At 52.3% G+C, this 60,948-nt stretch overlaps 2 long non-coding RNA genes across 2 annotated transcripts in view; both read left to right on the top strand.

The window, feature by feature from the left end:
* The first annotated feature begins 1,595 nt into the window (after positions 1–1,595).
* LOC132537645 (uncharacterized) lies at positions 1,596–29,366 on the top strand. The gene is made up of 3 exons (XR_009549105.1): positions 1,596–1,720; positions 2,354–2,433; positions 29,262–29,366. It is a non-coding gene; the product is annotated as an uncharacterized LOC132537645 (long non-coding RNA).
* Positions 29,367–55,699: 26,333 nt separating this feature from the next.
* The window catches only part of LOC132537467 (uncharacterized), a 12,258-nt gene continuing 7,009 nt past the window's right edge, over positions 55,700–60,948 (top strand). Inside the window, exons 1-2 of the long non-coding RNA XR_009548908.1 lie at positions 55,700–55,839; positions 59,151–59,239. This is a non-coding gene — a long non-coding RNA (uncharacterized LOC132537467). The remainder of the gene's footprint in view (positions 55,840–59,150; positions 59,240–60,948) is intronic.

Genomic DNA, 60,948 nt, shown 5'->3' with positions numbered 1-60,948 from the left:
TGTGGAGTCCCACCTGCTGGCTTTTGAAGCTCATGAGGTGGCAGCCAAGACCTCAGTCACACCTCCCAGGTCCAGGGTCCCATCCAAGCCAGAGCCTCAGGCCTCACTCCCGGCTGGGCTGCAGGTGGCCCCCGGTAGACCCTCATGGCCAGGTCGCTAGCAGTCACCCTCTCCATTTGTGGAGGCTTTGAGCTGTCCTGATCTCAGGTTTTTGAGGCTGCACAGGCTGGCTGACCTGAAAGCCCTGCACAAATCAACGACAGGCCCTGGACACTGCCTCCCCTGGGATTGGGGGGACCAGCTCCCTCCTTGGATTAGAAAACCTATGGAGGTGGGGGGGCGCATGAATAGGGCTTATGGGGACCTAGCAGGAGGGGTGCCAGGGAGGAGTGCATACATGCAAAGGTGTGTTCATGTATCTGTGCATATGTGTCTTGGTGCATGTGTATGTCAGTGTTTTTATATCCATGTGCCCGTGCTTTTGTGTGTGCATGCCTGTGCCCGTGTGTTTGAGTGTTGCCTGTGTGTGCATGCCTGTGTTGGCATGTGGAGAAGCGCTATGTAGAGGTGCTTGTCCCTGCTGCTGTGCACACTGTTCTGGAAGCCCCAGGGCCTAGACCTAGAGTGGTGCTTCCCCGGCATGTCCCCCCAGACAGAATCAGAGGCTGCTGAGCCCATCCAGGGCCAGTTAATGCCTCAGGGCCCCTGTCCTTTGTCACTTGCCCCTTGGCCTGAGCAGAGCCCCACCTGCATCCCCTCTGACACATGGCAGACACATGCTCCCATGCCTGCAGTGGGGGTGGGGGACACCCAGGAGACACCATGCTCACCCTGAGTACTGTCTATAGCTGCTGGTTCGGCCCTGTTACCTGGCCCATTGAGCTGGTGGCTGAGCTGAGGCAGGGCAGCTCTTGGGTCTTGTGATGTGTGGGTAGTGCTGGAGGCCCAGCAGGGTGGGGGCTTCCATAAGGTTCCTTCACCTTGCTTCCCGATGTCCCCTCTGATGTTCCTGCATTGCCACATCTGGACCCAGGTTCTCACTGAATCTGGGGGTGCAGCTGGTAGAGGTGTAGGTCTGGAAGGGCTGGGGCTCCTTGTAGGAGCCCCCTGAGGGGTAATCTCTGGGAGACCAACCTCACCTTAGTGCTAGAGAGGGAGGGCTGAGGAGACTTGGGGGTAGGGTGCTGGGTGGCCTGCTCCCTGACTTTGCCTGGCTCCCTGCAGCTCTTTACAGAGGGGAGGGGCTGCAGCCAGGCCTTCTGGGGTCCCCTGTGGGTGGAGACTGGGGAGTATGTGGGGCCAGCTCTGTGGTTAGTCCCAGACCCCATACACCCCCTAGCCTGGGAGTTCTGCCCCCTACACGCACTCCCTACCCTCCTGCAGAAGAGCCTGGTCATACTAGGCTGCTTCCCTGCCCCCACCCCTGCAGTCTCTGCGGGTAGGAAGGACAGAGCCGGATCTTCCCCCCCCACACACACACCGCCTGCTCCAGCTCGTCCTCCCTTGGCCTCCTCCCTCACCGCCCACCCCGGCCAAGGAAAACACTGGCCGCGCTCACTTCCTGCCGGGAGGACAGCCCTCTCCACCACCCCTGCCCCGGTGTCAGATTTCTCTGGAGCTGCCGGCCCCTGCCGACCCCTCACCCCTCACCCCTCCCTCCTCCCTGAACCCAGACACAGGGAAAGGGGGGGAGTATTTCCTGGGGGGATGGACCCCTGAGGTAGCTTCCCCTGCTCTGCAGTTGGCGGGGGGGGGGGGGGGGGGGGGGGTCTTTTGCCAGCCATGTGGTCCTGCATGAGGGCCTGGCCACCATCACCTTCCCAACAGCTCCAACCCCTTGAGGGCTCTCTTGAGGACCCTGCACACCTCAACACTCAGGGGGTCTTCCACTGGGGTGCAGCGAGGGGCCTGGAGGCCCTGAGGACAGGGAGCTGGAGCCTGGCCCAGCTCTCTGCTGGGCAGCCCCCCTGACCTCTGGGCTCACCTGGCCTGGGGCCCTGGAGCCACTGTGTCCTGGATGGCTAGGATCTGGGGGGAGGGGACTTTGGGGGAAGGACAGGGCTGAGTGGACATGCAGGAACCCTAGCTGCCAGAGCAGCCAGCTGAAGGGACTTGGGGTTGGGGGAGCTACCAGCTCCAAAACAAGGGGGTTTGAGGGCTGATGGGAAGGAGGGAGAGGTGGGGTGGCCTGGTTAGGACCTAGGACTCGTGGGAGGGGAGCAGAGCTGGTGACCAGGGCCCTCCAGGCCAGCTGTGGCACAGGTGGGGCTTGGACAGGTGCCTGGAGGGGACCAAGCTCAGGGTGAGGTGTGAGTTTGGGGTAACCTGACCCTATCAGGCCTCTCACTCACAGAATGAGTAAGTACTGGGCGCCAGATAGCTCAGCAGGAGAGGACAGGCCTTGGAGATTTTTGACTGGTGTCTGGGGAGAAGGTGAGATTCTACCTGGCCTGGGGGGTGGGGTGGGGTGGAGTGGGGGGGTGGTTCCAAAGCAAGTCCCTGGAGATAAACTATCCAGGATGGGTCAGCCACCCACCAGGTGACAGACTGAGCCCAAGAGAGTCCCCTAGCCCCCCCACAGCTGGTCCTCCTGCCCTGTGAGAGCTGATAGTCATGGGCTAAAAAAGAGGGTGACAGGGGCCTCAGTTCAGTGATGTGCAGAGGAAAGGAGCAGGGCCAGAGAACTCGCTCACTGGGGAGGGCATCTGCCTTGCCAGGTTCCTGGCTCAGGTCAAGCCTCAGCACCGCAAGGGATGTGCTAAGGCACCAGGAGCAGCTCTGGGACTGTGGTGTCTCTCCCTCTGTATCTCTATCTGAGTGGAAACACAGAGCTCACACTTGTGTGAAACTCTAGCTCTGCAAAAATAAACAAACAAAGGAAGGAAGGAAGAAAAGCAATAATGAAAGAAAGAGGGAGAAATCCTACTGAGGTCAAGGAGCTGTGGTCATAGGTGGACTCTGGTTTCAGCTCAGGGCTCTGATGAGGCACCCCAAAAGTGGCAAGGGTGAGGGGTGGGAGAGAGGAGGGGGGTGGTGTGGACTCTGGACTGGAGGAGGAGGACAGAGCAAGCTTGGGCCATGAGGGAAGTTGGGTCTGGAGAGGGAAGGGCACTCAGCTTTGCAGCCTGGCCCAGGGAAGGAGACAGGGAGGGGGCAATGGGGGGGGGGGTGAGTGTTGACCTCAGTCCTATTTCTGGGCTCACTTTCTGGGGGAGCCTCTGACTCAATGAAGCACCTTCTCCTATCCTAGGGGACAGTGGGTAACAAGGGTCCTACTAAGCCCATTCATGCAGTGTCTTGTCACTCTTATTTTATTTTTTATTGCCACCACGGTTATCGCTTGGGCTTAGTGCCAGCACTGAGTCCCCCCCCCACCCCCCCACCCCACAGGTAGGGAGTGGGGGCTTGAACCTGGGTGCTTGCAGATAGTAACGTGCATTCAACTGGGTGCATTACTGCCCCTCACTCATCTACTCTTTACATAAGCCACAGAGGAGACTATAGTCCCTTGGTTATTGGCTGATTGATATTGGGGAGTGAACCCAGAGTCTTGTGCACGTGACACCACTGCTGAGTGATCACTCTGGGCTGATTTTTCATTCTTTTATGAGGGAGAGGGATTGGCATCCCTGTCCTGTGCACCACCATCCTTGGAGCTTCCCCAGTGCTGCCTGTGGTGCTCTCATGTGGTGCAGGGGCTTATGTCCAGCTGGTGCCTGTTGAAGTGTGTACTTCAACACTGGTGCCCCCCCAACCAGGGTGCTGAAAACATCTGGATCTCAGAGCTTCTGGAACCCAGAAGGGCTGCAAGCCAGGTGCCCCCTCCCCCCACAACCCCAGGCTCTGTGCACCCACTTTCTTGGTGGAGGGTGGTGGCTCAGTGCTCAGAACTCTGGAACTCCTGTGATCTCAAGGGCCCAGCCTTGCAACTGCAGAAGACCCCTCCCTGCTACCTCCCCCTCAAAAGACAGCAGTCAGAGTCCACAGGGGGCTACTCCCCACCTGCTGGCAGGACCTACCCTCCTCTAGGACAGCTGTGTAGGGGGTTGAGGGAGGGAGCCTCTCCTGAGGGACACCAAGGGGCTGGACCCAAAGGGACCAGCATTGTGGTGTTTGGGGGTGTCCCTTGCCTTGTACATTCAGTCTGCAAAGACAGGGCTGGTGGGCACCTCAGGCTCAGCTCCAGGGTGGACATGCTGGCAGTGGACCTCGAGGTGGTCAGCTGGGGGGTTCTCTGTCCATCAAGCAATAATCTATCGGCCACCCTTCTATCACCTATCTATCTACCATTTGATGTCTTTCTATCATCTGTCTACCATTTGTCTGTCTTTCTGGTGGTGTTGCATGAACTAGGGGGCCTTGCCCACACACAGTACCATTAGGTGACCTCCTGGGCCAGTTTTCTGTTATTTTTTTAGAGGGTGGGGGAGAGACATCACAGCTCTGTCCACCATCCATGGAGGTCCCCCTGTGTCATCCATGGTGTTTCCATGTTGTGCCAGGGTTCAAACCTAGAACCTCAGACACATCAGGGTGTGTACTCTACTGGGTAAGCTGCCTCTCGGTCTCTGAATAGTCTTCTTTCTTTATATTTATTTATTTATTTTCCCTTTTGTTGCCCTTGTTGTACTTTTTTTATTGTTGTTGTTATTGCTGTCCTTGTTGTTGGATAGGACAGAGAGAATGGAGAGAGGAGAGGAAGACAGAGAGGAGGAGAGAAAGATAGACACCTGCAGACCTGCTTCACTGCCTGTGAAACGACTCCTCTGCAGGTGGGGAGCTGGGGGCTTGGACAGGGATCCTTACTTCAGTCCTTGCGCTTTGCGCCACATGTACTTAACCCACTGTGCTACCGCCTGACTCCCGGCTCTGGGCATTTCTATGGCAAGCTCTCAGAAGACTGAGCTTATACTTTAAAAAGCACGTTGATTTACACAGTGAGAGCGAGGAAATGCTTTTTTTTTTTCTTCTTCTTCTTCTTTGCCCTCAAATCTGAAGACATTTACAATGCATTTGGAAATGTTATTTATTCTCTGTTAAATGTGTAGAAATAGGGTCTTGGTCATGGACGAGCGAGCCCCCCAACTGCAGGCCATGTAATCTGAGCCCCTAGTTGCCCTCCCTGTCTTTCTGCTCCTTTGGGTCCCTCACATGTGCTCTCCCATTTGCTGGGGCACATGCACACACTCCCTCCTCCAACCTCCTGCCCCCCCCCCCCACTGGCTCTGTGCTGCCTTCTTTGTCAACCTCCCCTTCCCTCTGCCAACCTTCCTCAGCTCCAAAGATTGAAGGAAAACACTTTTCAAATGCAGTGCACCTTTTTTCTTCATTGAACTCGCTGTGATTTGTAAGAAGAAAAATCTTTGCCATTCTTGTTAAAAAAAAAATATATATATATATATATATATACACATACCTGTCAGGAAGGAGACATTGAAGACCTATAAGTGAGGGTGGCAGTGGTTCACCCAAGAAAGCACACATGTTACCATCAGTGAGGACCTAGATTCAAGTCTCTGGCCCTACCTGCAGGGGGGAAGCTTCAGGAGTGATGAAGCAGTGCTGCAAGGTGTCTCCCTTTCTCTCTCCCTCTCCCCCCAGCCCCCCATTGCTCTATTTCTCTCTATCTCCATCAAGTTAGAAGGGAAAAGAGGGAAGCGGTAGATTTGTTGTGCAGGCATTGAGCCCCAGAAATAACCCTGGTGGAAAAAGATTAGAAAAAAGATCATCATCTCTGGCATTATGCTATTCCACTGCAGAATACTGTGCCCCAGTATGGTTCCGTAGCCCCCATGTCCACTTGGTCGATTCCAAATTATATTCCTCCATGAGGATAATTTCTGGAACCATCCGTTCCACCCCGGTTCCATGGCTGCCAGTTCTTAGCAACATCGCCCCGCCAGATATTCGTCGGGATGCGGCATCATCTAAGTTCATTTCCCACGTCTACGCTCGACCGGACCTGCCAATATACGCGGATATCTTCGCCCACCCTGTCCAACACTTGACGTCTCGTCACCCAGTCTGGTCCCCTACGCCTACATTGAACTTCTCTGTTCCAGTCTCTTGGAAACAGAGTTGGCAGTCAGCTGAGGTAAAGAACAAACACCTCATCACAGACCCCTGTAGGCGTCCACCCGGCTTTGACCTAGCATGTTATGATTGGGCCCTCCTCAATCGCTATCGAACAGGCCATGGCCGGTGCGCCGCTATGTTCCATCGCTGGGGAGCCAGAGACGACCCGAACTGCCCCTGCGGCTACAGACAGACTATGACCCACATAGTCAACGACTGCCACCTCTCCAGATTCAAAGGAGGTCTCGAAACTTTCCATCAGGCTCAACCTGACGCTGTTGACTGGTTACGGAAGAAGGGCAAACGCTAGAGGAAGAAGGAAAAAGAAAAGAGGGGAGGAGAGAAGAGAGCCTGTACAGGAGGAGGAAGGACTGTCATTCCCAGGTGGTGCTGCACAGCACAGCACAGCCGAAGACAAGACGAAGGAGCAGGGGTGTCGTGTGGGCAGGCATGCAAGTCCTTCTCGGGGCCACCATGCTGTACTGTCTGAACCTGAGCAGCATGCCTCAGAGCCGATCAGATGAGCTCTAGGGTGTGGGGTAGAGAAGGTGCTTGTACCAGGGGGCCAGTGTGGGGTTCTGGGCCTCCTGCTCCTTAGCGGGGCTCCTGAGAGCAGCCTGACCAGCTGCAATGCAGTGACTTCCACAGTTTCATTGTGTTAAATCACCCTCCACTGAAAAGAGAGGAAAACCTAGGAGTGGGTGGAGAAGGGGGTCTGGAAGGGTCTGGCAGGCACCCCACTTCCTTTCTCAGACTCCATGGAGGCTTCCCTCAATCCTGTCCCACCGACGAGGAGGAGAATGATTCTGGGGAGATAGTGCGATGATCTCTAATTACACTTTTCCTTTCAGAAAAGGCATTTTTCTCCTCAAAACCAGATTGTAATGACAGTGGGTAGAAAAATCTCCCTCAGCCTTCTGCTCTGGAATTTTCTCACAGACTGTGACAGATCCCCCCAAAACCCCTACTACCATCCCTCCCCATCCTCCCATGCCCCCCACCCCCAGCACCACTCTGCCCCATCCCCACCCCACCCATGTCCCATCCCCAACCCTCTGTCCCCCAGCACAACTGTGACTCACCACCACCCCATCTCCTTTCCCTATCCCCCATTTCCCCATCTTCCATTCCTCAATCTTTTATCTTCATCCCCCTTTCACCAACACCACTCTGTCCCCATCTCTCATACCCCCACCACCATCCCCTTACTCCCAGCACCATCTGCCCCACAGCCACCCCACCTCATCGCCACCCACCTCCATCCTTCTTCTCCCTCCCCCCCATTCCACCCTCCACCAGGCAGGAGGAGCTTCCAGAGAACTTGGAGGTCACATGGGTGACCTCAGATCCCAGGTCTTTTCCTCAGGTGCTCTGAGACCAAGGACTTGAACCTGTGACCCTGGGCTCTGAGCCCTTGGACTCCTTGGCCTTAAACACCATGACCTTAGGCTCTTGAACCATGTGATCTTGGGACTTGTGACCTTGGACTCCTTGGCCTTGAGCCCCGTGACCCTGGCAGGGATGGCCCTGTGAACTTCACTCTGCTTTCGGGTGAACCCTGTGGAAAGGCCTACCAGGGGTGTGCCCAGGACCCCTCAGGAATCAGCCCTTTCTTTCTTTTTAAAAGAAATTTTTTAAAAGATTTTATTTATTAATGAGGAAGATAGGAGGAGAGAGAAAGAACCAGACATCACTCTGGCACATGTGCTGCCAGAGATTGAACTCAGGACCTCATGCTTGAGAGTCCAGAGCTTTATGACTGAGCCACCTCCCAGACCATGAAATCAGCCCTTTCTGCTATACTTCTGTGTGTCTGTGTGGCGGGGGAGCAAGGAGCTGTGTGCCATGCCTGCAGGTAGTGTGGGGGACCCTTCCACTAACCCCACCTCCCAGCACTGGCTGGGACTGAGCCTGGTGCTGGCCACTGGGTGCTGCTGGGTGCTGCCTGGGTCCTGCCCGTACTCTCCAGTGCCTGTGTCCACTCCCCCACCACCCCCTCCCTCTCCTGACCGCCTCGCCCACCCTCTGACCTCCTCCTCCTGCCCCTGCTGCCTCAGCCTCCATGGATGCCTGCTGGGTGCAGGCAGATGTTTACAGCTCCTCCCGGGTCCCAGGTGTTTACTGCTACACAAACACTCGCAGCCTTAACGGCCGACAGTAAAACTGTCTGATAAAGTCTGATTTAGCGAAAGCAAGCGAAACAAACTGGAGCATGGAGGCTGCAGGGCTGAGCTGGCTGGCCCAGAGTGAGGGAGTGAGGCTGGGGCTGGAGGCTGGCTGCCCGGTCACACCCACAGTTCTGCTTGTCTCCCTGGCAGACCATGGCAGCTCTGCAGGGAAGACAGTTTTGGGTCCTGCCATTTCTTGGCTGTCAGGTGTGCTTGGGCTGTGTGCACAACTCTGCCTTCAGCATCTCTGGTATGTTACACCTCCTCCAGGCGGCCTACCTGGATTGCTCCTGCTCAGACAGGGCCAGCTGGGCTGGCAAGGAGCAACCAGAGGCTGGGATATGTAGGGGCAGACAGTGTCCCTGGGAAGTCCCAGGAGCTCAGACTTGGCTTATGCTACACCACCGTAGAGGCCCAGCAGCAGATGAAGGATGCCTGAGCTTGGCTCTGGGGACCTGGCAAGAGGGGCCTGGTGAAGGCTGACTGAGCACTCACATGTGACCCTGCCAGTACCAGAGGCCCTCCTTTCCTGAATGACTCCCCACCCTGGCTGGTCTGCCTGGGGTGGGGTGAGGAATAGGCAGGCACCCACAAAATACAGTTTGTACCAAGGGTTCAGCTACTGAGGCAAGGAAGGATTAATGTCTGAGTTGAAGAAAATTTCAGGCAGTCTTCCCCTCCTCTCAGCACAAACAGGGCTTTCTGCTGTCATCCAGTGGCCTTGTCAGGAGCCTTAGAATCTACTACCTCTTCCTCAAAGTCTGCTGATAACCCAGATTGTACTCTTTCTACAGAAAAGAAACAACAACAACAACAAAGAAATAAACCAACCTGTGGTCTCTGTTGCTATGAGTTACTATGGGAAAGATGATAACTGTATAGAAGGGCCAGACCCACTGTGCTTGGGGCTATTTTTTTGGACATGAATCCACTGAGCTTTCCAGCATTAAACAAACCCTGTTTCCTGCATTAAAGCCTTGGTGTGAGACTTTCTGAGCTTGAGAGTCTGATAACACTGTCAGGCCATGGGAAACCACGCCTCCTACCACAAGGACGCTTTGTGGTTTCTGGGTAGCCTGAGGCTCCACCGATCATAGAAACCTCACCAGGGTGGGAAGAAGAGCAACCAGTGAGCTCTGGGGAAGGTGCAAGGATCATGCATTTAGGAAAGAAATTTTAGACTAGTTGAGCATATTTTCAGAATTTCTCACAGAATACTGTCAGGGACCAGAGGTTCTTAAAAATGGCCGACAAGCTCAGGACTCGCATGTCTGAGAGCCGGCTTCTATCAGTGCTGGCACTGGTGCTCGAGGTCACTCAATGCAGACCTGCCCAAAGCAGATGCTGAGCCTGATCTCCTGAGAGGGTCCATCTGCAGCACAAGGGAGGGGTCCCCAGTGTGGTTGCTGGTGATGGTAGGGGGGAGGGGCATGGAGGAGTCAAGTGCACAGGTCAACATAATCCAGTTGTGCTTTTATTTAAATTTTTTTTATTAGTGACTTAATAATGATTAACAAGATTGTAAAATAACAGGGGTACAATTCCACACAGTTTCTACCAGCAGAGTTCTGTGTCCCATCATCTCTGCTGAAAACGTCTCTATTCTTTAACCCTCTGGGACTATGAACTAAAAATTTTTATGGGGTACAGAAAGTGGGAGTTCTGGCTTATGTAATTGCTTCTCTGCTGGACATGGACATGGGTGGGTTGATCCATACCCCCAGCTTTCTGTCTTTCCCTAGTGGGGTAGGGCTCTGGAGAACATATTGGTGAAGTTGTCTGCCCAGGGAGTTCAGGATGGCATTCATGGTAGCATCTGCAATGTGGTGGCTGAAAGGCAGTAAGATATAAAGCAGGACAAAAATGTCTAATGGGGAGTCGGGTGGTAGCTCAGCGGGTTAAGTACATATGGTGTAAAGCCCAAGGACCTGTTGTAAGGATCCCAGTTCGAGCCCCCGGCTCCCCACCTGCAGGGGAGTCACTTCACAGGTGGTGAAGTGACTCTTTGTCCCTCTCTGTCTTCCCCATCTCTCTCCATTTCTCTCTGTCCTATCCAACAATGACAACATCAATAACAATAATAACTACAACAATAAAACAACAAAAGCAACACAGGGAATAAATAAATATTTTTTAAAAAGAACAAAAAAATTAAAAAAATGTTTAATAAACGGGAACTCAAAGGTAAGAATAGAACAGATAAAACTTGGGGTCTTCGTGTGGAAAGAATCTAGGAAGTTTATTTTAGGTATGTTGTGAGAGGCCTATGACTTTAGTAATTTTTGCCTGAGCCCAATAGCTAACATTCAGGTGGACTAAAAGTATTGTCTGGGACTTTCTACTAGGAGTTATCAAATAAATAGGACCTTTATCAATTGTCCCTCCAATATGTCTGTATCATCTTTTTTTAAAGTTTATTTATTATTATTATTATTTTGTTTACCAGAGCACTGCTCAGCTTTGGCTTATGGTGGTGCAGGGGATTGAGCCTGGGACTTAGGAGCCTCAGGCATGAGGGTCTCTTTGCATAGCCATCATGCTGTCTCCACTCACCCTCTGTCTGTATTATCCACTCATGTATCTACCTATATACCATCTATCTATGTCTCCATTTCATACATTTATTTATTTATTTTTCCCCCCTTTTGTTGCCCTTGTTGTAGCTTCGTTGTGGTTATTATTATTGCCCTTGTTGATGCAATTCGTTGTTGGATAGGACAGAGAGAAATGGAGAGAGGAGGGGAAGACAGAGAGGAGGAGAGAAAGATAGACACCTGCAGACCTGCTTCACCGCCTGTGAAGCGACTCCCCTGCAGGTGGGGAGCCGGGGGCTCGAACCGGGATCCTTAAGCCGGTTCCTGCGCTTTGCGCCACATGCGCTTAACCCACTGCGCCACCGCCCGACCCCCTTCATACATTTATTATGTATGAAAATACCTATCATCTACCCGCCTCTCTACTGCCTATCATTTATCATTTATCTACCTACATACCTACCCTTCCATCTGTATAGCAGTCAGCTATCATCCATCTACCTATTTATCTGCCCATTATCCATCTATCACACATCTGCCTATCTGTCAATCAATTATGTATGTCTGGATGTATCATCCATCTTCCACAGAGCAGTCTACAGTTTGTCAATCACCTCTCGTTATTCTCTCACCTCTCATCATCCATATCTGTCATCACCCACTCATCCAGTTGCTATGTACTGTCTGTCTGTCCACCTGTCTGTCCAGCCATGTGACCCTAGCTGAGTGACCAGTGTCTCTGACTTTCCTTCTGGGTCTCGGTTCTGAATTGCTGGACAATGTCTCCAGTGTGAGTGCTGGTGTGAGTGTGTATACGTGTATGTGTGTATGTGTGTATGTACTAGTGTGCTCCTCTCCCCATCAGACGCCTACCTCTGGGGCCCTGTCCTTTGGCTGGGTTCAGGGTTCCCCCTCCTGTGTGGTCCCCCTTGCCCTTTGTGGAGTCACAGGGGACGAAGCCAGCCCACATGGTTTTCATCATGTGGCTATAAACGGTGCTGCTGGGCTTTGATAGCCCACTGTCCCTGTATAGGCAATAGCCGCCATGATCCTGGGCATATTGCAATGGGCAATAGCTGCCATGACCCTACTGGCAATCAGATTGAATTTTTTTTCTTCTATATTGCTAAGGTATTTAATTCATCTAGATAGACTTGAGTTATTTTTGTTTTTAAGTTGTAAAAAGTTTTTTTCCCTTTATTGGGGGATTAATGTTTTATAATAGACAGTAAATACAATAGTTTGTACATCCATAACATTTCTCGGTTTTCCACATAACAATACAACCCCCACTATGTCCTCTGTCATCCTTATCCAGGACCTGTATTCTCCCCCCAGATTGAATCTTAACAGTGGACTCAAATTGTTAATACATTTATTTTTTAAAATAAACTTTATTCATTCATTCATTCATTTCCCCCCTTTTGTTGCCCTTGTTTATTGTCATTATTGTTGTTGTTATTGCTGTCGTCGTTGTTGGATAGGACAGAGAGAAATGGAGAGAGGAGGGGAAGACAGAGAGGAGGAAAGAAAGATAGACACCTGCAGACCTGCTTCACCGCCTGTGAAGCGAACCCCCTGCAGGTGGGGATCCGGGGGCTCAAACTGGGATCCTGATGCTGGTCTGTGCGCTTGTGCGCTTTCCGCCATGTGCGCTTAACCAACTGTGCCACCACCTGGCTCCCTGTTAATACATTTCTAATAATGACTGGTTCTTTGAAATATTAAATCACCTAAAAGCTTAGACCAGGGAGAACAGAAGCAACTGATGGTGTTTCTTTATAAAATACAAATATATGTAAAAAACATAAAAGGGCATAAATTATGGTGAGGTCTTGTATGCCACAGCAAATCCTAACAATGAGATTTTTAAAATTAACCCAATTGCCAAATAATTTGGGTATAGCTATAACTAAACTATTGCCTTCTTAAACCCTAAGACAGCAGGAACCTTCTCCTTTCTCTATAAAGCCCATATTTCTCCCAGTCCTGAAACCGCTTAGGGTGAGGCTCACTTTCCTGCATGCTTCTTCAAATGCATACCAACTGATACTGCACCTGCTGATCCCAACCCAATTAATCCAACCAGCACCACCTCGGCATGTTTCCTAGTAGGGTCATGGGCCCCTTGGAATATATCTAAAATAGACGTACTAGCTTTTTCCAAAATGGAGACCACAAATCTTCATCTGAAATATTCTTGCCTTTAGGTTCATGACTAGTCAACAATTTGTTCTGCTTTATATCTTAACTCTTTTTCAGCCACCAGGTTCCATGACACCAACCTGACTTCAGTGGGCAGATGACCCCACCAATGTGTCGTGGAGCCCCACATCCCCAGATCCCTACCCCACTAGGGAAAGAGAGAGACAGGCTGGGAGTACACCTCCTGTCAACCCCCATGTTCAGTGGAGAAGCAATTACAGAAGCCAGACTTTCTACCTTCTGCACCCCATAACGATCCTTGGTCCATACTCCCAGAGGGATAAAGAATAGGAAAGTTATCAAGGGGTGGGGGGACTGGATACAGAGTTCTGGTGGGGAATTGTGTGGAGTTGTACCCTCTTATCCTATGGTTTTGCCAATACTTTCATTTTATAAATTAAAAAAAAAGAAAGAGATTGTAGGGGGCTGGGTGGTAGTGCACCGGGTTAAGTGCACATCCCCACCTGAAGGGGGGATGCTTCACAAGCATGTCTGTCTTTCTTTCTCCCTCTCTCCCTCCCCCTACTTTCTCAGTTTCACTCTCTCCCATAGAATAAAGTGGAAAATGGCCACAGGAACAGTGGATTTGTAGTGCTGTCACCAAGGTACAGTGATAACTCCAGAGGCAAAAAACAGACAAACAAACAACAGCAAAACTGAGATCATAATTTTTTTTTTTTTTGCTTCTAGAGTTTTTGCTGGGGCTCGGTGACTGCACTATGAATCCACTGCTCCTGGAGGCCACTTTTTCCCTTTTGTTGCCCTTGTTGTCTATGCTGTTGTTAATATTATTGTTGTCATTGTTGTTGGATAGGACAGAGAGAAACTGAGAGAGGAGGGGAAGATAGAGAGGGGAGAGAAAGACACCTGCAGACCTGCTTCACCGCCTGTGAAGTGACTCCCCTGCAGGTGGGGAGCCGGGGGCTCCAACGGGATCCTTATGTCAGTCCTTGTGCTTTGCGCCACATGCGCTTAACCTGATGCTCTACCACTGGGCCCCCCGAGATCATAATTTATACCTGTCACCACTTGTGGGGAGAGATTCTAGTTGACTGCAGTTTGAATGCTTATGGGTATTTACTGTAGTCTGGATATCCATGGGCATTCACTATTGTATCTGTCGGAAGAGAGCAAGAGTTCACACTGATAACACCTGGCTTTATTTTTCTACTTACCAGAACCTGAAGTTCTACACAGAGACAAGAAGAGAGAAAAAATGGTGGGGAGACAGCATAATGGTTCTATAAAGGTCTCTCATGCCTTCAGGGTCTCAGGTTCAACCCCCAGCTTCACCATCAGCCAGAGATGAACAATGCTCTGCAGGGAGGAGGAGAGAAAAACTAAATGATTGAGGGAGAGAAGGGGGGGCGGTGGCGGTATTTGAGAAGTAGATCTCTTTCCTCCCACTAGCCTGGTTTTCTCATTTTCTTTTTAGTAAAAGTTTACCTTTGTTTTCTTTACCAACAGCTATGTGTTGTTATTTATTTTAAGAATATATTATTTCCGGACTCTTTCTCACAGGTCTTGTCAGGGAGGACCATATCTGGGGCACCCTATTGCGTGCACACATCCATGTGCCCATAGGCATATGCATGTGCAAATGGACATAAGTTGTGTATGTTGTGTGTGGGTACATGCTTGTGTACACAGGTGTGTACTGTGTATGTGTATGGCATGAGAGGCGGGAGCCCGGCCCTGCTGTATGTGTCTGAGACCTGTCCAGGCTGTGGGCAGATGGGTGCACTGGGAGCCCAGGCCCTGATGGGGCTGCCCCTTTGTGGGCTGAAGCTGAGCAGGAGGGAGAAGGACTCTACCTCCCAGCCCTGCACTCTGGAGTGCTAGCTCTGGCTCTGTCATTGTTCCCAGCAGACCTCGGACAAATCCTCTTGACTACCAGGGACCTTGCCCCATCTCCATAAAAAGAAAGGCAGCTTGCCAGACCAAGCACCCAAAATAGCTCTGGCAGGGTGGCTGCCCTGAGTTGGCCACCACCAGTGGCACCTGCTATCTTGCCATCACCCCACCTCTAAGCTCAGCTGTTACATTCTGTTCAGACGTGGATGACCACCCCCTTCTACCCCATCCCACCTCATGGCACCGTCTCCCCACTCCATCCCTCTATTGCCCTAGCCCCCATTGTCCCATCCTCCAACTTCCCATCTCTCAACCTCCATCTCCCCATCCCCCCACACCTTCACCTCCCCATCTCCCTTCCTAACCCATCCCATTTCCCAACCTCCCATCACCCCAACCTTTCATCCCTCTATCCCCCTTCCTTGACTCCATATCACCCCATCCCCCACCCCCATCCCCAACCCCCATCTCCTCATCCCTCCAAGCCTCCATCTCCTCAAGCTCTCACCTCCTTCTCCACTCTCCTAACCCATCTCCCATCTTGAGCCAGAGCAGATGAGAGAGCAGCAAGCCACTTTTCCCCAGATACCTCCCCACCCCCTATCCCACCCCTCTGTCTCCTTGGCTCTGGGGGGCCCTGAGGGGACTGGGGGGCTATGTCTCTGGTCTTCTGAGAGCAGCCTGGGAGCAGCCAGGAAGGCCATGAGCCAGCATCCCTAGGCCCCATGGTCTAGGCAGTAGGCAGTGTGGCCTTCCAGATGAATCTTCCAGGCAGCGTTCGAGCTTTCATCCCAAGAAGGCAGAGTGGGTGGGGCACTCCTGTTTCCCTCAGAGCACCTGCCAAAGATATGTCCAAGTGACGTGACGGGCACCCAGTATCTACCCCCAGCTCCTGGAGCCCCAGCCTGCCGCCCTGAAGGCTTCTGGCACTTTCCAGCCCTTCAGGTTGCAGAGATGGCAGCTGGGTATGAGGACAGACTCCTCTGTCCACACCACCAGCACCCCCAGAGCCAGGCTCCATGGAGGGGCCGCAGAGGAAAAGGCCCATGTCCCCTGGTCCTCGTGTCCCTGGGCAGCAGGCAACTGAGTCTGGGAGGGGGGCCCTGGGCTGCCTTTCCTGTTTGAACCACATGCCAGCAGGTGCTCTCTGCCCACAGGTGAAACTCCACTTTCCATGTCCACGCATGTGAACAGAGGGAACTGGACACTCATCTGGACTTTGACAAAAAATTGAATAGGCTGAGCCAGATAAATCCTAGCCATGGTCTGCCCAGGTCCAGGTTTACACTGAGCCCGAGGCCTGGGGCTCACACAGCAAGCCCTGGCCTTCCTCAGAAGCTTCTCTCCTGAGTGTTTATTTCACATTGTAAAAGGAGGTGAATAGCAGTGATCTCTGGCTGGGGACTTTGTGAAGAGACTCCAATTCTAGCCCTGAGGGTTTCTGATCCTTGCTAATGAAGGCCAGGGACTTGTGAATACTGCTGCTAACCGCAGAGCTGGGGCGGGGGGAGGAGCTTGCTCAGGTGCTGGTGGTCTGAGCAGATGGCACACGCATGGGTCACAAAGCATTTCATCGTCAGTGCAGGACTTGGAGTTTCTTTCTTTTTAAAAAAAATTATTTATTTATTTTCCTTTTTTTGGTTGCCCTTGTTTTTATCATTGTTGTGGTTATTATTATTGTTGTTGTTATTGATGTTGTTGTTGCCAGATAGGACAGAGAGAGATGGAGAAAGACAGACACCTGCAGACTTGCTTCACTACCTGTGAAGAGGACCCCCCTGCAGGTGGGGGTCTGGGGGCTCAAACTGGTATCCTTACGCCTGTCCTTGTGCTTTGCGCCATGTGCGCTTAACCCTCTGCGCTACAACGTGACCCCCAGGACTTGGAGTTTCTATAGGGAGGGAGGGAGAATCAGGGGTCAGCAAGAGAGAGAAACTCCCCACCTGTCCAGCTGGCCACTGGGATGTGATGAGTCCCTGGGTTCTCACGAGCTGTCACCAGGCCAGGGCATCTATCCCCTGTAGGATTCTGAGACTTCATGCTCACAACCTCTGCAGGGCAGCCCCCCACTTCTCCCAGTGGGGCTGGCGGTTCACTCCAGGAGATTATCTGCCCCACCTCCACCATCCAGGACTAGTGCCCAGCTCAGCTGCACCCCTGCAGGAGAATATTCTAGAACAGGAAGCATCAGAAAGGCTGAGAGGGAGAAGAGGGGGCCTCAGCAACTGTGCCTGCTCGGTCCTGGCACAGCTGAGTCCTGGCTCCAGGACTTTGTTCTCTGCCTCAGACCACACTCCTTGGGAGAATGGCCTGCTCAGGCCCCACCAGCTCCCTGGAGATGCCTGGCAGGCAGTGTCTGGCCAGAGCTGGACGCCACTCTGTGCACAGAGCCCGTCCCACCCCAGCCCTGTCCTTGCTGGCATTGCCCCTAGACAGCAGCATGGATCCTGGGGCTGAAGTGCAGGAGTCCCTCAAACAGGGGTGCCTGGTGGTCCCAGGAGGGGCTGGGGGAAGTGTGGACTCCCCTGGAGGGGTGGGGCAGGGTGGAGAGAGCAGCCCCCAGGCCAGACCTGGAGATGGTGGCCCACAGGCTAAACTCTCCTTCCCTCCCTCTCTCTCCCCAACCCTGGGGTTAAAATCCAGAAAGGCCCCAGGTGCTGCTGTCCTCACATTGGGGAGCTGACAGTTTCCCTGCCTAGGGAGGAGAGGGTGTCCCACACCAGCTCCCCCCACCACTTAAGAAATAGTGCCTGCTTTGTGGGTCTGCTTCCTGCTGAACAACTGCTCTAGAATGTTCTCTGGGCCCCTGGCTCTCTGCCCTGGGTCACCTGGTGTCCTAACAGAGCAGCCCCAGGCTCCAGGAACCGTTTGTCCCTCCCTCCCAGGTGTCTCACTCAGTGGGTGCTGGGCTGGGTGATTGTACAGCAGGCCCAGCTCTGGGCATGTGCCACTTTGAGCCACCTGGAAGAGGGAGGTGATGAGACTTCCTCTCGGGGGACAATGGAGGGTCCATCTCTGGGTGTCTTGAGTCTGTCTGCATGTGGTGTCCTCTGTGACCAGGAGGCACTCATGAAGCACCCCCCCCCAGAACACTCCCAGGCCCTCCTCACAGCCCCCCTCACAACCTTCCTGGTCCCCCCTTATACTCCCCAGAGTCCCCCTCAGAGTCCCTACCACAGCCCCCCTCAGGACCTTCTAAGAGCCCCTCTCTCACAACCTCTTCAGAGCTCTTTCTAGAGCCCCCCTCCCAGAATCCTCCAGAGCCCCCACTTTTACAGGTCATCACAGGGAGTGAGTCCAGCACCCAGAGGTGGCCTCCCCTGGTAGTATAGTGTATACTGTATAGTCTTTACTCTGTGAGAGACAGAGAGGGAAAGACACCACAGGCCCACTCCTCCACATAGGGAGCCCCCCCCCCTTGCTGGTGATCCAGATATAGCAGAGTGTTCTCTACCAGGCAAACTTCCAAGCAACCTCTGAATATTCACAAGAGACAGAGAAGACAGAGATACAGAGAGATATTGAAGCATTGCTCCATCACCCATGTAGTATCAGGACTCAAACCCAAATCCCTGTGCATGGTGAGGTATGTGCTTCCCACATGAACCATCTCCCAGCCCCTCCTCTATGTTCCCTGTGTCATTCTGTCCCCTATAGCCTCTGTGTCTCCTGTACCCCTCTGTCCCCATGTCCTCTACATTCCCTGTGTCCCCTGAAGAGGGGCCTAGCAGTTGTTCCTATGACATCAGCCCTCAGGTATCTGGGGTCCTTTCTCACCTTAACATTCAGGGATGGTGGGCAGGCAAGTGGCTGTGGGGAAGCAGGTGACCTGAAAGTTGGGTGCTAAACAGAAAGCAGGCTGGTTGGCCCCCATGATGGCAAGGCCAGGAAAGGAGGGGCCCAGGAAAGGTATGCCCCTCCCTTGCCAGCCAATGGCTTCCTTTCCCAGTTGTCACCTCTGGGAGGGGACTGTCCTGGACCATGGGCAATGTGAGGATGTGCTTCCTAGACCCTGAGCCACCTTTCTGACCAGTCTCACCCCTGTACACACAGCTTTCTTGCTTCACCCCCCCTCATCTGCAGCACTGCTCCTCTGTTCATTAAGTCTCTTCTCTGCAAGTGGGAAGTGAGGGCTTACACTGGGGTCCTTGTGCAGGGTAACCTGTGTGCGCAGCCAGGTGTTCCACTACCTGGTCCCCTTTTCCTTCCACCCCCCTCTGTCTTTCTGCAGAGTTTGGCCTTGTGCAAGTGTGACCTCATGGCTCCCAAGTTGCATTTCATTCAGGGAGAGACACCACAGTGCTGGAGCTTCCCCTAGTGCAGTGGTGCCAAGAATGCACAGATGCAGTGTGGAGGTTAGTCTAGGGACAGGTATGTATGGCCCTTGGGTCTTCACTGTACCCTCTCCTCCCTGGCTCTGTAATGAAAAGCAGGCTGAGGGGGGCAGGTGGTGGTGCACCTGGTTAAGTGCTCACATCACAGTACACAAGGACCCAGGTTCAAGCCCCTGGTCCCCACCTGCAGGGGGAAACTTCACGAGTGGTGAAGCAGGGCTGCAGGTGTCTCTCTGTCTTGCTCCCTCTGTATCTCCCCCTTCCCTCTCCAGGGTTATTGCTGGGCTCCGTGCCTGCACCATGAATCCACCGCTCCTGGAGGCCATTTTTTCCCCCTTTTGTTGCCCTTGTTGTAGCTTCGTTGTGGTTATTATTGCCCTTGTTGACGCAATTCATTGTTGGATAGGACAGAGAGAAATGGAGAGAGGAGGGGAAGACAGAGAAGGGGAGAGAAAGATAGACACCTGCAGACCTGCTTCACTGCCTGTGAAGCCATTCCCCTGCAGGTGGGGAGCCGGGGGCTCAAACCGGGATCCTTAACGCCAGTCCCTGCGCTTTGCGCCACATGCGCTTAACCCACTGCACCACCGCCCGACCCCTGCACCTGACCTTTCTTGACCACCTGAGAGCAGGCAGCACTCCCCTCCAGGGTGGCCCCTGGGCTGTGTCACTCCCTACTCCCATCTTAAGCACTGACTATGGTGCCCTGTCCCCAAGGTCCCCTGGGGGCTGGAAGCTGGAGGCAGCACAAATGTGGGTTTCAGTGAGCTTAGCAGAGTCACACTAAGGGGCCCAGGAGGCCTGAAACATGAGTCAGCCCTCATGTGTGGTGAGGGGCGGTGACTCTGGAGCCCCACAGTACAGGACAGCAGACAGAGCTGTTTGGGACCCCGAGAAGGCCTCCCCTCCACTTTCCAGAGTCCAGTTAAGCTCTGGCTTATGGTGGTGCTGGGGAATGAACCTGGGACCTTAGAGCTTCAGGCAGCATTCTTTCTTGTTCCAAGTATTTATGTATTTATTTACTGAGAGACCTAGATGATAAACAGAAAGATGATAGATCACAGAGTCCTGCTCAGCTCTGGTAGCGCTGAAGATTGTATCTGAGACCTCAGAACCTCAGAAACTCAGAACCCCAGGTAGGAGAGTCTTTTGCAGAACCACTATACTATCTTCCCAGCCTTATTATCATTATTATAATTATTTTGCCTCCAGGGTTATTGCTGGGACTCGGTGCCTGCGCTGAGCTAAGTAACCACTGCTCCTGGAGGCTATTTTTTCCATTTTGTTGCCCTTGTTGTGGTTTTGTTGTTACTGTTGTTGGAGGCTATTTTTCCCATTTTGTTGCCCTTGTTGTGGTTGTTGTTATAGCTGTTGTTGTTGGATAGGGCAGAGAGATATCGAGAGAGAGGAGGGGAAGACAGAGAGGAGAGAAAGACACCTGCAGACCTGCTTCACCGTTTGTGAAGTGATCCCTTTGCAGATGGGGAGCTGGGGGCTCAAACCCGGATCCTTAGGCAGATCCTTGCACTTTGCGTGCCATGTCACTTAACCCGCTGCACTACCAACCAGTCCCCTATTATTATTATTTTATCCAGAGCCCTACTGGGGATTAAATCTGGAACCTCAAAGGCTCAGGCAGGAGAATCTTCTGCTGAATTATGATTCCATCATCCCAGCTCCCATTTTATTTCACTTTCTCTCCATCCCCATCCCTTCTTCTGGGACCCTAGGGCGAGGGCCTGGGATGGCTGTTCTCTGTGTCCCTGATAGCTGGGTCTTTTCCCTTGCTCCTTCCAGCTTGGAGTTTGGGGTGCACCTACCCCCAGTTCTGACCCTGGCTGCAAAGATGCTGGGGGAGGGTGGTGACCATTAGCTCTTCCAACAAGGGCACCTCAGGAAAGGTGTTTGCACACTCTCCAGAAGGGTGTATTCTGGGGTGGCAGTACTGAACCCCAAGAAGCAAAATGGGGTGATCTGAGCTCTGGGACTCCAGCTGGGCTGTATCAGCCCCCCCGGAGAGACTGGGGCTGTGGAACAAAGACCACCCAGTCTGGTCCCTGGCGGGAGGCCTCAGGGAACCATCCCCTTTACACCCGGTGGAGTGTGCAGCCTTGGGGTGATGCGGGAGGGGGGGCATTTGGGGGGATACCCCCACACTGGCCCTGACTCCCCTCCGCAATTGACCTGTGGCCAGGCTCCTTCACTTGCTTTCTGCAGTGACGGATCGGAAGCTGAGGGGAACATCTCCGGATTTGCTTTTGCGGTTCAGAGCCTTTAATTTGAGATTTACAAAGCAACCGAGCTCGCCAGAAACCCAATAAAGAGCAGCTAATGAAATTCGCAGGAGTCCTGGGGGCCTCGGCCTGTGGGCGGGGCGCCAGTGTGATTTACTGTCGGCGGTTGTAAAAGCAATCTTATTAAAGGTCATAATGGTGGGCATCCCCCGAAAGCCCCTTAATTTATAGCGTCATTAGGCCTCCTGCAATCAGCTCTGGGGAGTCCCAAGCCTGGGGCCACATGCTGCTCTCTTTATGGTTCTTTTATTGCTGTGAAAATGGCGGTGCTGGGGGGTTACGGGGGGGGGGGGGGGGGGCTCTTGGGTGGAGAAGCAGTGGGAGAGGTGAGAGTGAGGCTGATCGTTGGGGATACTAGTGGATTAGAGCCTCCAACCCTCCCACCCCCCAGGCTGAGCGACAGTAGCCCTGGCAAGGTGCTAATGCTTCCAGGAAGAGGACCTTCCTTCCGATGGCGCTGGGGTAGGGGGCACTCCTAGCTCTCCCTAGTTGGGAGGAGGAGGGGATGTCTGATGGCCCTGTCCTGCAGAGGGACAGGGAAACAGTAGGGGAGTGTGTGTGTGCCAGGGGGGGGGTGTGTGGTGGTAGTATGGACAGTTTCTCCAGAGGGTGAGCAGGAAGGGTCTGTACTCTTTTTTTTTTTTTTTTTTGCCCTTTTTGTTATTATTGTTGTTGTTATTGCTGTCATTGTTGCTGGATAGGACAGAGAGAAATAGAGGAGGGGAAGACAGAGAGGGGGAGAGAAAGACACCTGCAGACCTGCTTTACCACTTGTAAAGCGACCCCCCTGCAGATGGGGAGCCGGGGGTTGGAACCAGGATCCTTACATGGGTGGTTGGTTCTATACTCTTGTCCCAGTGCCCTCAGGGCCACACCTCCTCATGAGCACACCATCTCCAGAGTGTGGCCAGTCAGCTCTGAGGTGGCTCCCTCTCCTGAGGTCCTGGCCTCTGGGGACAAAGAAAGGGGCAGGAGTGACAGCAGTGGGGGGTGAGAGGCGCATTCCTGAAATGACTAAATCCAACAACTTCTTATCCCTGGAGTGACCGGGACTGGGAGCAATCTGGAATCTGCTTCCACAGAAATTTCATAGAACACATACACTTCTCTCTCCCTCTCTTTATTCCTCCCCCTTTTCTTCCTTCCTTCCTATCTTTCTTCCTTTCTTTTCCTCCTCCCCCATTTTCTTTCTTTCTGAATCATAAAACAAGAAGCAGACTTTTCCCAAACTTGTACTGCTGTGTGCCTCCCTTATTTCTATAGACCCTTAGAACCAAGGTCCCTTCCCCCAGTCAGGGACTCCCTTGATTGACAGCTCAGGCAAGAGAGAGTTGACAGCTCAGGAGAGAGAGAGAGAGAGAGAGAGAGAGAGAGAGAGGTGCCAGTGGATCAGGGAGCTTATTGGACACACACTGGCCATAGAGGGACAGCAGGCAGAGAAAACCTGGCATTTATGAAGGCAATCATGCAGCTGGTTTGCAAGGTAGTATAACAGAGCAGCAAAGGAAGAAGAGCTCCTTAGAAAGAGAGACTTTGGGAGTCGGGCAGTAGCTCAGCGGGCTAAGCACACATGGCACAAAGCACAAGGACTGGCATAAGGATTCCGGTTCAAGCCCCTGGCTCCCCACCTGCTCTCCACCTGCGGGGGAGTCGCTTCACAGGCGGTGAAGCAGGTCTGCAGGTGTCTATCTTTCTCTCCCCCTCTCTGTCTTCCCCTCCACTCTCCATTTCTCTCTGTCCTAACCAATGACGACAATATCAACAACAATAGCTACAACAATAAAAAAAAAACACAACAAGGGCAACAAAAAGGAAATAAATAAATATTTTTTAAAAAAAACAAAGAGAGACTTTAATTTGCACCCCAACATTAAAAAAATAAAATACCATCTTACTGGGAAAGTAATGGCTTGCAGAATAGTTGCTGACACTGGGTATAGTCTCTCACCCCCCAGGATGGGGGTCTGCACACCACTCCCTCCTGCAGCCCAAGCCCCTCTTCACCAACCTGCGCTAGACTGTCTTCTCCCCAGACCCACTGCCCACACCAGAGCATATATATATATGAAGGTGAGGGACAAAATGGGGAAACAGAGCCTCCTCATGGAACTCTGGGCTGACTTGATTTGAGGCTTGTTTTTTTTGCCTCCAGGGTTATTGCTGGGGCTGGGTGCCTACACTAAGAATCCATTGCTCCTGGAAGCCATTTTTTCCCCTTTTTTGTTGCCCTTGTTGTCATTGTAGTTATTGTTGTTATTGCACAGGACAGAGAGAAATCAAGAGAATAAAGGGAAAACAGAGAGGGAGAGAAAGATAGACACCTACAGCTGTTTCACGGCGTGTGAAGCGAACCCCTGCAAGTGGGGAGCTGCGGGCTTGAATAGGGATCCCTGTGCTGGTCTTCATGCCATGTGTGCTTAACCGCTGCGCTACTGCCTGGTCCTCCCCCTTTTGTTTTTGGACAGAGAGAGAAATTGAGAGTGGAGGGGCGGGGATAGAGAAAGACACCTGTAGACCTGCTTCACTGCTCATGAAATGTTCCCCCTGCAGGTGGGGAGCCCCTCTCAAATCTGGGTCCTTGCGCATGGCCAGCTGGGTATGCCACTGTCCGGCCCCGTGAGGCTTGGTTTTTAGTTAATAAGAGTCTTTCTGAGCACTGGGCTGTGATTGTCAGAGGCTGGACTGACTGCAGTGCTGCAAAGGTTTTGGTATTTTGATAGGTGCTACTTAGCATTTTCCATGCTTTTCCACCATGTTTATTTCTGATTTATTTTGCAAGTCATCTCTCCTATGACTGGGACCACTTCCTTGCAGATGATGACATTTATCCTTGGTTGGGCAAATATGATGAAGACAGGGCATGAGAATGAGAGACATACATTGGGGTGACCAGGGCAGAAAAACAGGATGTGCTGAGAAAGGCGTTGTGTCATGAGAATAAGATACGGGGACAGAAAAGCAGACATTGAAGGGGGTGTATGTAAAAGGGTCAGCCTTCAATCTTGTTCCCAATGCCTTCTCAAACTCTCAATTCAAGGTGACCCTCTCTCCATGCAACCCTTGCTCAAAAAGCCCCCTTTGAGGTCTTTGCAGCCCTTCCCCATCTGGACCCCCAGGGGGTCTGGGTTCAAGGCAGATATGTCCCCAGCCATTGCTGACTTGTCATTGATAACTCTGGTGGAACAACCTCTGCTGAGCAATTCAAGCATGAGGGTGCTTTCAATGTTGGCTTTAAGAAGTCTTTCATTGCAGCGGGTTAAGCGCACATGGTGCCAAGAGCAAGGACCGGCACAAGTATCCCAGTTCGATACCCTTGCTCCCCACCTGCAGGCGGTCACTTCACAAGTAGTGAAGCAGGTCTGCATGTGTCTGTCTGTCTTTCCCCCCTCTGTCTTCCCTGTCTCTCTCGATTTATCTCTGTCCTACCCAACAACAGCAATGACAACAATAATAATAACAACAAGGGTAACAACATAGGCAATAAAATGGGAAAAATGGCCTCCAGGAACAGTGGATTCATAGTGCAAGCACCAAACCTCAGAAATTACCCTGGAGGCAAATAAATAAATAAATAAGTCATTCATGGAGGCCAGGCAGTGGTGCACTCTGCTAAGTGCACATAGTATTATGTACAAAGACCTGGGTTCAAGCCCCAATCTCTACCTGCAGCAGGGACGCTTCATGAGTGGTCAAGCAGATCTGCAGGTGTCTTTTCTTCTCCCTCTCTAGCATCCTTTCCCGTATCATTTTCTCTCTGTCCTAGCAAATAAAATGGAAAAAAAAAAGAGGAAAAGGGAGTCGGGAGGTAGCGCAGTGGGTTAAGCGCAGGTGGCGCAAGCACAAGGACCGGTGTAAGGATCCCGGTTCGAGCCCCTGGCTCCCCACCTGCAGGGGAGTCGCTTCACAGGTGGTGAAGCAGGTCTGCAGGTGTCTGATTTTCTCTCCCCTCTCTGTCTTCCCCTCCTCTCTCCATTTCTCTCTGTCCTATCTAACAACAATAACTACAACAATAAAAAAAAAAAGAGGAAAAAATTGGCTGCCAGGAGCAGTGGATTCATAGTGGGGCATTGAGCCCCAGTGATAACACTGGCAGGAAAAAAAAAAAAGAAAAGGAAAGAAAAAAAGAAAGAAGTCTTTCACAGAGGAAGGACATTCAGAAATAGTACTAGGGGTAGGCGTGACTTAGAAAGGAAGAGAAGGCAGGACCATAGGAAAAATTGAGTAGATACATATAAATACAGATAGATAGTTATAGAAATAATAGTCAATCCATATCTGTGACCTTGGGATAACTACTTCAGTTTCCAGTGGAGGGGATGGGACACAGAACTCTGCGGTGGTAGGAATGGTGTGGAATTATGTGTAAATATTAAATTATTATAAATATTAAATAATATCTCAATCAATGTTAGATTACTAATAAGATAAAAAGTATTTTGCTCCCTACTGGAATCTTTTTGTTTCTTTTATGCTTATGGAGCTGGGACCTCATGTGTGTGCGATTTCACTGTTGCAGGCCACTTTTTCACACATGGTGCCAGAGCTCAAACCTGAGCCAAATGCAGGTCAAGGTTCCCCTGGCCAGTGAGCTGTCTCTCCAGCCTGAGTGTTCTTCTTTTCTTGTCATTGTTGTCACTGGGGCTTCAGAGATCTGGCTGACTTTTTCTAAAAGAAGGAGAGGAAAAGAAGGCAAGGAATGGAGCGTGGGCTCAGGGAGAGGGAGAGACACCAAAGCTTCCTCCAGCATGAGTGGGGCCCGGATTTGAACCTGGGCTCTGTGCAGGTCAAAGCAGGTTCTATCCTACCGCCATAGTATTTTGTTTAGATGCTGACTTGGGAGTTTACTGGATCATACTTGTTGAGCCTGAGGCCCTAGGATGATTACCTGATGATGGCTCCTCTCAATGCCCAGGATCTTGAAGTGCATTAAGAGGCCCTAAGCTTTTGTTCCTTTTGAGGACATGCTCCTGCCTGCACCCCTCAGACGTTGGGTGGGAAGGCAGGCTGGGAGGCTGGGTCTGAGTGTCTTTCTCCACTGCCCTAGGAGTGGAGTGGAGATTGGTCCCATGTGCACAGTGCAGGGGATTGGGGCAGGGGCTGCCCTGGAGCACGCCTGTGGACATGGCAGCTCACACTGTGGGCTGTACCTGTGTGTGTCCCGGGACAGACCTGTGTGCGCGCATCTCTGTGCTCCTGCACCCCTAAAGGGGATAAATCCTGTTGTTATCCCCCCCACACACACACCCAGGGTCTGAGCCTCCTTTCTGTGCTGTTGGGTTGTACAGACTCGTTATTCTCTGCTTCATCCTCTCTGTGGTTTCCGTGGTGTGTGACTCCACTGCTCTCTGGCTGGCTGGACCATTCTTTTACAATTTTAGATAGAAAAAGAGGAGGTTGGGCGGTGGCACTCCTGGTTGAGCAGACAAGTTACTGTGTGCAAGGACCCAGATTCAAGCCTCCAGCCCCCACCTACAGGGGGGAAGCATTATGAGTGGTGAAGCAATGCTTCAGGTATCTCTTAATCTCTCTCCTCTGTCTCCCCCTTCCTTCTTGATTTCTCTCTGTCAAATAAATAAAATATTAAAAAGAAAGAAAGAAAGAAAGAAATTAAGAAAAGAAGTGGTCTGGGAGGTGGCGCAGTGGATAGAGCATTGAACTCTCAAGCATCTGGTCCCCAGGGCCTTGGGCATACACCCTACAGAGTGAGCTATCTGCCAGGCCCACATATGGTATATTCTTGTGAAATGCCAATATATAACAAACAGGACACAGCGGTCATCTGGAATGGATGCAGGAGGCTTTGCCTGGACTTGTCTATTTGCAATGGAGTGCGTGTGTGCACAGTGGGGTGTTCATTCCCCTCACTATTACCTTCCCTCAGGAGGACAGAATGTGGGAGACACTCTCCTGCTGCTCTCACACCCTCTGGTTCCCCACACCTTCTTCCTTCTGTCCCTTCCCCTCCTGCCAGTAGTCACGCCTCCAGGTTGAGGGAATATGTGTGTGTGCCCCCCCCCCCCCCCCCCCCGTGATCTGTGGCATGTCAAGGGCTGAGCCTAGCTGAAAGTGGCTTTGTTCTGGAGGACCCACTGGGAGACAAGGGGGCCTGAGAGCCGGTGCGGTGCTGGCTGCCCTTGAATAGGGCTTCTGTGCTGGGGGAGGGGAGGTACTGGGGAACCTGCCTGGCTAGGTCTTCACTGGGTCTGGGGGCTGTGGCCTCAGGAGGTGGCCTGGGCTGGCACAGAGCTCTGTGCCTCTTCTGTGAGTTCAGCCATGTGCTGTCCCACTCACCTTCAGCATCCCCATACCCCCTGCTGTACCCCCAAACCTCTTCTGTCCCTCCTCTTCTATCTCCCCTCCTCACGAGTTCCTCTTCACTCCTCCAGCTGCATTTGATGGGGGCCCTGATGCCTCATGAAATGTGGTTCTTGAGTTCTGACTTTCCACTCCCCAACTCAGAGTCCTGGGAGCAGGGAGCAGGGGCCTCAGGCTGTCAGAAGTCTCCAGAAAGCTGTGGGTACTCCATAGAAGGGAGAGCTCTGGCTTCCTCCCAAACTCCCAGATGGGTCTCTGCACCCAAATGCTTGGAGAAGCCCCTCTTCTGCAACCAGAACCCCAGCTCTGGGCCTGTGGAAGAGGTGGTAGAAAAAGAGGGAGGGTTTTGGGTACAGGCTTGGGTACCCTCTTAGCTGTCAGCATGCCAGGGCATTCCTGTCCACCCCCCACACACACACACACAATCTACCTGGGAGTTGGTGGACTGGCCCAGACCACAGGACACCCCCCTCACTCCCCTCCCTGTCCTCCCTAGGTGCACATCACTCTCACATGTTCCAGAGACACCACACTTGATTCTGTCTGCAAACACATGTCCTGGGTGTCCTCGAGGAGAAAGATGGGTGCATTTTGTTATAGAGAGAGTAGCATCCCCTCAGCTCAGGGGTGGGTCCTGTGCTGTGCCCACTGAGCAGGCCCTCTTTTGTGAAGTCTTGTGCGTCTTTTGTTATAAGATGTGGGTTGGGTGGTTTGCAGCTACACCCTGAAGCTGTGTCTGTTGACTTTCACCTGAGAGATGGAGCACAAGAAAAGCCAGGGTTCTGGCCTACGGAGATGCCCTAGCATGCTGAGTGAGCACCCTGGCTTTTCACCTCTATTTCTCAGCCTCCTCTTTGGAGTCCTCTGCCCGGGACCATAGCCTGGGCTCTGGGGTGCTCTTTCTCCTTCAGTAGGGCCTCCTCCCCACCACCACTGAGCTTGGTTGGGGATAACTGTGACCTGTCGCCTGGCCAGGGGATACCCCCCTAGGCCTGAGCTGCTACTCTGTAACTCACCACACACAACATTGCACAGAGCACCTAAGGCCGCATTTGCTCTGAAAGTCCCAGGACAGATCCCCCCAACACACACGGGGCAGGCGGGCCTCTGGAGTGTCAACCTGCTTCCTTCTACTGGAAAGTGGATGAGCTCGGCCCCCAGAACCACTCCACAGTGTCTGCTCACCTAGACACTGGAGGGGTTGGGTGGCATGGGGAATCCCAGTGGGGGGGGGCAGAGAGGTGGCCAGGTATGCTCCCGAGCCAGGGGTCAGTGCTGGCAGTTCTGGGACATTCCCTCTCTATGCTGTATTCTCCGGGGTGATTCACTCTGTCCCCAGAGGAACTGGGACATGGTCTTTCCCACCTGCACAGGCCCTGAGGCTGGATGTGGCTGGATGTGTGGTTGGGAAGGAGGATTGGCTATCCTCTGCCCTTCCCTGGTAGGGCCACCCCCACCCCTCCCCCCACACTCTGTCTCCAGGCCCTGCTGCTTTATCCTCACTGTGCTGCTCCAGATGGACTCTGAGGATGTGACCAGCCACATGGGCTGGCAGGGGCAAAGTGCTGAGGCTGGGTCAGCCCACATGTGAGCCCTTACAGTGCTGTGGAGTTGCTCTGGGGTCTCCCTTCCCAGGCTGGTGCTGAGGGCACCCCCCTGAACTCTAGAGTACACGATATAAGAGTGTCGTGGGGGCTGAGGATCTGGTTCTGGGCTCCTGCGAGTCAGGGTTCCAGTTCCCTGGTGCCAGACTGTGTCCATCCCCTGGAGAAGAGAGAGAAAAGGTGGGTCTGCTTTGAAAACCTGCAGGTGCGGTGAGCCCTCTGTCCCCAGGTGAGCTCACATCCTTGACTTTGAGGGGATGGGGGTGTCACTAGATGAGAGGCTCAGATCCACCCCCCACCCCTGACCCTGGGTCTCATGGGGTGTCTCTTCCCTGGCTTCACCATGTGCTCCCCACAGGCCTTTCTGTCATGGCCACACATCACGGCTGATCTTAGGGACCTGTCCCACATCACAGTGAGGGCTGCACCCTGGAGAGGTTGGGCAGGAGGGCAGGCAGCAACCCCCAGCTCTGCTGCTGGGTCCATGGCACACGCCTCTGCACACTCACACCTCACAGTCACACATCACACTCACATGCCTGGAAACTCACACATGCACCGGACACACACACCTGCACACTCATGTATCACACTCACACACTGACACTGACACACACACCCGCACACTCATGTATCACATTCACACACTGACACTGACATACACACCCGCACACTCATGTATCACACTCACACGCTGACACTGACACACACACCTGCACACTCATGTATCACACTCACACGCTGACACTGACACACACACTCACACTCATGTATCACACTCACACACTGACACTGACACACACACCCGCACTCTAACATTTGTACACACAGATATTTGAGTGCAGGAGGGCTCTCTGACATCCACCCCCTTACTTATCCACCACCTCACTCACTCATTTGCACACTCACACTCACCCCCACCCCCAGGGTCAACCTTGAGCACAGCTGGGCAGGACGGCAGGGTGACTGGTGGCTGGGCAGGGTGGCCCCAGGCTGACTGCACCCAGTGTCCCCACACACCCCAACCCCCTGCTCCCTCATCTCCTCCTGTGTAGAGGCACCAGTCTCCCGCGTGTTCCCGCCCCTCTGTGGGGACAGCTCCATCCAGGGACATGGTGGCCCTGACTCTGCCTGCATATCACAGAGGACAGCCTCCCCCCACCCCATCCCGTTGCTCCTCCAGGGCCTGTGCTTCCCCAGGGGCCTGGCCTCCTGTGCTGGGCCATTGTTCCTACTCTGTTCACTTGCTCGCTTGCTCAGTTCATTAGGGGGGACACCCCCGCACTGTTCCACCACCTATGGATCCCCCTAGGAGCTGCCCACGGTTTTCCCATGTGGTGCCAGGTCTCGTACCCAGGGCCACTCACACTTTCACAGGTTAGGCATGTGCTCTTCCAGGTGAACTGGCTCCTACCCCTCCACCCCCACAAATGCTTTTGTGAGGGACTTCCCAAGTCCGGTATCCAGTGGGTCCCATTAGAAGACCCTGGCTGGGGAGACCTTCCTGCTCCCCATCACCCTCCACTTTCCTGTGCCCCATCCTACCTGCCTCCACCCCTCCCTTCCCCTTCCTAGTCCCCACCCCTTTCAGTCCCACCTACCCCTCCCAGCCCCGATGCCCCCAACCCTACTCCCCCACCCCTGCACCCCCATTCTCTGCTCTCCCACCCCTTGGGCCTCCCCGATTTGGGCCTCCCCACTGTGCCTGCCTCTGGCTGAGATAATGTTGCCCCTGCTTGCTGGGCAGGGGCCCCTGGCCTGTCCCCCACTGTCCCCAGAAAGGCCCTGACTGCCCCCCCCCCCCACTATGCCTGCTGAGGGCCGCCTACTCTTGAGCACAGCCAGCCAGGGAGCCTGCCCTGCCTCAGATCAGATTCACAAATTTAATTTCCTCTTCCTTAATTTAATTCTGCATTTTAGTTTTGTTTTTATTATTGACATGGGCTCCCTTTAATGATTCCAAATTGGCGCCGCCCTGCAGCCCTGCTCTGTCTTGGGGTCATGTCGTGAAAGCCGATCGGTGTGGAGTTTGCTCAGCGCTGGGTTCAGCTATTTTCTGAAACGAAGCACAATTAAATTAGAATAATGAACACGCTCTTTAGAGGATTAATCCGTAATGAGCGGGCCATGTGCTGCGGCTCCCAGCGCAGAGGGCACCAGCACCAAGAGCTGTTTTTTCTGCCTAAATACGCAAAGTACATTCTGCAGAGCAGAACAAATCAGCTAATGACATCCAGAGCTGGGCTGTGCGGCACCGGGCTGGCCTCCCTGCCCTTGCCCGCACTGCCAACCTGCTCTCTTGGCAGCTCCTGCCCCTCAGCCAGAAGTGGGGCCTGCTGCACGCCCAGGATCCATGTATGGAGCCCCTGGCCGCCTGAGATGCACCCCCAGAGGTTCCTGGAGTCCAGCCACCAAGCCACCTGTGCATCCACCCACCCAATAGGCCACCTGCCTCTTCATCCACCCACTTATCCATCCACCCACCTGTATACCTAGTCATTCAGCACCCATCCATCTACCTCTCTATCCATCTACCCATATAGCCACCCACCCATTCATTTACCTACCCACTCAGTCTACCCACCCAACCACTCCTCCTCCACCCACCCATCCACCTACCCACCCACCACCCAGAACTGGAGGAAGAGAAGAGGGCATCTTACTAATCATTTCTTTTTTCTTTTTAATGCAGTACCTGGAACACAAGACCTGCCATAGCCAATTTTCTATTCTTCGTTTATTTACAGAGAGGAAAAAGAAAAGAGAAACAGAGAGGAGAAACATTATAGCAGCAGTCCACCATCCATAGGGCTTTCCTGCTGCTGTCATGTGGCTCTGGGACTAGGATCTCAGTCTCATGCTCTGAGAAAGGCCTGAGCTCTGCCAGGTAAGCCAGCCCTGTCCTCATGCTACAGATCCCAAGAGAAGGGGATGTCCTCAAAAGGAGCCAGCAAGTGGGTGAGAGTCTCAGGGCTGGTGAGTGAGACATTCCAGCTTGCTCAGCCCAGGACTGTCTTGCTTGCCTGGTCCTGCCCTGGGTGTGGGGCCTGGAGCCCAGGGGTGCCAACTCTGGGAGGATCTGGTTGTTGTTGAGGGAGGAGGGCAGGCCTAGCAAGACCCCACTGTCAAAGCACCAAATTGCAGGCATGGCTTTCCTAGGAGAGCCCAGGTCCTGACGCTGCTCTGGACACTGCTCCCTTACAGCCATCACTGCTCTGCTTTCTTAGACCCCGGGGCCACAGGGCAGCTGGGTGGGGGGCAGGGTAATGGGGAGTGAGGGCTAAGCTGCCTAGTGGAAGGGCTGCACCCTCACAGCCTTGCATTCCTGTCCTTCATAGCTCTGGAGGTCTCTGGAGGGCTAAGGGAGGCACACCTCTCTCCTCCGTCATGAAGAGCGTGAGAGGACCTTGGAGGCTGGCATGGAGCGGCTACAACGTGGCCTTTCTCTTCTCTCCAGACACAAAGACACAGCCTTCTAGGATGATGTGGCTGTCAGGAGAAGCACCAGAAGATAGTTCAGTGGGGAGAGTGCACACCTCACCATGCCCAAAGTCTTGGGTCAGAGCCCTGGTACCACATGGGAGTTTCATATGGGTGGCATTCTGGGATGGGGGTGATCTCCCTGCCATGCTAAGGCAGTTCTCTCTAAAGCAAAGCATGAAAATGTAGAGAAAGAAGGTGATGGTGGTGCTATCTCTGTTACCTTCCCCCAGGCTTTCCTTTCTCCCTGTGTCCATCTGTCTCCCCACCCCAGCAGGGACATGAGCCCCCAGGTCTGTGTCCTTGCTCCAGACTGAGCATCCTTTGGGGCTCACAGCTGTGGCCAGTGCTGCTCTGGAAATGAACCAAGGGCCTAGACACACCACCCTCCCTTTTGGCCTCAGGGGTCTGGCTGGGTGAGACGGAGCCCCAGGACACTGCAGCCCTGATGCTACTCCCCACTGCAAGGTCACCTGCTCACCCATAGTGGGATTTGCAAGGTAGGGGTGCAGTCTGGTTGGGAGATGAGGGGTTTAATTAAAGCTTCCCTGAGGTCCTGGCCTCTGCCCCCATTCCTATTCATTCACCCCCCACCCCAGTCTCTCAGACCACTGGGGACTTAATGCTTCCCAGAAGCCAGTGTGGTGAACATCACTCCTCAGTCTGACTGGATTATCCCATGAGTCCCCTGAAGATGCCACTTAGGAGCCCCAAACACTGAGTCAGTAGGCTTACCTGGGCCAGGTGGGGTGGGGGGCTCCTGAGGGGGCAGGGGCTCTATTAGTGCTGAGAGGGTGCTGGGAACATGCTCCCCAGGACAAAGGATGGTGCTCTGTGGGCAGGGACAGGGAGGGGAGTGGAGAAGCGGAGAATTCAGGACCTCTTGACAGAACTAGGGAGCCCTAGGAGGGTCCTCACACTCAGGGGGAGCCTGGGCTGGCCTGGGAAGGGTTAAGGCCTGGAGCGTCTGCTTCCAGTCACTCCTCAGCCATCAGGTCCTTATCAGCAGGAGGGAGGGAACTGCCTCAGAGCTCAGCCCTCACTCCCTTTTAAGGCCTCAGCTTGGCTTGAGGTGGGAGTGAGGGGTGTACAGGGCCTCACCCTAAAAGGGAACAGGAGCAGCAGAGTCTCAGCACCTCCCTATAACCCAGCAGGAAGCCACACAGGCTGGGACAGTCTTCTATCACTTTAAAAAATACTTGTTTTCATGAGAGAGATCAGAGCAGCCCTCAGCTCTGGCCTGGAGCAGCATCAGGGATTGAACTTAGGACCTCCAGTGCCTCAGAGATGTGAATGCTCTGCTCCAGGGCTGAGCTGCCTCCTCAGCCCACCCGATGGAGACTGAACCCAAGGCCCAGAGCTTTCTCTGCTGCCATGACCTCTTGGGTGATACCAGGGCTTGGACCTGGGTGGCACCACCTCTCTGGTCCTGATTCTCCAAGTTATAACCTGCCCACTGTCCTCAAGACCACCCAGATAAAGAGTACATGCTTTTTGGAATCCTATCCAGGGCTCCCTAAACCTGTGGTCTGCTGACCTGGTCATTGCTACCAGAGTGAGGGAGTAAAGAAGGAAGAAAGGAAGGAAGGAGGGGAGGAGGGATGACAAAGAGGAGAGAAAGGAGGAGGGAGGGGAGGAAGGGAGGAAGGGAGGGAAAGGAAGAGGAAGGAGAAGAGGAAGGGGAGGGAGCCGAACTCTTAAGATGCTCTGTCTGGGACCTTGGTGCTGCTGTGAAGGCTGTCGCCAGGAAGGAGGGTGAGGACTGAATGAGGGTGTGACCTCAGGGTACCTGAGCCCATCACATCTCATGAAGCCCTTTGTGGGAAAAGGCACCTTTCCCAGGGATCTAGGGGAGCCTTGATGTTCAGGGTACATCTAGAAGCAAGATTTTCCCAGAGAACCAGCCACAAGGCCTTGTTTGTTTCTGCTCCATCTAGAAACTGTAGAATATTCTGGAAGCTCCAGGAAGGTTCTAATTGAGCCTTTGCTGATGCTGTTCCCTGAGTTCCCGTCCCACCCATCACCAGGTGATAACTGCTCACCCTTGCCCCATGACCTTTCCCTGTCTCTTCCTGCCTCTAGCCACACCTTTTATTTTATTTTATTTTATTTTTTATTTTTTAAAAATTTCTTTATTGGGGGATTAATGTTTTACATTCAACAGTGAATACAATAGTTTGTATATAACATTTCTCAGTTTTCCATATAACAATATAACCCCCGGCAGTGAGTTAAGCGCATATGGTGCAAAGCACAAGGACCGGTGTAAGGATCCCGGTTCAAGCCCCTGGCTCCCCACTTGCAGGGGAGTGGCTTCACAAGCAGTGAAGTAGGTCTGCAGGTGTCTGTCTTTCTTTCCTCCTCTCTGTCTTCCCCTCCTCTCTCCATTTCTCTCTGTCCTATCCAATAACGATGATATCAATAACAACAATAATAACTACTACAACAATAAAAAGACAACAAGGGCAACAAAAGGGAATAAATAAATAAAGTATTTTAAAAAACCCAAAAAACAATACAACCCCCAATAAGTCCTTTTTGGACCTGTATTATCCCTTCCCACACACCCCAGAGTCTTTTACTTTGGTACAATACACCAATTCCATTTCAGGTTCTACTTGTGTTTTCTCTTCTGATCTTGTTTTTCAATTTCTGCCTGAGAGTGAGATCATCCCATATTCATCCTTCTGTTTCTGACTTATTTCACTTAACATGATTTCTTCAAGCTCTGTCCAAGATGGGCTGAAAACGGCGAAGTCACCATTTTAAATAGCTGAGTAGTATTCCATTGTGTATATATACCACAACTTGCTCAGACACTCATCTGTTGCTGGACACCTAGGTTTTTAGCCACTCCTTTTAGAACTCTCTGTTTCCTGTGCACATTTGCAGCCATGTGCCACAGAGGCAAGAACACAGGCTTTGCAACCCAGGTTGGGACTTCCAGTGGAGATCTCTTCAGTTGAGCCTGGTTCTTGGTCTCAGGTTGGGGGCTGCTAGGTCTGCCTTAACTTCTCAAGGGAGTGGGGTTCTGAGAAGAGGGAACCTCTTTTTCTTTTCTTTTAAAAAGATCTATCTGTTTTTGAGATAGATAGGTAGACAGATAGATAGCTAGACAGAGGCCAGAGGCCATTCAGCTATGGCACAAGGCACTGTGGGGACAGAATCTGGGACTTCTGGGGCATGTGTTCCAGTCACAGGCCACCCTAGAGACCACCAAGGAAAGGACAAATGATCTTTGGCTGAGAAAAAAAGGCAGAGAAGACTCACTAGCCTGAGGCACTAAAGGTCCTGGCATCACCATCAGCCTTAGCTGAGCAGGGCTCTGGTGAAAGAAAGAAAGGAAGAAAGGGAGGGAGGCAGGAAGGGAGGGAGGAAGGAAGGAAGGAAGGAAAGGAAGGAAGGAAGGAGGGAAGGGAGGAAAGGAGGAAAGAAGGAAAGAAAGAAAGAAGGGAGGAATGAAGGGAGGTGGGGTCATCTAACCAGGCCTAGGCTGTATCCCCAGTGGTTCCCCTCTCTGTTGTGGGGGAGCAGGGAGGCAGGAGCAGGTATGAGGGAGGGAGGGCCAGGACTCTGTGTCTGGGCAGGGTGGGGGCAGGATGAGGAAGAGCAATCTCTATGGGGAACCCAGTACCCCCTGCCAACCAGGCCTGAAGCAGAGCCTGCAGAGCAGGGATGGGGTGGGGCATGCGGTGGGAGGAGTCACTGGAATGAATGGAGACTAAAATAAATACTTGCAACCATTAGCGACATATTTTATTTATTTTATTTTATTTATTACATAGAGATAGAGAGATCAACAGGGAAGGGGGAGATAGGGAAAGAGATACCTGCTGCACTGCTCCACCTCTTGTGAAGTTTTCCATCTGCAGTTTGGGACCAGGCTTGAAACTGGGTCCTTGAACATTGTAACATGTACACTCAACTGGGTGCACTACTGCCTGGCCTTGGGGATATTTTTTTAAAGATACCAAAAGAATGTGCTGAGTTTGCAGCTGGGGACAAGGGAAAGGACAGAAAAACATCCCCAGAGAACAGACAGATAGATAGATGAGAGCACAACCCTGGAATCAGAACTTTGAACACAGAATTGGTGAACAGAGACCAACAGCCACTGTTCCTTTCTTTTTTTTTTTTTTAATCACTTTATTTAGAGAAAAAAGAAATACAGATTCATTTATTTATTTTTGAAGAGGGAGAGGGAGAGAGAGAGGGAAAGGGAGAGAGAGAGGTGAGGGAGAGGGAGAGGGAGAGGGAGAGGGAGAGGGAGAGGGAGAGGGAGAGGGAGAGGGAGAGGGAGAGGGAAAGAGAGAGAGACCAGGCCATGGTGGGAGCAGAAAACATGTCTCAAGCTAGGAGAGGAGTGGTGAGGTGACTACTTAGGGCCTGGAAGCCTGTCCAGAGGAGTCTAAGCCCCCTCCTCCAGCACCTCCCACAACCCTCCCCTTGGCCAGGGTAAAAGGTCATCAGGCTTCCAAACAGCAGACTCCCTGCCTTGCACTCAGGCCTCACCCCCCTTCCCCTCATCCAGGCCTCCTAGCCTCCTCCCCCTGCAGACGCCCTTTTCCTTTTCAGCTCCTTTAGGCTTGGCTCCCCCTGAGCCTCCACACTGCCCATCTGCCCACTCCCTCCCTTCCCTAAGGGGCTGCCCAAGGGGGTTGCCCAACCCGGCACAGAGGCCCATTGACTCAAGGCTGCTTCAAGGCGGCCTCTGGCAGATGCCTGCCTGCCCAGCCAGGCCGGGGCCTGGGAAGCTGTCCCTGGGGACGGTGGCCCCTCTAGCCATCTGAATGCCCTCAGTGTCCCGGTGTGGGGGTGTGTGGCAGTATGGGCCCTCAGTGAGAAAGACAGGCTGGTGAGGGGTGACGCCTCCTTCCCTCCCTCCCTCCCTCAAGCAGGCTGATTGCCTTAATTGGGAGAATTAGCTCTTTGTGGCTCAGGAAAGCATCCTGAGCCAAGACACACTCAGCTTCTCCCCAGCCACCCTGAGACCCTTGGACGAACTTGTGGGTGCCAGCAGCCAGATAGGCCTGCAGGAAGAACACTGCTGAGAGGCAGTCAGCTCCTGCTCCCTGGGCTGCCAACACACATCTGCTAGCTTCTTCCTCCATCTTGGGCTCAGAAACACCCCAGTAAAATGTGGACCAAGAAAAACCCATTGTAGGCCCAGAAACACCCAATGTGGACCCAGAAACACCCAGTGTGGGCCCAGAATACCCAGTGTGGGGCTAGAAACACCCATTGTGGGCCCAGAAACCTCAGTGAACTTGGACTACAAGCTACAGGCTGCTGTGGGAAGAGGTTTTCTTCCATCATGGAGGCAGAGCCCTGGGATCTGAGTAAGACTCCCCCACCGCATCTTCGGTCCCACATTGGGGAAATGGGAGTATCATCCCAGGCTGTGAAGCTGCTGCTCTGCTTAGGGTCCAAGTCAGGACAGGATCCATCCAGGGAGACAGCTCAGCACCAGAGCATAGGACTTGCATGCTGGAGACCCCCAGGGGTTGAATCCCTGGCCTTACCAGATGCTGGAACTGAGTCGTGCTCCACTATTCTGTCTCTCTCTCTCTCACTGTCTCTCTTTTCCTCTCTCTTTCATAATGCTAACAATTGGGGGGGGGGAACAAGAATGCAGAATTCCAGCTCTTCCATCCCAGGTCTTAGAAGCCCCCCATCTGTGTCCCCCCATACCATTCAGAGCGGCAGATGGGCCCAAGCATGTCCAGTGTGTGTGGGGCACAGATGGACCAGCCCGGGGATCCTGGGGGTGCAGTGGGTGACAGGCTGCCCGTGATGAATGACAGATATGTCAGCCTGGGGTGGGGGGCTCAGGACAGCCCAGAGGGTCACCCTGGAGATCATGCCTCCCCCTGCATCAGGCAGATGGACAAAGTCCAGCAGGAGGCAGGCAGTGAAAGGTAACAGGTGATGGGGAGGTGATAGGGGACGTGACTAGGATATGCAGTCCCAGGGTGGGTGTGTGGGTGAGGGTGATGGCCAGGCCATGGGCTTCCTGTTTTGTCTCCTTAGCCGCACACCCTGACACCCTGTGTTTCTAGGGTACAGTCACATAGTCTGAACAGCCTCCCCATTGGCCTGGCCTGCTGTCCCCTCCCCAGTCCCTTCCTGGGTGGCCAATAGACAAAGGCTGCTGGGAAGAGAGAGAGCAGAAGAAATGCTGGCTGTGGTCTGTTTATCTGCTGTAAAGGTCCAGCTCTGCGCTGGTGTAAACATTACTTCCCCCACTCCTTTGGCCGGGTGCTGGACCACACAGCATGAGGTGGGAGGCTGGGTGCTTTATCCGGGGTGTGGGGCCCTGTGACCTTTGAAAGCCCTGCAACCCTGCCCAGGCCAGCCTCAGCTGCTCTGGCATACACCCAAGATTGTCCCCTGGGCTTGGGGACAGCCTTGCAGGACCTTTCGCTGTCACTGGGCTGGTGGGGCACAAGCCCTTTTCTCTCTGAGCCCTGCTATCTCCTGCTGGCACTCTGTCCCATTGGTCTGACTAGAGCGTGACCCGGTGTGATGCTGTGCTTGGGCTTTCTGTGAGGTCTGAAGCCACCTGTGGGAGAGCAAGTGGAGGAGAAGATTCTGGAATAGGACTGGTCTGGTCACCTGGAAGGCCCTGTAGGAGGAGGATGCTGACTACTATTGGAGGCTCATGGGCAGGGAGGGGCTGACCTGGCTGGAAGGGGCAGGGCAGGAAGTGTCCCTAGATGGAGGCTTTTCCGGGCTCCCTCCTGGGGTCCAGCCTGGCTGCTGGGGGTGCTGCAGGAACTGGGTAGGTCCCAGAGAAGGATCAGTCTTGGGGACCAGGGCTGACCAGGCATGTGGACTAGGTAGGAGCCTCATGTACAGTAAGGCATGTGCTCTCCTCACTGAGCTGTCTCCCCCAGGCCACTTCCTACCACGTAAGCCAGCATAGTTTTCTTCTCAAAGCAGAGGCTGAGGCTGAGAGAGGATAGCTGGCTGGCCCTGGCTCTGTGTGTGACTGCTGGCGACACAGCCCTTCTGTGGCCATGGCTCCTGTGTTAACCACACTTGCAGACGCTGTGCAGTGAGGACAGATGTCCCTGAGCAAGGCCCTGGCTGGGGAAGCTTCCAGAGTGTTCAGGCCCAAGAGGGGACACAGATCCTGGAAAGGGGTCTGCTGCCTGCTGGGGCTGTGGGGGGGACATGAGTGGTATGAAGTAGGGGGACAGTCCTTGTGAGCCAGGCCACTGGCAGCTAGAGTGGCAAGTGGAAAGCAGGCAGGCAGGAGGGTGTCCTTTTGGAGGATGGCACTCCATCTTCCAGAGCAGTACAGCGGGCAGCCTCCCTGCTGACCTGCTTGGACACAGACCCCATCTCCCTTCCCTGTGTTTCTCCCTCAGCTTCTCCCCCAGTCTGCTGATGGCAGAATTTTCCAGAACATCCAAGAGCACTAGGATGGTGTGAAAAGACTGCTAAGAAGCTGCATGCTTGAAGCTTGAGTGGGGAGCTGCAGAGGGGTGTGGTGTGCGAGGCAGGGGCTGGAAGCTGGGGAGAAGTCAGCAGGGTCTCTGCTGGTGGCTGAGGGCCAGGGTCAGTCCAGGGTTAGGGTTGTCCCCGTAGTCAGGGGACCTGGCCTGGCCTCTCAGAACTTGGGCTCAGTTTAGATTCTGCAGCCAGGCTGGTGTGGATGCCCTGCCTGGGGAAGCAGCTTGTCCCAGAGACTCCCAGGCTGGCCTCTTGGGCCAAGCTGGTGGGTCTGTGGGCAGTGCAGATCTGCAACTCACTTTGTCCTGTGTTCCTGTCCACATGGTTACAGGCCTGTCCCCATATCTGTCCCCTTGGAGTGGCCCTTGCCTGGAGGACAGTCTTCTTGTCCAATGGCCAATCTACCCACTCTTGGTAATGGGTCAAGACTGAGCTGGGGGCTTTCCACACCAGCCCTGCCTCTTCCTGGAACCTCAGCTCTGGGTCCCCCACATCCTGGCTTCTAGGTTCCCACATCCTGGCTCCTGGGTTCCCACATCCCAGCTACTGGGTCTCTCCATATTGACTCCTGGGTCCTCCCATCCTGACTAATGGGTCTCCCTATCCTGACTTCTACCCACCCACCCCAGCCTGACTCTTGGGTCCCCCCTATCCTGATTTATGCCCCCCCCCCCCCATCCCGACTCCTAGGTTTCCCCATCCTGGCTCTTGGGTCCCTCCATCCCGGCTCCTGGTTCCAACCCCCCTCCCCCGTCCTGGCTCTTGGGTCCTGCCTCCAGCCAATAGACCCTCTGCCAGCACCCAAAGGCCAGGCTCAGGTTTGGGGGCTGAGTCCCTGACCCAAAGTCTGAGCTGGCCAATTTCCTGAGGCTATCTCTTGTAAATAAAGGGAGTGTACAACAAGGGCATCAAAAGGGAATAAGTAAATACATATAAAAAAAAAAGAAAGGCGGTGTCTTCCTCTGGGGATCTTGGAGGCATCAGCTCCTGCTGCTTCCAACCTCATTCCGGTGCCTGGCAGGCAGGTAGCAGTGACTGATGGGAGATAATGGAGTCTCTGGAATCAGGTCCCTAAACCAGAGAGCAGTCTCAGCAAACCTACTAATTAGGCGCCTGTTTGCCATCCCTTTGTGTAGGCTTGTCCCATGTGAGTTCAGGCAGGGACCCCATGCCCCAGAGGTCATTCTGGGAGAATAATGACTGAGGTGTGCCATCCCCACCCACCCCAGCTGCAATAAAGCACTTAGCAGGTGACAAACAGCCTAATTCAGGGGGCGGCTGGCTAATGGGTGGGGTGGGGGGCTGGGAGGTAGGGGAGGAGTGCTGTGACCTAGAGGGTGACTTCCAGGAGGCCAGTGCTAGTCTGAGGAAAGAAATGTCCCCTCTCTCCTTCCTCCTTCCCTCCCTCCCTCCTTTCCTTCTTTCCTTCCTCCCTACCCCCTCCCTCTCTTTCCTCCACCTCCTTCCCCCTTCTCCCCCCTCCCCCCTTTTAAAGGAAGCAATGCCAAAGCAGAGCACTGTGAAGGTCAGGGTTGTAACATCAATGTTTATGGTTATCAAATTAACAAGTTTGAACCATAACCAGACGAAGGGGTGCACTCTGCAAGGCCTCAGAACGCAGGACAAAGAATGAAAGTGAGCAGGTGTGAGTGAGTCCACGGAGGGTAATCTACTTGCTTCTATTAATTAATTAATTAATTAATTAATTCCCTTTTGTTGCCCTTGTTGTTATTGTTATTGATGTTGTTGTTGGATAGGACAGAGAGAAATGGAGAGAGGAGGGGAAGACAGAGAAGGGGAGAGAAAGACACCTGCAGACCTGCTTCACCACCTGTGAAGCAACTCCCCTGCAGGTGGGGAGCTGGGGGCTCGAACCGGGATCCTTACACCGGTCCTTGCGCCGGTCCTTGCGCTTGGCATCACATGCACTTAACCTGCTGCACTACTGTCTGACTCCCCTTTTTATTGTTTTTAAGTGATAGTAAATCCATGCCATAGAATACTACCTTTTATTTTTAAAGCTGATTTGAATAATATTTCTTTATCTGCTTGAGAGAAGCACTACTCTGGCATGAGCGAGGCTGAGTCTCACACATTAAGGCTTGACACCTGCTATTTTTCTTTTCTTTTCTTTTTTTTCTTTTCTTCTCTTCTCTTCTCTTCTCTTCTCTTCTCTTCTCTTCTCTTCTCTTCTCTTCTCTTCTCTTCTCTTTTGCCTCCAGGGTTATCACTGGGGCACAGCGCCTGCACCACAATCCACTGATCCTGGCGGCCATCTGCCCCCCCCCCCATTTTTGTTGTTGTTATTGTTGTTGTTGGATAGGATAGAGAGAAATTGAGTGGGGAGGGGAAGACAGAGAGAGGGGAGAGAAAGACAGACACCTGCAGACTTGCTTCATCCCTTGTGAAGCGACCCTTCTGCAGGTGGGGAGCCAGGGGTTCAAACCAGGGTCCTTGCTGGTCCTGTGCTTTGTACTATGTGCACTTAACCTGCTGCACTACCACCTGGCCTCTGCTATTTTTCATTTTTAAGGTTTATTAAATAGTGAGGTGGGTGCAGATTACCAACTTCTCTGGCACGTGTGGTGTCAGGGATGGAACTCAGGATGTCATGATTGCCAGCCTGAGCCCTCCTGCTGTCCCTCCAACCTGGGGGGGGGACACTTCATTCATTCCTTCTTAAAAAGATGCATTTGGGGAGTCAGGTGGTAGCACAGCGAGTTAAGCACAGGTGGTGCAAAGCGCAAGGACCTGAGTAAGGATCCTGGTTTGAGCCCCCGGCTCCCCACTTGCAGGGGAGTCGCTTCACAAGCTCGAACCAGGTCCTTCTGCACAGTATTATGTGTGCTTAACTGGGTGCACTACTGTCCGGCCCCTCTCCCTGTCATCACTAGGGCTTCACCACTCCCAGCTAACTTTTTCAGATAGAGACAGAGAGGGAAAGACACTATAGCATGGAAGCTCCCTCCAATGTGGTAGGGTCTGGGCTCGAACCTGGGCTGCAGGTGAAGAAGCAGGTGCTCCATCCAGGTGGGCTATTCTGCTATCACCTTCTTTGTTTCTGAGTCCCACCTGTGAGTGAGAATGGCCATTTATCCTGCCCCTTCTGACTGATCTCACTCCACCTCATGTTTCCCAGCCCCCTCCCAGCTGGAGGAAAAGAGGAAACTCCTTCATTTCTGCATTTCTGATGGCAGAGTGGCATCCCCCTTTGGAGGGCCCACAACCTCCTTGCACCCTCTTGTTGCTGGACCCTGGCTGGTGTCCACACCATGGCTGTAGCTTACAGAGCTGACAGGAGCACAGGTGGACACAGAGCTGCAGACACAGCTCAGCATTTCCCGGGCGACTGAAGCCTCATTTCCAGAGCTGTGAGCAGCCCTTTGTCTGGGCAGACCCAGGTTCCTGTGTCCCCCCCACAACCCAGCTTCTTCCCCCTACCTCTGCACATGGTCTGCTGGGTTGTGGGCATGCTCTCTGCCCCTGCCTCTCCTGAGCTGCCACAGGCTCCATGTGACTCTGGGTGCCCAGTACCCTGGGACCCCTGCTGGCTCTGCCACCATCCACAGTGTGTGGGGGGATCCAGCCCATGGCTATGTGGGGGCAACACTTTGGTCCTGGTGTGCACTGGCCCATCCTCCCCTGGAAGCTGGCTTTGTCTCTGACACTGGCCACATCTGGTTGTGGGTACTTGTTGCTTAGTTAGAAACTCTTAAAACAGCATGAAATTGTTAGCACGTTGCTCCCTCCTGCTAGGCTGCTCTCGCTGGGCTTGTGGGCTACATTTCTGTTTCTGCGTTTCTGTTTTCATGCCGTTTAGGAAATTGGTCTGGGGCAAGCTGGGGGTGGGGTGGGCACAGGGACTGGACAAGCTGCTTGGAGTGGGAAGCAGGGCAGGGCAGCCTGGGCTGGGGTAGGGGTGTGCCCTATCTTGGAGAGGGTCCTGAAAATCCTGTGTTTCTTGGAGTCTTGGTCCCCCCTGTGGATTGGAGGTTTGGGGAGCAGACACCCCAGGGTCTGTGGGGTCCCAGCAGGCTGTGTAGCACCCCTGTGTCCCTGCTCCTACCTATGGTGGCTCCTCTAGGACCTCCAGAATGGGGGGGTGCTAGCCAGAGTCAGAGTGGGGGGACATACGGACCAAGAGGGCTGCAGATGGCAAAGGAGCCTGTGTGCCAGCCAGGGAACCAACAGGGACCCTGCAGTAAAATGTGAGGTCTCTCTATGGAGACTGGAAGGAGCAGGGACTCTGGGACCTGAGACAGGAACTTCACCACACAGGGGACAACTGCACCCCCCCCCCCCCAGGCCTCAGAAAAAGGAGTGAGGGTGGAGAGAGAGTGAAATAAAGGTCTGGCTGGGCCCTGTGCAGAGACACCATGAGCCCTGGAGCAGCCCTGTCCACTGTCCTGACACTCCAGTGTCCCCTCCCTTCAGCACACACAGGGATCAAAAGCTCTGAACCAGCACCCATGGCTGGGACCAGCTGGGTCAGGGCACCATGAGGACTCACCCTGGGTTCGGGTCCCTCCTAGTCTCCTTAGTGTGGCTCTTTCATAAATTTCCCTAAAATATTTTTGTTTTGTTCCTTCTGCAGTGAACTTTTTCCACCACACGTTCTTCACAACTTATCATGATCGTTTTGGAATGAACACTGACCACTGTGTCCATAATATTTGTTTCCCTCACAGCTGCTTCTTGCAATCCTGCCACCACCTTCAGATGTTGCTTCAAGGCAGAGCTGCATTCAGTTAACTCTGGCTCCCCAAGATTCTCTTTCCTCACCCCCAGCCTCAGATGTGGTTGGCCGAGAGCAGAGTGGCCTGTGGTGAACTCTTTCTTGTTGCTTCGCCTTTTGAGTCCTGATCCCTCCTCCCCAGGCTGCCATTACTGCCCACCAGAAGCTTAGTGTCAACCTGACTGGGATTTCTTTGAAGCAAATCTCTCTGTTTTCTCTACTATCTTCAAAAGCATGACCTTTCCCCTCGAGGTTCTGTGGTCTCACATCCTGTGTTGAAGTGGGTGGCTGTTTCTCATTTGTTCTGTTCTCCAACCCCAGACTCATGGGCTTTCTTCCTTGCCACCTTCTCTTTCAGTACCACTCTTCCTGCTGAAACCTGTCTGCTTCTGCAGCCCAGACAGACAGACAGACACGGGCCATTAAAGCAGATCTCCAAGACTCTCAATGTCTCAGCTCTGGCTTATGGTGGTGCTGGGACATTGGAGCGTCAGTATGAAAGTTTTGGAACACCAAAGCCATCATGCTACCTCCCCAGCCAGTTTTTCTTTCTTTTTTTTTTTTTTAATTTGTATTTACTTTCCTTTTTGTTGTCCTTGTTGTCTTTTTATTGTTGTAGTAGTTATTATTGTTGTTGTTATTGATATCGTCGTTGTTGGATAGGACAGAGAGAAATGGAGAGAGAAGGGGAAAACAAAAGGAGAGAAAGATAGACACCTGCAGACCTGCTTCACTGCTTGTGAAGCCACTCCCCTGCAGGTGGGGAGCCGGGGCTCGAACTGGGATTCTTCTAACGGTCCTTGCGCTTTGCACCACGTGCGCTTAACCCGCTGCGCTACCGCCGGTCTACCAGTTCTTCTTTTTTAGTACTTTATCATTATCTTTTCTTTTTTTTGCCACTGCTCCCTGTGGATTCCCTCACTTCCTACCCCCAACCATAGATAGAAACAACCACAGACAGCTCTGCACAGATGTACTAGTTCACGAAGCCTCCGCTGTGCTCTGTCTCCCATGTGGTGCTGGGACTGGGAGTGAACTCTGCCGGCGGGCCTGTGTCTTCTGACCAGTCTTGTGCGTGTGTGTGTGTGTGTGTGTGTGTGTGTGTGTGTGTGTGTGTGTGTGTGTGCGTGCACGCATGCGCTGTTCCTTGATTCCACCTGCCCTGCAGGGAGAGGCAGCTGAGCTGCAACCCCTTACGCCTGGGATTCACATGTGGGGGGTGTGGCATTGTAGGTGAGGGAGGAAGGAGCAGATCATTAAATACAGGACACTGGGGTCACCAAGACTTAGGGGGAAATTTCCCTCCCTTTCTTTCTTCCCATGTGTGAAAAATTTATTCCAGATGGAATAATGAGCTAAACACACACACACACACACACACACACACACACACACACACACATGCTTTAAAATGTCTAAGGAAGGAATGAAAAGATAGCTCACCAGGTCAGGTACCTTCCCTGCCATGTACACAGCCTAGGTTCAAACACTGGCATTGCTCTGTGTGATGGTATCTCTCTCTCTTCCTTGCTCTCTTCTCCCTCTCAACTATCTACGGAAAACACAAATGAATATTTTAGTAATCTTGGAAGGAAGTTAGAAAGGAGACTTTTGCTATATTTGATGTCATAAAAATAATTTGTACTAAAGAGGTCACTATAGGCAAAATCAAAGCACCAATGGCAGCTGGGGGCAGGTGAGAGTTTCCAGAACAATAAGGATGGAAAGATAAGCCAGAAGGAATGCAGACGCAGAAGAGGTGGGCGCTTTGTAGTGAGAAAGGCTATCAAGGCTTACTAGTCATCAGGGAACTAAGAATGAATAATGAAATTTGTAATTTTTTGTCACAGGGGATTCACCCTTCCAAGCTGACTTTTTCAGAGAGAGGAGAGAGAGAGAGAGAGAGAGAGAGAGATATTCCCTGTGTGATAGACTCTGGATTTGAACCTGGGCCGCTCAAGTGGTAAAGCAGCACACTATCCAGGTGAATTATTTTTGCAAGTGTTGAGTTTTTTTTTTAATATTAAGTTGATAAAAAAAATTAGGGAAATTGAAAATGCGCTAGTTTGGGGAGTTTTGCTGTGGAATAGGGTGTACCTCCCCAAAGCAGCTGGAACAATCCAGAACTTTCCATGCACTTACCTCCTGCCAAGGTGAGCATCACACCTGTGTCCTTCCTGAGATGTGGCTTGGAGGAGGTGTGTTTGTAATACATATGTCCTGAAGTGTCCCTGTGCTGGGGATTCCATGTTGTGCCCTGTCTATACAAGTCACTCTCTCCTGCCAGTCAGTCTCCTGTGTGCACTGAGCAACACAGAGGCAGAAGGCACAAACCCCATGTTCTTGGACTTTAAAAATGTGCCCACCAGTACCGCACCACACAGTTGCCTGCCTGGGACTGCACTCTGATGTCCCTGTGGGTATGTGTGTACACACACACACACACACACACACACACACACACACACACACACACACACATAGTGGGAATACCCCAGCACTAAGTCTAGTTTCTGTGATGGAGTCTCTGAACAGATGAGCTTCCTTAAGGTAGCTTCCTGAGTCCAGGGCCAGCACTGGCCCACAGCTGGCCATGCCCAGAGCCCAGACCCCCTACCCTTGGGGCCATAGGCTCTGTCTGCGTCAGACTGGGGTGTCTGCTCCTTGATGGACCTTCATGTTTGGTTTCTGACTTTGATGCTTCAGCTTTTTGTTCGTTGAACAGATGGCAGCCTGACTGAGCTGGTTAATGAACTTGGAAACCCTTGGCTAGGGAGGATCTGTAGGCTCCCTCTCCTCCACCTTATGACACTTCCTGTTCTAGAATGTTTTCAGTCACAGGTGCAGTTGAGCTAGGAGCCAGTCCCAGATGAAGCAGGGTAAAGCTCAAGAGTGAAACCCCCGCCCCACTGGGGAGAACTAGGGGTGCCCTGCAGAGGCTGTGAGCATGGAGGCTCAGAGTCCTGCAGGGAATAGATGCCCAGGCCTGTGATAATGCCTGGGAACTTATCACATACCTTCAGCCAGCTGAATGGGGGGGCCTGGCCCCCTTCTTTCCTCTTGCTGACTTCTGATTCTCCCTTTCTTCCCATAGAAACCCTGAGCCCTTTGGAGTAGGGCACCAAAGTAAAAACCCTGGGGTGAGGGTGAGGGTGAGGGTGAGGGTGGATATTCAGCTTCATGGGGGGGGGGATTGGGATAGGACACAGTCTTTTGGTGGTGGGAATGGTGTTTATGTACACTCCTATTAATATGTAGTCATATAAATCACCATTTAATATGAGAGGGGAAAATTGATGGTATATCTCAAACTTTTTAAATCACAGACTGAGTCTTTTTAATACATAGGCTGAGCCTTTGATATGTTGGCTCTCTTAAAAGCCTACACCAGGGAGAACAGAAGCAACCGGTGGCACAGCTATATATAAATAATGTCAAAGGACATAAATTATGGTGATGTTGTGTATGATACAGCAAATCCTAACAAAGGGATTTTTCAAAGCCCAATTGCCAAATAATGTGATTATAGCGATAACTATCTATTGTCTTCTTAACCCTAAGACAGCAGGAACCTCCTGCTTCCTCTATAAAGCCTATTATTTCCCCCAGTCCTGGTACCTCTAGGGTGGGGCTCACTTTCCTGCATGCTTCTCTCAATTCATACCAAATGATATTCCATCTGCTGATCCCAACCTAATCAAAATAACGAGTACCACCTCAGCATGCTTCACTTCAGACTGTGTCCAGAGATGTCAGGCGTGGAATGTCAACCCTTCACCCTCGTTACTCAGGAGAGACCTTTTCTTTCATAGGATTCTCTAATTCCATTCCAGGAGGTTCACTTCCTAACGAAGTCCCAAAACCTAGATATAGACCAGGTTCCGTAAGATAGAGCATATGTTCACAGGTATCCATAAATTAGGACAAAATATATACCTGTAAGCAAAAGTACACAATAGTCTGCAGGGAGTCAGTATCAAGTTCATAATGAAATAGTATGCAATTAGACTTAGATACCCTCCTCACCTACTTCCTCACAGTTCTCTCACTCACTCCAAAGCTAACCTCATCAAAGCAAGGACTGCAAAAGCTGAATAAGGGCAAGAGACTGTCATACTTTAAAAAAATATATATTTATTTATTCCCTTCTGTTGCTCTTGTTGTTTTATTGTTCTAGTTATTATTGTTGTTGTTATTGATGTCATTGTGTTGGATAGGACATAGAGAAATGGAGAGAGGAGGGGAAGACAGAGAGGGTGAGAGAAAGACAGACACCTGCAGACCTGCTTCACCGCTTGTGAGGTGACCCCCCTGCGGGTGGGGAGCTGGGGGGCTCGAACCAGGATCCTTTTGCCAGTCCTTGCACTTTGTGCTACGTGCGCTGAACCTGCTGCGCTATCACCCGACTCCTGAGACTGGCATACTTTAATGATGACTCTTTAGTCACTATCAGCTCACCCCATTAGCTGGGGCCCTATTCGGGGAGTCCTGAGATCCCCAAACAGACATGATGGGCCTAGACCTCAAGTAAATCTCTTTCTCCATTATTACTGGTCATCTCTATCAGGAAAAACAAAACAAACCCCTTTGTGGGCCTCCCATAGGACCTTACCCTCAAGTTGGATCAACAATGGTAGAGAATATTCCATCCTCCAAAGGGAGGATGGACAATATACTCTATGCTACACCTGAGGAATATGGGTGAATATTGGGGCAGCTTGGAATGTTCCTACTCATGACCACAGAATGTGAGCTCATATCTAGAGGGATGCAGAGGTCACATAGGCTCCTAAGCTGAATATGAGCCCCAGACAAAATCAAACTGATGAGGTTTACAGTCAACAATATTTATATCCCTGTCCCATATTAGGGAGCTACTCTCTTCCCTGATCCAGTTTTCTGGTACTTTTTCCAGCCATGACATCACCTCCCCAGACAATAATTAGGATCCACCTGCATATCAGATTTCAGGCTCAGGGGGAAAAAAAAAGAAAAAAAAACTAGTATAGCCACAGGCCCTTTGGAATATAACTAAACTATGCCTACTATCTACAAAATGGAGGACCCCCCCCAACTCTTCATCTGCACTATTCCAGCTATTAGGTTCATGATTGTTCAACAATTTGTTTGGCTTTGTATGTTAACTCTCTTTTCAGCCACCAGGTTCCAGCCATCAGGTTCCCTAACCCCACCAATGTGTCTTGGAGCTCTGCTTCACCAGAACCCCACCCCACTAGGGAAAGAGAGAGGCAGGCTGGGAGTATGGATCAACCAGTCAATGCCCATGTTCAGCGGGGAAGCAATTACAGAAGCCAGACCTTCCACCTTCTGCATCCCACAATGACCTTGGGTCCATACTCCCAGAGGGTTAAAAAATAAGAAAGCTGTCAGGGGAGGGGATAGGATATGGAGTGCTGGTGGTGGGAATTGTGTGGAGTTGTACCCCTCTTATCCTATGGTTTTGTCGGGTGTTTCCTTTTCATAAAAAAGAAAGAAAGAAAGGAACCCTGAGCCCTGCACTGAGGGTGAGGTCTTTAGTCATGTGCTTTAGAAGTGTGAGTCTGCTATCTTTATAGGTTGCTGACACCTGAATAAACTTGTTTTCTTTCCATGGGCCTTTGTTTTCCTCAAATGGCCTTTTAAGGAACAAACACTAAGCTCCCCACCAAGGAGCTGTCATAATACCAATTCTCTCCTCTCACTACTCAGTCACACCCACAGGTGGGCCCTCCCACACGGACAGAGACAGACAGAGAGCTTGCCACACCCCTACCTGACTGTGCCCTTACCTGGAACCACGTGCTTGGCCAAGTCCACTGCAGTCAGAGGCCCTGAAGCCAGCCCAGCCTTGACCTGTCCACCTCTGCCCTGCTCAGCCCAGCCCTGCCCTGCCCAGCTCATCCCAGCTCTTCCCTGGGAGGCTGCTGGGAAGGGCTGCCCACAAAGCCCCAATTAGCCTGCCAATGATCCCGCATCCTGCGCAAGAACGCCTAACCGAAATTTGCTGGAAAATGGATTCTCAATGCTTCTGTCTATTTACCTAATACTTAACCCAGGATAACAACACACACACACACATCTAAAATGAAACACATGTTGCTTTTTTTTTTCCAAATAAAAATGTGAAACAGATGGTTCTCCTTTAAGACAAATATTTATTCCCCTGCCATTCTTTTTTCACTTGCATGTTTACATTTTTAAACATGGGCTTTATGCGGAGACCTTGGCGATGTCACGATAATAAAAGCCATGTTGTGGGTAATTGCTGATTTCCGAGAGGACCACGCTGGGCGCAACCTTTGGAAGCTATCCCGGGCACCCTCCTCCAGGCAGGCCGCTGGCCAGTGGAGAGACACTGGGGTCTGTACCCTGTGTCCCAGAAGCTTCAGAGGAAGGAAGCTGAGAGGCTTTTCTGCTGAGCTCAAGGACTCTGCATGAGGTGGTGGGACTCCAGGTGCTGGGTGGTGGGTGCTAGGTACTAGGTGCTGGGTATGGGGTGCTGGATACTGGGTGCTGAGTGAGTGTCCTTCTGAGGCAGCCTGGGGGCTCTCTTCTTGGGGCTGCACCCAGCATCTGCAGCCTGAGTCCCACAGTCATCTGCTCATGCCCTTTGACCCCTGACTCTGGCCCTGCAGGGTTCTGCCCAGCTGAGCCACTCTCCCCTTGCTCCGGCCCATCCCCTCATACCCACTCCTGCCCCTGCCCCTGCCCCACTCCTGCTGGCCTTCTCTGGAGTCAGCCAGAATGTCTTCTCAGCCCTGCTCTGTCCTGCAGCCTCCTCAGGATCAGAACTTCTCATCTCTGACTCCCAACAGGGCTGGGCTTGCTGCCTGTGCTCAGGCAACTGCTGCAAATGAATGAATGAATGAATGAATGAATGAATGAATGAATGTCTTCCTGAGAGTTCATGCTAACTTTGCAGTCCCCTTCACTCTTTTATTAATTTTGTAATAAAGCCTAAAATAAAAAAATTCTACCACAGCACTGGTCAACCCTGACCTATGGTGGTGCTGGAGATTGAACCTGGGCACTCTTCTTAAAATTTACTTTTCATTATTTTATTTATTGACACTAGCATTATCGCTGGGGCTTGGTGCCTACACATTGGATCTACTGCTCTTGATGACCATTTTCTTTTCTTTTTCTTTTCTTTCTTTCTTCTTTTTTACTTTATTTGATAGAGACAGAGAGAAATTGAGAGGGGCAGTAAAGCTTCCCTTTGCAGTGGGGAGCAAGGGCTTGAACTGGGGTCCTTGAGCACAGTAATGTGTGCACTTAATTGGGTGGGCCACCACCTAGCCCCCCCTCCCTTCACTCTTAAAAGCTTTATTACCATTACTGATATTTGCTGTGATCATTTTTTACCAGAATATAGCTCAGCTTTAGGGACTGAACCCAGGACCTCTGAGTCTCAGGCTTGTGAGTCTATTACATTCTCACTGTGCTGTCTCCCTGGCCCTCTTCGTATGCTCTGTGACTTCGGAAATGTCAGGTGACTGACGTCCATGGCAACCCCAGCTGGGTCAGACTGTCTGAAAACCCAGTCCAGTTTCTTCCTCCCTGCAGCTTCTGCTGGGCTTCTCACGTCCCTGGGCAGCCTCTCCCTCTGCACCTTCTACCTCTTCTTTCTAGTTCTCTCTCTTTTTTTCTTTTAATTTATTTATTTTTCCTTTTGTTGGCCTTGTTCTTTTTCATTGTTGTTGTAGTTATTGTTGTTGTTATTAAAGTTGTCGTTGTTGGATAGGACAGAGAGAAATGGAGAGAGGAGGGGAAGACAGAGAGGGGCAGAGAAAGACAGACACCTGCAGACCTGCTTCACCGCCTGTGAAGCGACTCCCCTACAGGTGGGGAGCTAGGGGCTTGAACCGGGGCCCTTGCACTTTGCTCCACGTGTGCTTAACCTGCTGCGCTACCACCCGACTCCCCTCTCTTTTTTTCTTCTCGCTCTCTTTTACCTTTTTTGCCTTTTAGATGAGGCAGTGGGGTGAACAGCCCTGACACACATGTGGTGCAGGGGATGGAGCCCAGAGTCTCATGCTCACAGCTCTACTCTGCTCCCCTCCCCACCAGCCAATCTGCTTTCTCCTTCTGCCTCTTAGCCCCTCTGCTGAACCCTGTCCTCTCTGACTGCAGGACACAAGAGTGTGTCACAGTGAAGCTCTTCCCTCTTCTCAGAGCTCTTATTCTTGGAGGGCTGCTCCCTTCAACCCCTATCTTGAGCAAAGCTGGCTCCCACATTACTCAAAGAGATCCCCTGTGCCCTGCCCCCTCACTCACTGTCCCCTCCATCTGTGTAGCTCCTGACATTTCCAGTACTTTCTGAGGCTGCTCCCTTGTCTCTGGGTCTGTGGTGTGACTTTGTCTCCCCCAGCATGATAGTTCTGGGACAGAATCTCCTTTGGCCTGTTCACCACTGCATCCCCACTTCTAAAACATTCCTTGCTGTATGGTAGGTACTCAGAAACTGGGTGCATGTGTATGTATGTTTTGGGGGGCAATAAGAGACTCTGCTGTGATTCTTCAATCTTCTTTGTCTTTCTACTCTGTGCAATTGGCAAACAAAGAAAAAAAAGGCCCATCAGGTCATTTGAGGTGATGTTACCTGTGCCTACTCTATGCCACTGCTGACACTCTGGCTCAGCACTAGGGGCCTGGGGGAGGCACTGGTGGCTTAAGAGCACAGTCAGGGCCAGGGAAACATCTCAGTCTGCTGAATTCGGGACTTGCAGGCCTCAGGCCCCCAGATGCCCCAGGTTCAACACCCCCCCCCCATACCACCATGTGCCAGAGCTGAGCAATGCTCTGGTCACTTTTAAGAGTGAATAAATCCTTTTTGAAAGGAAATTCAGGCCTAGGAGATAGCTCAGCAGTGGAGCATGTGACTTGCTATGTTTTAAGCCTGGTGTTCAAGCCTCAGCACCACAAGGGAGCGCCTCAGCACCCAGGGGAAGCTCCATGGGCAGTAGAGTAGAGCTGAGGTGTCTCTCCCTCTCTCTTAGAAATGGCAAATAGTGCCCTGGGAGGCATACATTCACTTGTACATGAGACCCAGGCACTAAAAAAACTGAAAAAAGATGTAAGAAAGGAAATTCAGTAGCAAGAAAGGGACACGAAGGTGACACAGCCGTGAATTGTTTTGATGGTTCCCTTATGGATGTAGCTTTACAGTTGACCTTGGTTTTCAGTGACAAGAGACAGCCCCATGCCCCCCACCTGGTGATGGGGCTCCCCAAAGAGTGGGGCCTTGGAGGAAAGTCTGGGAGGTGCTGGAAGTCTTTGGTTTGTGTGGGAATGGGGTCAGGGGCTTCTCCTTCAGTTCTGGAAGATTGAGCTTCCATTGGGTATGTGAGGTGTTAGCTCAAGGGTGATAATGTAGGGCTGGGGAGACAGCATAGTGGTTTTGCAAAAAACCTTTCATGCCTGAGGCTCTAAAGTCCCAGGTTCAATCGTCTGTACCACCAAAAGGCAGAGCTGAGTAGTGCTTTGGGATACCTCTCTCTCCCTCTCTCTCTCTCCCTCATTAAAAAAGCAAATAAAATGTATTTCAAAAAGGAAAGAAAATAACATAGGGCCTGGGAGATAGTTAGCCTGTCAAAACACAGGACTTGTAGACCTGGGGCCCCAGAGGCTTCAGGTTCAATTCCAGGTACCTCTATGCCATAGCTGAGCAAAGCTCTAGTCTCTCTGTCTCTTTCTTTCCTTCCCTCTCTCTCAGACAAGGCAGCTCACAGAACAGGCTGCCATCTCAGGTTCCTATAGACTCCAGAGACACAGTGCAAGCGAGCTCGCTGGATGAAAGGAGAAGCCAGCAGCCAGCAGTGTAGTCAGACTTCCTTGCATTCTTGTGAATGTACCTTGAGCCCTGAACCTTGAGTCCTGAGCCCAGTGAAAACTCCCTCATCCTGTAGACTGCACATGCAGCTCAGAACTGAAAGTCAAAACGTTGGGAAAAACAGAAACGCCTAATGATTAATTTTTTTCCTATCAGGACTCATTACTCCTTTGCTTTGGGACCCGAAATGTGACACCTTCCTTTCCCCCAGCATGTCGGGCCCGGCTCACATTTCCACAATGGGCCATGCAGAATCCAGCCTTGAGCCTGCTCTGAGAGCCGGCGCTTTCTTGGCTTCCTAATGGGAAGCAGCTGCTCGGCCCAGTGCCAGTGAATCTCTGCAGCTTTCAAGGTCTTGGGATGAGGTCCCTGCACTGGTCACACACGTGACACTCTAACCCTGTAGGAGTCACCAGTGAAATCTCAGTGGCCCTTCACAGGCTGCATTCACAGCACGTGGTTAAGCAGGAGGTGTGAGTAGAAAGAGAGGAGCTTGTTATCCTAGCGTCAGAAGCTTTCCTGGAATCCAGCCTGTGTCCAGGGACTTCTCTGCTCTGAAAGCTGACTCAGCAGAGCAAGACCCCCCTTTAACTCTGCCAGTCAGCTTCCCGAGGACATGAGGTCACAGGGAGTGAGCAGACCATCCACCGGCTGGCTGTGCTCACAGCTCATTCAGTGGCTGTACCCTTGGTAAGGTGTGGGCTGCTTCAGTCATCAGAACTCCTAGGGACCAGGCTGATGGCATGGGGATTTACTCTGCAGCTCAGGTGAAGGAAATTATAGAGGTCTTCCTTACTGAGGCTGCTGTCACTGTGTCCTGAGGGAGGATCATGGAGGGAGCAGGCTGATGACACAGTTCCTGAGTTTCCAGCCTTTCTGGGCTGTGTTTTCCTTTCTGAGCACAGAGGCGACCTTCTGGGAACACTCTTTCTGCAGATGCCTGCCGGGAAGGTGAGACGAAGGCTCTTTATTAGAGAGCGGGACATTACATTTGATGTTGACCTCCTATGGAAATGGAATTAACTCTATTCTGTATAGGTGAACTCTTGAGGGAGAAAGACTTGCCAGGGTGACAGACAGGGGTGGGCAGACTGTGGTGCACCTGGTTAAGTGCACACATTACAATGCACAGGACCCAGGTTCAAGCCCCTGGTCCCTACCTGCCTGGAGAAAGCTTCATGAGTGGTAAAGCAGGGTTGCAAGTGTTTCTCTGTCTCTCTTTCCCTCTTTATTTTCCCCTTCACTCTTAATTTCTCTCTGCTTCTATCCAATAATACATAAATAAATAAATAAATAAACATAAATGAAAAAAAAGGAGAGTGAGTGAGTGAGAGCAAGGCACATCCCTGCTCTCCTGTGTGAGAGAGAAAAAGACACTCTCACCCTCCTGTGATGAGAGAGAAAGGGTGCATCTCTACTCTTCTGTGATGAGAGACATCCCCATCTTCCTGTGATGAGAGAGAGGGGGGCATTCTCACCCTTCTGTGTTGAGAGAGAGATAGACAGTCCCACTTTCCTGTGAGGGTGAGAGAGAGGCATCAGGGGGGACACTGGGGGAAGGGGCCTGGAAGTGGGGAGGATAAGGAGATAGCGCATCAGGACCAGACCAGTTCCCTCTCTGAGGGCTCTTTCCTGCTTCTAAAGAAAAATGATCAATCTGAATTCATGTGTGGACTTTCAATGTCTAAATTTTGTCAAATAATTCAACATGGTTTCAAACCCCAGGGCCAAAGAAAACACATCTTCTGGCCTGAGGCGGCCTGCAGACTCGAGTTTGGAGTCGGGGTGTGTGTGTGTGTGTGTGTGTGTGCGTGTGTTTGTGTGTGTGTGTGCGTGTGCGTGTGTGTGTGTGTGTGTGTGTACCTCATCTCTCTTCTGTCTAAAGGGGAGGGGAGCATGTCTGGACTCTATCTCTTTGCATCTCTCTCTTTGAGCCTCTGTCTCTCTTATGTTTTGGGAGGTGTCCATGAGGTCATCCTCAGCAAGGATTTGGTGCTGACAGTGGAAGGCTATGGTGCCTGTCCTCAGCACTCAAAATAACTAAACAAATATATTAAATGAAATAAATGAGAGACAATAGTTTTAAGAAGAGGGTGGTGGGTGGTGGCTCAGCAGGTGAAACCCAGGAACCAGGAACGGGGGCCCCCTGGTACTGTGTGCATCCTTCTGTGCACAGGGCCCCAGATTTGAGCCCTGGCATCACACCAGTGTATTGTGATGGCACTGGCTTAGCCTCATGGATGGTACAGCAGTGCCAGGTGTCTCTTCTCTTTCTGTCAGTCTCTGGGACTGGGAGCAAGACAATCGTGTGAGAGATACAGGCACAGGAAGAGAAAAAAAGCAGAAAAAAAAAGAAAAAGAAAGAACAGAAAAGAACAGAAAAGGAAAAAGAAAAAAAGAAAAGGAAGAAAACAATCCAGGACTTGAATTCATGAAGTTCTAAGTTCGTTTTCTGCACTATCACTGTGGGACTAGAATGGAGCTCTGGTCTTTCTCCTTCATACAAATAAATAAGTAGGGGGCTGGGTGGTGGTGCATCTGGTTGAGCACACCCATTACCATGTGCAAGGATCTGGGTTCAAGCCCCTGCTCCCACCTGCAGGGGGAAAGCTTCTAAGTGCTGAAGCAGGTCTGCAGGTCTCTCTCTCCCTCTCTCTCTCTCTCTCTCTCTCTCTATATATATATATATAATATTTTATTTATTTAATGACGAGAGGAATAGTAGGAGAGAGAGAAAGAATCAGACATCATTCTGGTACATGTGCTATCAGGAATTGAACTCAGGACCTCATGCTTGAGAGTCCAACACTATCCACTATGCCACCTCCCAGACTACTCTCCCTCTCTATCTCCATCTACCCTCTTCATTTCTCTCTGTCCTATCAAATAAAATGAAAGAAAAAAAAAATGAAAGGAGGAAAGAAAGAGGGAGAGGGAAAAAAGAGGGAAAAACTGGAGGCTGCAAGCAGTGGGTCCATAGTGCTGACACCGAGCCCCGGTGATGACCTGGTTTTGCTGGAAGGTCTCTTGCAGGTAGCCCTAAACAGTCTCGGGAGCAGGCCACTGAGTCACCAAGCTGTGTGTCCCTCTGAGCTGGAGGTGTGCTCTGATTCAGAGGACTGGGGAGCTGTGTGCCTCAGAGCCTGCAGAACGGGGACCCGGAAGAGAGCAGGGGGACAGACAGATAAGAGAGACGCGGTGACTGCAGCTCCAGAGAGAGTGTGTACACCTGCCTGTGCCTGCCTTGTGCACACAGATGTCTTCCCGGCTGTGCACATATACACACCTCACACATACACATGCATGTGAGTTCATGAATATGTGTGTGAGACTCAGCCGTGTGTGTGTTTGTGTGTGTGCGCGCGCGCATGTGCTGCTGTGAGTCCATGAGCTTGTGGTGTGCTATGTGTGCACATGTATGTGCATTTGGGATCCGCTGAGTGTCTGCATGCATATGTGTGTGTATGATTAGGTGTACACGTGTGTGCACAGTGCGTGTGTATGAGGGTATGCACATGTGTGTGTATTCCTTGAGGCTCTGTCCCCTGAACCTTGTGCTCTGGGCACCTGGGCTGGGCACCATCAGCCTCCACCACTCCTGCCCGCTGCTCCCAGGCCTGGCAGGGCAGACTAAGCTCTCAAGAGAGTCCTGCAAGGCTCAGCCTTGGGGGGGGAGGGGGTTGTGCCACTCCTCTCCCTAGACGACACCCACCCCCACCTCGGGGCTTCTCCAGGAAGTTCTTGTCGTCTCCTGAGTGAGGCCAGAAGCAGGCATCAGAAGGGCCCCACTTAGTCCAGGCCAGCTGAGGCTCTGGGGCTCCCCTGGCGACCTGCCTTCCACCCTCACTCCTGATAGCTCTGGTTCCTGCTGCCTTAGAGAGCCAGGCCGTCACAGGCCCAAGGTTGGACACCCCCTCCCTGCCAACCCCCCACTCCTGCTGGTTGATGCCTGGCTCTTAGGAGGGCTGGCCTAAGTCATTCAGCATCCAGGAGGGGACTGTATGTCTGGAGGGCAGCTGGGTGTTGTGCTTAGTGGGTTCAGGGAGGTCACAGTCAGCAGAGCGAATCCCCCAGTTGGCTAGATGAAGACAGAGAGAAAGAGGGGGGAGGGGACAGAGAGAGAGAGAGAGAGATTACTAGGTAGGGTGTGGGCCATGACCCAGGGTGTGCTAGGCTCAAACCAGTCACCTCATGGAAGCACCATGGCAACAGAGGAAGCTCTTGAGCTACATGTTTCTCCCTTCCTCTCTCTCTCCCCCCAGATAAAGATGGCATAAGAAAGGGCAGAAGAGACTGGAATATCCCAGAGCCCAGGGCTGGGGATCCCACTCAGGGTGCAGGTACACGCTTGGTAAGCAGTGATTTCAGTTCATATATGGCTACTTGGCCCTGACATGTGGGGGTTGACACAGACTGAGTGCCTGGGAAGCTGGACATTCCCCCCAGGGGCTGGGTGGCTACATTTCCTGACCTAGGAAGGGAAGGGCCCCAGGAAGGGTGAGACTGCAGGAGGGACTGGGACCCCAGGAGGGGAATGGGTCTAGGAAAGGCTGGGACCCCAGGCTGGGTGGGATCCTAGGAGGAGTGAGACCCCCAGGAGGAGCTGGGACCCCAGGAAGGCTGGGCCTGATCCTGGAGCAAGGGATGGGCTGGGGGAGTGGGCTGTCTTCTGTCTACCGCCATGCCTGGGGGTGGGGGGAGCTCCCTGCTGACCCCGAGCTGTTCCCACGATGGGGGGGCAGTCTGGAAAAGGCATTTTGGGGAGAACCTGCCAAGTCCTCTGTTTTCCTAACATTGCCGCGGTGTCTGGGCCGCGTTTAAAAATGGCATTTTCCTGGAAAGGAAGTTTTTTAGTCTTTTTTTAGAAGTGGCTCATGAAAAGACAAGTTCACCAGTGGGCTGAGGGCTAGTGTGTGTGAGTACTGGTGTGGGGCTGCTGGGGGGACTAAGGGATGGTATGGGGGTTCTGGAGGGAGGGTGGGGGGTGCAGAGATTTTCTGGGTTTGAGATCAATTCCAGGGGTCAAAGTTGGGGGAGGGGCACAGATGGAAGGGCTGTGCAAATGTCCCCAGAGCTGCTGGCAGGAGAACACCATATCAACCCTGTCTGGCCCTTCACCCCCTTCTTCATCCCCTGCATGGAGAATAGAGACCCCACAGACTCCCATCAGACCCCCACCTCCACCCGAGGAGAGACTATGTCTCCCTCATTACTGTTTCTTCATTTATTCTATGTTTGCCGAGCTGGATCCTCACATATGCACAAGTGCACCACTCTCAGGCCAATTTTCTTTTTCCATTCAGATAGAGAGAAGAGATACCACAGCACTGGAGCTTCCTCTGGCACTATGTGCCTCCCCTGTAGTGCTAGGGCTTGAACCCGGGACACGTACACAGCAAGGCAGATATGCTACTGGGTCAGCTGGCTCTCCAGCCCTGTCTTCCTTGTGGACTGGAGTTTCTCTTAGAAGAGGGGGGCCACAGGCAACCTTGGTGACAACAGCTCTCTTAGTCACAGGGGTGGGGGGTGCTCTGACCTGGAGCTGGGCACAGGCCTGTCACCAATAGTGATCACTTCTCACCATCCAGAGGATGGACAGTCTCAGAGGTCACTCTTGCTTCTCCAGATTCTGGGCAGATCAGCAGGAGGTGCTCAAAGGCCTCTCCCCTGCCACAACCCGGACTGAGCCAGGGTGTCGGCCGCCAGAGGGTCTGTGTCAGGAAGCCTCTCTGAAGCTCTTCACAAGGCTGGCTCCCCACTGTGGGCTGCTGTGCACTGCCTGCCCCCACGGCTTTCCAGCACCCTGAGTTTCTGGGTTTGGGGGGAGCCTGGGCCTCAGGCTAGAAGGGTGTAGAGAACAGAGATCTGGGTATGAGAACTACCCAGGGAGATCTGAGTCGAAGCCAGTTGGAGGCGGAAGCCCTGTTTTCCTTGTCTTTCTCATCCCAGAGTTCACTGCCCTAGGTGGACTGTTTCAAAGAGAAACACACACACACACACACACACACACACACACACACACACACACACACACACAACACTGGAACTTCCCCCAGTGTG

This window comes from Erinaceus europaeus, chromosome 3 (assembly GCF_950295315.1).
Source record: "Erinaceus europaeus chromosome 3, mEriEur2.1, whole genome shotgun sequence".
NCBI lineage: Eukaryota > Metazoa > Chordata > Mammalia > Eulipotyphla > Erinaceidae > Erinaceus > Erinaceus europaeus.
This window is presented reverse-complemented; position numbering and strand designations above follow the sequence as displayed.